This window comes from Lutra lutra, chromosome 4 (genome assembly GCF_902655055.1).
Source record: "Lutra lutra chromosome 4, mLutLut1.2, whole genome shotgun sequence".
Lineage (NCBI taxonomy): Eukaryota > Metazoa > Chordata > Mammalia > Carnivora > Mustelidae > Lutra > Lutra lutra.
The window spans coordinates 164,409,523-164,479,866 of NC_062281.1; the positions used below are offsets into that span (position 1 = coordinate 164,409,523).

Consider the following 70,344-nt stretch of genomic DNA (forward strand, 5'->3'; position numbering starts at 1 on the left):
TCTCCCATTCTGCAGGTTATCTTTCATTTTATTGATAGTGTCCTTTGCTGTTCGGTAATTTTTTAGTTTGATGTTGACTCACTTGTCTATTTGAGCTTTTGGTGTTGTATCCAAGAAATTACCAAGACCAATATCAAGAAGACTTGATATTGATTTCGGGTCTTACATTTAAGTCTTAAATCCATTTTGAGTTGAATTTTATGTATGGTATAAGGATCCAATTTCATTCTTTACATGTAGATACTGAGTTTTCCCAACACCATTTGTTAGGAAACTATCCTTCCCTATTTTGAATTCTTGGCTCTCTGTTGACCATCAGCTGGCTATATGTGCATGGGTTTATATCTGGGTTCTATTCTGTTCCATTGTTCTACATGTCTACCTTTACACCAATACCACTCTGTCTTGATTATTGTACTTTGTAATATATGTTGAAATCAGAAAGTGTAATGTTCCAGTTTTGTTAATCTCTGCCAATCTTTCTCAAGATTACTTTGGTCATTTGAGTCTTTCGTGGTTCCATATCAATTTTAGGATTGCTTTTTCTATTTCTGTAAAAAGTGCCAGGATTTCAGTGGCGTAGCATTGAATCTGTCAATTGCTTTTGGTACTATGGCATCTAAACAGTATTATCTTCCAGTCCATGAAGATGAAATATCTTATTTGCATCTACTTTAATTTCTTTCAGCAATGTTTTGTTGTTTTCAATGTGTAAGTCTTCCGCCTTCTTTCTCAAGTTTATTTCTAACTATTTCATTCTTCTTCTTCTTCTTCTTCTTTTTTTAAAGTAAGCTCCACACCTAGTGTGGAACCCAATGTGGGGTTTGAACTCACAATTCTGAGATCAAGACCTTAGTTGGGATTGAGAGTTGCATGCCTAACTGGCCATATCACCTAGGAACCCCAGTATTTAATCCTTTTTTTTTTTTTTAAGATTTTATGTATTTATTTGGCAGAGAGAGTGATAGTGAAAGAAGGAACACAAGCAGGGGGAGTTGGAGAGGGAGAAGCAGGCTTCCCACTGAGCAGGCAGCCCCATATGGGACTCAATCCCAGGAACCCTGGATCATGACCTCAGCTGAAGGCACACGCTTAACTGACTGAGCCACCCAGGTGCCCCTATTTAATTCTTCTGATGCCATTATAAATACGATTGTTTTCTTAACTTCCCTTTCAGTTAATTCATTATTAGTGTATAGAAATGCAAATAATAGGACACCTGGATGGCTCAATCAGTTAAGCATCTGCCTTCGGTTCAGGTCATGATCCTGGAGTCCCAGGATCAAGCCTTGCATCAGGCTCCCTGCTCAGTGGGGAGTCTGCCTCTCCATCTGCCCCTCACCCCTCTCTCATGCACTCTCTCACACTCTATCAAATAAGTAAATAAAATCTTTTTTAAAAAGAAAGAAATGGAATTAGTTTTTGTATGTCAATTTCCTATTCTGCAACTTAACTGAATTCATTTATTAGTTCTAATAGGTTTTTCTTTGTTTTGTTTTGTTTTATGGAGTCTTCAGGGTTTTCTACGTATAAGATCAGGTCATCTATGAAAAGAGATAATTTTACTTCTTCCTTACCAGTTTGGATGCCTTTTATTTCTTCATCTGTTTATCTATCTAATATCTTTGGGTAGATTTCAAGTACTGTTTGAATAAAAGTGCAGAGAATGGGGATCCTTGCCTTGTTCCTAACCTTAGAGGAAAAACCTTCAGTCTTTCACTATTCAGTAGAATGTTCCCTGTGGACTCTTCATGTATGGCTTTTAATTTCTTTTTTTTTTTTTTTAAAGATTTTATTTATTTATTTGACAGAGAGAGATCACAAGTAGGCAGAGAGGCAGGCAGAGAGAGAGAGAGGAAGGGAAGCAGGCTCCCTGCTGAGCAGAGAGCCCGATGCGGGGCTCGATCCCAGGACCCTGAGATCATGACCTGAGCCGAAGGCAGAGGCTTTAACCCACTGAGCCACCCAGGCGCCCCTGGCTTTTAATTTCTTGAGGTACATCCCTTCTGTACATAGTTTGTTGAGTGTTTTTATCAAGATAGGGTGTTGAGTTTTGTCAGAAGCTTTTTTAATTTATTTTTTAATTAATTTATTTTTTAATAAACATATAATGTATTTTTATCCCCAGGGGTACAGGTCTGGGAATCGCCAGGTTTACACACTTCACAGCACTCACCATAGCACACACCCTCCCCCGATGTCCATAACCCCATGTCAGATGCTTTTTATGCATCAGTTGAGATGATCACGTGATTTTTGTCCTTCACCTGATAATGGTATATTACATTTATTGGTTTTCATATGTTGAACCATCATGTATCTTGGTCATAATATACAATAGTTCTGATATGCTACTCAGTTCATTTTGCTCATAATTTAGTGGGGATTTTTTGCTTCATATTCATCAGGGCTATCAGTCTGTCATTTTCTGGTAGTGTCTGTCTAGCTTTGGTATCAGGGTAATGCTGGCCTCAGAAAATGAGTCTGGACATGTTCTTTCCTCTTCAATTTTGTGGAAGAATTCAGGAAGTATTGGTGTTAATTCTTTAGATATTTGGTAGCAATCTCCCTTTAAGCCATCTGGTTTTGGACTCTTCTTTGTTGGGAGCATTTTGATGATGGATTCAATCTCCTTAGTAGTTATTTGTTCAGATTTTCTATTTTTTCATGATCCCATCTGTGCAGGTTTTATTTTTCTAGGAATTTATTTCTTCTAGGTTATCCAGTTTGTTGGCATGTAATTGTTCATAGTAGTCTCATGATCTTTTTTACTTCTATGACATCAGTTGCAAAGTCTCCTCTTTCATTTCTGATTTTTGTTAAGCTTGAGCCTTCCCTTTTTTGTTCTACTTAGTATAGCTAAGGTTTTGTCAATTTTATTGATCTTAAAAAACAACTCAGTACTTTGTTGATTTTCTATTATTTTTCTCATCTCTATTTCATTTTTTTCTGCCTTTATTTTTAACATTTTCTTCCTTCTGATAACTTTGGGTGTAGTTTGTTCTTCTTCTAGTTCCTTGAAGCATAAAGTCACGTTCTTGGTTTGAGAGCCTTCTTTTTCAATGTAGGCATGTTCTGTTATCAACTCCCCTCTTAATTCTGCTTTTCTGCATCCCACAAATTTTGCTTTGTTGTATTTTTATTTTCATTTGTATCAAGATATTTTCTGATTTCCCTTGTCTTCTTCGACCTCTTGGTTGTTCAAGAGTATGTTGTCTCATTTCCACATATTTGTAAACTTTCCAATTTTCCTTCTGTTACTGGTTTCTAGTTTTACTCCATTGTAGTCAGAAAAGATACTTGGTATAATTTCCATCTTCTTAAATTTGGTTGAGACTTGTTTTTTGGCCTAACATGTGATCTATTCTGGGGAGTGTTCCATGTGCACTTGAGAATAATGCATATTCTGCTTATGTTGGGTGGAATGTTCTGTATAAATGTTAGGTCCCTTTGGCTTACTCAGGCCCTCTATTTCCTTACTGATCTTCTGTCTGGTTGTTCTATCCATTATTGAAAGTGTGGTGTTGATATATCCTACTATTACTGTGTTACAGTTTACTGTTCTCTTCAGTTCTGATAATGTTTATTTCATATGTCTGGGTGCTATAATGTTCAGTCAGTATATATTTGTAATTGTCATATTCTCTCTGGTGAACTGGCCCTTTTATTTTTATAAAATGTCCTTCTCTGTCTCTTGTGACAGTTTTTTTTTTTAGTTAAAGTCTGTTTTATCTAATATAAATATGGACATTTCTGCTTTCTTTTGGTTACTAATTGCATGGAATATTTTTCCTTCTTTTTGTTTTCACCCTATGTGTATCTTTATATATAAAGTGGATCTCCCGTAGACAGTATATACTGTCTTTTTTTTTTTAATCCATTCAGCCACTCTATGTCTTTTGATTGAGGAGTTTATTAACTAATTACTAATTAGTTATTTGGCATTTTGTTCATTGCTTGCTGTCTTGTAGCTATTTTGTCCCTGGTTTCCTCTCCTTCTGCCTCCTTGTATGTTGCTGACTTTTTTATACTCACATGCTTTGATTCCTTCCTCATTTTCTTTTGTGTATCTTCTATAGGTATTTGTGTGTGTGTGGTTACCATAGGGCTTACACAAAACATGTTATGGTTATAACAATCTGTTTTAAGCTGATAAAAACTTTAACTACATGTAAAACCCAACTCTTTTGCATCTCTCCACTCCCAGCATTGTTAATGATGTCACAAATTACACCTTTATATAATTTATTGTATCCACTAACATAGTTTTATTACCATAGTTGTTTTTTTGCTTTTGTCTTTTAAATTCTATACTGGAGGGGCGCCTGGGTGGCTCAGTTGGTTAAGCCTCTGCCTTCGGCTCAAGTCATGATCCCAGGGTCCTGGGATCGAGCCCCGAATCGGGCTCTCTGCTCAGCAGGAAGCCTGCTTCCCCTCCTCTCTCTCTCTGCCTGCCTCTCTGCCTACTTGTGATCTCTCTCTCTGTCGAATAAATAAATAAAATATTAAATAAATAAATAAATAAATTCTATACTGGAATTAAAGGTGTGGTTTTTTTTTTTGTAATACCCTTACAGTATTAAAGTACTCTCTATTTATTTTTTTTTACGTTTACTAAGAAGCTGTATAGTTTTATATGCTTTCATACTTCTGTCTAGCATCCTTTTGTTTCAGCTTGTGAAGTCCCTTTAGCATTACTGGAAGGCAGGTCTAGTGGATACAATCCTTCAGCTTTTGTTCATCTGGAAAGCATTTGTTTCTCCATTGCAGAAGGATGGTTTTTCCAGGTATCATATTCTTGGCTTGCAGATTTTTTCTCTCAGCACCTTGAATATGTTCTTGCCCACTTCTGGCCTGAAAGGCTTCTGTTAAGAATATAGCAATAATCCTGTGGGAGCTGCATTGTCCATAGTGATTTGTTTTTCTCTTGCTACTTCTCAAGACTCTCTTTGTCTTTGGCTTTTTGACAGTTTGATTATAATTTGTCTTGCTGTGAGCTTCTTTGGATTCTTCATACTTAGAGTCTATGGAGTGTCTTGAAATTATATGTCCTGGATCATCACTCCTTTAAGTGCTCTGACCCTTTCTCTCTTGATCCTGGGACTTCAATAATGCATACATTGGTTGGCTTTGTGGTATTCTAGAAATCCCTTAGTCTTTCTTCACTTCTCTTCATTTTATTTGTTTTTGTTCCTCTGACTCAATCATCCCAAATAACCAGTCTTTGAGTTTATTGATTCTTTCTTTTCTGATTAAGTATGTTGTCAGACTCCTCTAATGAATTTTTCAGCTCAGCTGTTGCATTCTTCAGCTCTGGAATTTCTATCTGGCTCTTCCCCTCCCCCCTGCCTTAATTAATTAATTAATTTGAGAGAGAGAGAGAGAGCAAGCAAACACAAACAGTGGAGGAGAGGAAGGGGAGAGGGAGAGAGAAAATCACAAGCAGGTTTCACATTCATCACAGAACCGACACGGGGCTTGATCTCACAACTCCAAGATCAAGACCTGAGCCAAAGTCAAGTCATACACTTAACCAACTGAGCCCCCTAGGTGCCACTGTTTGGTTCTTTTTTATAGTTTCTAGCTCTTTCTTGATATTCTCATTTTGTTCATGTATTATTTTCCTGATTTTTGTAGAGACTGGGTTCAGGTAGGGGAAAACCTTTAATAATCAGACTGGCTAGAGATTCTGGGACTTCTGAAAACCTTTTTGGTAGATGCAGTTTCTCTGAACTTATGCTCTAATTTCCCAAGTACACAAGTTTACTGGTTTCTTTTTTCAGGCGTTCATATATCTTTTGCTCCCTCTGGTGCCTATCTGTGGTACTGCAGTTTCTCTGGTGCTAACAGCACTAAGCCACCCCACCCAGGGACATCCAAAAGTATACGTTGTGCTCAGTGACATCCAAAGTACTTTGTACTCAGCGGCATCAAAAGTATTTTGTTGGGGCGCCTGGGTGGCTCAGGTCATGATCCCAGGTCCTGGGTTCGAGCCCCGCGTCGGGCTTTCTGGTCGGCGGGGAGCCTGCTTCCTCCTCTCTCTCTGCCTGCCTCTCTGCCTACTTGTGATTTCTCTCTGTCAAATAAATAAATAAAATCTATTAAAAAAAAAAAAAGTATTTTGTTTCCCCATCAGTACCCCAAATCAGGTAAGATAAAAAACAGTTCCTTGGGCAGCCCTCTGATAATTCAGAACGTTGACACATGTTCTACTCCGCACACCCCCCCGCCACGTGTGCGCCTTTCTTACCACCCCCATCCCCAACCCCAGGAATAACTTCCTGCGCTGAGCTGTGCCAGCTATAGGTTTCTGGAGTTCTCACAAAGGTATTTTGGTCCATATTTTGTTGTTAAGTCACTGTCTCTGCTGAGAAGTGAAGGCTGGGACTTCCTAGTCCATCTTGACGATAGCACTGCCTCGTTTCTCTCTTATAACGTGATATTTCATGGAATCTAAACTAGCATCAATTACTAGACAGAATCCAATATTGGAGATATTGAACTGTGGGGGCGGGGAGAATGACCAATGGCAATACTCCATAAGGAAAATAGTCCATATGTAGTAAGATGTGCCACAGTCTTGTTATGGCAGAAACTCACCTCTAAGTATTAGGGTGAAAGGTTAAGCGGCTGTAAAAAAGAGACCCAACAAAGCTTGGAGTACAAAAAAATCTGTTTCTCTCTCATTAATAGCTGTGAAGCATCCAGGCAGGGGAGTGGGACAGCACTGCTCCATGTGAAGTTCAAGAACCCACTTCCTTTTATCCCACTGTTCTCTGCCACTCACTAGGATAAAACATCCAGGACATAATGATAGTACAAAATTATTCACTGCTTACCTGAAATTCACACTTAATTGGGTGTTCTGTGTTTTATCTGGCAAACTGACACTAGGGCACTATATAGTCTGCAACTATCAGAGCTGGGTTCTCGCAGGTTACACCTAGTGAAAGGACGGAAGAAAATGAGGTGAAGACATGTCCGCTTTCCTGAGGTCTAAGCCCAGAAATGTCACATATTATTTCTTCTCATCTTCCAATCACAAGAACTTAAGTTATACGACTATAACTGCAAAGGAGGCTGGGAAATGTTGGTTAGTTCAGTGATCCAAGAAAACGAGAGAACACATTTTGGAGGACTACCAAGACAGTCTTCATCATAAGAACCTCAAGGGTCCATCTTCTGTGTGCCTTATTTCTTCTTTCCTTATCTGTATTTTTGCTCTACACTGTAGGGACTTTTATTGATCTTCTCTTCCAGGTGGTCTCTTGAGTATCTTATTTTAGCTGTCATATGTTTAATTTCCAAAAACTATTTTCTATTTTCCAATTGTTCCTTTCCGCTAGCAACCTTTCTTGTTTTATGAAAGTAGTACCTCCCCAGATCTTTGTGAGGATGTAATTAGAATTTTTTTTAAAGATTTTATTTATTTATTTATTTGACAGAGATCACAAGTAGGCAGAGAGGCAGGCAGAGAGAGAGAGAGGGAAGCAGGCTCCCTGCTGAGCAGAGAACCCGATGTGGGGCTTGATCCCAGGACCCTGAGATCATGACCTGAGCCGAAGGCAGCGGCTTAACCCACTGAGCCACCCAGGCGCCCCTGTAATTAGAATTTTTAAAGATTCTACTGCTCCATTATAACTTTCTGTTGTCTGGGGTCACTTATTCTATTTACCTTGTCTATCTTTCATGCTTCTAGCTGCCTTCTTAACTCTGATGTTCCTCATTGACTGTTTATGGAATAACAGACCAAGTTGGTTAATCCCAGTAATTGAGTTGGTTCCCTCTGTTGCTGTGTATTTCTTCTGTTGCTGTATGTTTCCCTGACAGGTCACCCTCTTGAACAGGAAAGCTGGGGAGGGAGGGTGTCATCTGGAAGGCTCTTCTGTAGTGTGAGTGGATGGGTCATTTTTAGAGGATGAGGTGGGAAGAGGGTTTGTAAATGTCACAACAACACAAGTTTTATTCTGGGATATCAATGCTATCCGAAACACCAGATTTCTCGAAATTTATTGGATTTCTATAGGATGAGCCTTCTGGGGTCCTGCTATGTGTCTTATTTTTGTCTGGAGGTAACCATCAGTTACTCTCCACTCTGGAGGTAAGAGGGAGGTGACTGGTGCAGCTGCACAGACAGACCTTCTACAAACTCTAATAGTTTTTAGACCCACTTTCCATGTCTATCAGCAGTACCTGCCAACCATGAACTCAGAGCTTCTCTGGTTTTGCAAGGAAGACTGGCTCTCACTTCCATTCTGGGAGTGAATTCTGGGCTGTGGCTTCCTCTATTCTGCTGAGTCATTAATGTGTGTCATCTACTTTTAGAAATTGTTTAAGTCTCTGCACCCGCCACCCCTCTTCCCTGCCATTCTCTCTGCTGTTGTTTCGATTCCTTTTGTTATCTTAGTGGAGTCTCAGAAGGAAGGGGAAACAACCACTTTTGCTTAGACTGGAGTCTTAAACCTTTAATATGCTTATATACGTTGTGATCTCCAAGGTATTTATTGATTTATTTTGGCAACTGCTTTATGAGTAGGTGTATGTTGTTAAATGGTGAGGCCTTTGTTCTGGGGTGCTCCTTGATGGGTTTGTGTATGCAAAATGGCATCAAGGGCTGAGGAAAGCCAGACAGTTTTTTATAATAGAGTAAAAGATGGGGCACCTGGGTGGCTCAGTTGGTGAGGTGCCCAACTCTTGGTTTCAACTCAGCTCAATCATCACCTCACCTTTTCCTTCCCTCCAAAGTGTTAGCCATTCCCACCTGTGTTCTCCCAACACCCTGTTCTGAGGAGTTTTTCTTCTGAGTTCCCTGCAGGAAGGGCTGTCTTTTTCAATTTTGGACCCCAATGTCCAGTGCAAGCCAGTTTAAGGCCCTCCCCTGGGCTCTTAGAGCAGCCTAGGTACAACCACAGTGATACCTATCATTCTGCACTGTAACTCTGGGTCTATGTGCCAGTCTCCTGCATGCAGAAGATGAAGAGAATGAAAGAGGAAATTAGGGAAGTTAACAAAAAAGGAAGTCAGAGAGTGAGTTAAGTGGACTAGTCAGAACTCAAAGGCCTGGACCAACCCAGAAACCCTAGCCTATGAACTTGGTCAAAAAGGGGCAAATGAGATTGGCCAGCAAGTCATGTCCCAAGATCAAAGCAACTGCCCAGTACATTGGTTCTGGGTCATACTGGCAGCAGAGACTCCCAGAAAGTCACAGCAATTGTCACTAAGGTTCTAGGTCTGGAAGGATGGTATCAAGCTCTGCAGACAGGGGACCAGTAGACCTAACTTGGTAGTGGGTATAATGGAGACCATGGCCTTGATATCCCACACACCTGATTTGAATCACAGGTTAACCACTAGGTCAGGTCATTTAACCTCTCAGATTTGTGTCATCTCAAAAATGGGAATACTACCACCTTACAGGATAGTTATTATATCCATTATCAGAGAAAACAGATGCATAAGAACTGGTGCTCAGTGGTGTTTGATGGCAACTTTAACTATTAGACAGTGTTTCATTTCATACATGCAAGTGTGGGTGACATGTTTAAAATATCTAGGGGCGCCTGGGTGGCTCAGTGGGTTAAAGCCTCTGCCTTTGGCTCAGGTCATGGTCCCAGGGTCCTGGAATCGAGCCCCACATCAGAGCAGGAGCAGGGAGCCTGCTTCCCTTCCTCTCTCTCTGCCTGCCTCTCTGACTACTTGTGATCTCTGTCTGTCAAATAAATAAACAAAATCTTTTAAAAAAAATCTTGTGTGCAGATTTTCAAGGAGCAGGAAAATGTATATGCGATGAAAGTGGTTTGTAGAATACAAAACAGTAATCCCAAGGGACACATGCACCCCTGTTTAGAGCAGCATTATTTACAACAGCCAAATTGTGGAAGCAGCCCACGTGTCCATCAGTTGATGGACATCAGATGAATCGATAAAGATGTGGTATATATAGACAACGGAATATTATTCAGTCGTAAAAAAAAAAAAAAAGAATGAAATCTTGCCATACACAACAACATGGATGGAGCTAGAGATATACTGCTAAGTCAGTCAGCTGGAGAAAGACAAATACTGTACAATTTCACTCGTATATTGGAAAGAAAAACACAAATGAGCAAAGCGGAAAGAAAAGAAAGAGAGACAAAGCAATTAACACTCTTAACTATGGAGAACTGGTTACCAGAGGGGAAGTGCAGGGACCGGGGAACAGGTTAAGGGAATTAAGGAATGCACTTGTCAGGATGAGCACCAGGTCATTAAAATAAAAGTTTAAAAAAAAAAAAAGTGCTTTGTAAACTGTAGTGTCCTACCTATGTCAGGGAATTGTTTGGGAAGTCTTTTAGAGCTGGAATGCAGGCTCTGGATTTAGGCAGAAATAGGTTCCATTCCTGACCCTGCCATTTACTTGCCAAGTAATCTCGGGTGAGTCACTTTCTGTCAGCCTACTTCTCCACCTGTCATATGTGGGTGATTCTTACTTCCTGGGGTTACGTGAGAATTCAACATGATGAGTATAAATCTCCTAGCACATCCCTTCCTGGGTGGGTGGCAGGATCCCATGTGATAGGTCAGGCTATGGGTGGTATCCGAATCATATTCTGGCAATTAATTACAAGGAAGAAGACCCCTCCCTCTGGAAGAGCAGGACCAGGTCGGCAAGAGATGGTCTTCTGTGTTTGTTGGAGGAAGTCTGGGTGAACATTAAACCGCCATGCAGAGAACACCGAAATCCGCCACGTGAAGCCAGGCCTAAACCAGGAGGGCAGGAAGCTGGGAGGACCACCGCCAAGCTGTCCCAGCCTTGGGAACTAAACTGTTGCCACTAAAGGCAAGGACTCCCATGACGGGTTTATCTCAGCCCTCACCCCTTACTCCCGGACACTATCCTTTTTCCTAAGCACAGGAAAGTGCCAATCAAGAATCTGAAGGAGATAAGGTTCTCTGACTTGGCACTGACTTCCCACAGAGTAAACGGTCCAGGGCCACATCAAGAGGCCATCCTAGCCCCCACTTCCAGGGACTCACTTGGGCCCGAGGCAGCCCCTAAGGGGCTCCTCCTTCCAAAGCCACTAGGCACAAGCAGTGGAGAGAGAGCATCAGCTCAGAATCAAGGGAGGCCCAAGTGTGAACTCCGGCTCCACCAAACCCCCGCTGTGTGATTCCTTTGAGGGCTGCCATGCCAGGACACAGAGACAAAGACGTCAATGTGACCTGCAGATGCCACAGCAGATGTGTCTGCTCAGTGTTACTTCCTTCCCTCCTGCCTTCCTCCTCAGAAGCCCCACAGACTCCACCTGCTTTCCTCTGCTTTTCAGAGCAGCCACCCATTGTCTGGGCACCCAGCCCCCTTCCAGAGAGGCTGCAGCACGACCAGCTCCCCCAGCTCCCCAGCTCCCACTTCCTTGATGCCCCAAATAAGTACACAGGTCCTTTTCATTGAAGGGTTTTACTACTAATCACTCTGGGAACAGACGTGGATTAGGGTGGGGGAACGAGTCACAGACATGGGGGACTGGGAAGGTCCCTGGATCATGGCTCCCTGAGGGCTTCCTTTTCATTCCTAAGGCAGGACCAGACCTCTTGTCCAGGCTGAGGAGGCCCCTTCCATCGGGAAGGCTGCTCCTCCCAGCGCAGGCGAGACACAGCAGACGGGCACTGACAGCCACCATAACAGGCCCTGTGTGGTTCCTATACGATCTGGAGGACCTTCAGGCGGTGATGCCCACCTCACAGGTACGTCCTCAAAGGCCAGGGGATGGTTGCCCTAATGACACGAGCCTGTGCTAAGCCTACCCTACCCTACTTCTCTTTCATCCCAAGGAGATGAAGCCAAGACCGGATCTTCCAAACTTTCCAAGGCAAGAAACTAGCCTGGAAAGCGGCAACGCTTCTTCTTACTCAAGAGTCCCTTCTCAGGACCTCCCGCAGATCCTGGCTTCAGAGGCAACAGGAAACCATTCTCCAAAGTGGGATGAGGGGCTTGAGGTCGAGGGGGCAGCCGCAGATCCTGGAGATCTTCCTACACTAGGCTGGCGTCTCTCCGCCTCTCTCCCTCTTCTCCCTTCAGCTGGCGTCTCTCCGCCTCTCTCCCTCTTCTCCCTTCAGCTGGCGTCTCTGGCGGCCGGCTCGCCTGTGTGCGTTTTCTGGTGGCGGATGAGGTTCGAGCTCCGGGAGAAGTGTTTCCCACACAGTGTGCACCAGTAGGGTTTCTCCCCTCTGTGGGTCCTCTGGTGGGCCCCAAAGTTGGAGATGTCACTGAAGGTCCGCCCGCACTCAGTGCACTCGTAGGGCCGCTCACCGGTGTGCGTGCGGTGGTGCACGCCGAAGCTGGAGCTGTTGCTGAAGCTCTTGCCACACTCGCAGCAGATGTAGGGCGCGGGCTCCAGGTGGGTCCGGTGGTGCACGGCCAGCGTGGCGCTCTGGCTGAAGCTCTTGCCACAGATGTCGCAGCGGTACGGCCGCTTGCCCAGGTGGTCTTGCTGGTGCGTGGTGAGGTCCGAGCGCCGCCGGAAGCTCTCCTGACACTTGGGACATTTGTAGTGCTTCTCTTCCAGGTGGATCCGCTCATGGCGGATGCGGTTGGAGCTCCTCGAGAAGCTCTTGCCGCATTCGGAGCACTTGTAAGGCTTCTCACCCGTGTGGATGCGCTGGTGCGTTCTCAGGTTGGAGGTATTATTGAAGGTTTTCCCACACTGGGCGCATGTGAAGGGCTTCTCGTCGGTCTCGGGCCTCGGGTGAGCCGTGGGGCCCCCGGGCTCTCCGGTGGCGACAGTGACTTTCTGCCATGGCTTTTTGGGATGGACCTCTGGTGGACACTCTGACGGGCTCTCCTCCCTGCGCTCTTTCTCCCCATCTGGGATCTGAAAACCCTCTGAGTCATCCACTCTCCAGGGCTCACCCCAATCCCCTTCGTCAGGCAGGTGCTGTTCTGGATGCTGCTCCTTCTCACTGCCCATTTCTGAACCCTGAGAATGAACACAAATGGCCAACACCTTTATTTCTGGGCTCAGGCTCGACTGCAGGGAACCTTTGTTCTGGCTGAAGGGGTGTACCCTTCCCCATGGAACTGTCCATCAGAAATAACCTCAATTCTCGGGAATACTTGGAGAGCATGCCTTTCCTTAATAACTCTCAAGTGACAAACTTCCAGATACGACAGCCACCCATCAGAGTAAAGTGAAGGCACCACTTTTGTCCACTCCCCACAGATACTTGTCAGTGGGAATAATGTCACCTTTCCTAAGACCACGAAACAATGACAGTCTAGACTCTGATTCCCGTGTGGGTAAAGGAGCTTCCAGCTGCGGACGATTCCATTTCTCTGCCTAACTCTAAGCTAACTGAAACTCCTTTTATGTTTAATTAAAACAAAAACCAAACAAAAAAAAAACTTCCTTAAAAGTATCCATTTGCCTGCTTTCAAAATGAACAAAACCCCTCATTCCTGAGGCTCTCCCAGCTGTTCAGAGGCCCAGCCATGAATTCTCTTACCTGTTCCGCCACCCTTCCCCTCCCCCGACCGCAGCCTAGTTAGCAACTAAGGGTTAACATGGGAGCCCTCCAAAACCTACTGCAGGGCCCAGGCTAGGTCTGCTCCGACTGGTCAGTGCCCACTTCCGCTCTCTAACACCATACACAGTCATATACACACCGCATCTCTCTCTCACACACATACACCCCAAACACACGGCCATCCTCACGTACCAGCCACACTCAACCATAGTTATCATACCATACACACAAACCACACAGTCACACATACACAGTCACATACAGACACATACACACACATAACATACACTCATACACACCTGTAGCCACATATGGCCACACACATCACATACACAGCCCTTCTAAATATATAGCCACGCACGTGCCTACCCAATCACACGTACAGCTATATTCGTACCCCACACAAAATCACACACACACACTCTCACATGCCACCTACAAAGACACAGACACAAACCACATTCTCTCCCCCCACACAACTACACATACACACTGCCAACTCAGACAGGGATCAATAAACGTTTGCCAGACCGCACGGACTCTGAGCTCCTACAGCCCGGGCCTGGCCAGGAGGGGACGAAGCACTGCCCAGCGTGGGGTTTCCTCTGGGCCCTGAGGCCACAACGGCACTTTGGAAGGCCCAGTGGGCCAGTGCGGATACTATAAGGTGACACGACCATGGGACAAGGGGCTATGACAGGACAGTGAGGGAAGAATGACAGACAGAACTCCTTCAGGTCAGCAAGCTTTTCTGAACACCCAGCAGTAGTCATGGAAGGGCCACAGACTACATTTAGGGCTGGATCTTGATGGTGACACACACTGTGGAACTGTGCAAAATGATTCAAGCCCTCTGAGCCTCGACTCCCACATCGCTAACACGATGATACCCGCCTACACTGCAGGACCGTGTGGCAGAGGAAACACTTCCAGTGCTCTCGGGAGCTGCGGGGTGGGTATGAGCGAGGCAGCCAGTGACACCTACTAGGACCATTGCGGAGGACGCTATCTCCTAGCCCTGCACAGATCACAGGAATGAAAAAGATTCCTTATGTGATCTTGTTAGGAAAGAAAAAAAAATTTTAAATTAAGAAACAGTACAAGAAAATAAATGGTATGAGGCTCTATATAATCTAAAAGGTGAAATACAGACAGAGCCTCATATCTTTGAGTGGAAGCTAGCAGATTTTTCTGGAAAGGGCCAGAGAGTAAATATTTAGTAAATATTTGGGACCACAGTATCTCTGTTGCAACCACTCAACTCTGCTCTCGTATCATAAAAGCAGCCTCAGACAATTCCTTAAAGGAAGGAGTGTGGCTGTGTTCCAATAAAACTTTATTTAAGACAAAGGAGGGTGAACCAGTTTACCAATCTCTGATAGTGTTTCTTGAGGAATCTAGAGAAGAGACGTGAAGGAGGCTTGCTTCATTTTCAAAAATGCAAGTAAACACCAGAAACAATGTATTCCTTGATACTCACTGTTTCCTGACAATCCTTTTAAAAATCACAACCCCTTTTCCACACTCCCAGTCCCCCTGCCCCACAGCACTTCTCACCCATTAACATTCTATTTATTTCTTCTGTCTCTTATTTAGTGTCTGCCCTCCCCCTGCTAAAACATATGTCCCCTGAGGGACAGGGCCTTTGTTTTCTAATGTAACCCAAATTCCTCAGGTAGTGACAGTCATATACAGTAGATCTTTAATAAATATTCATTGAACGAGCTGAGTGAAGGCCAGGCCTGGCTCCAGAACCCATTTCATGCTTACCTGTGTCTGTCTCACCCACTGTTCTCAGGAATCTGCCCACTCTTCCACCTTTATGCACCTGCAGAATCTCATACGTACTTGCTTTTACACTGATTTGCAATGATCTTTTAACATAATCTGTTTCCACTAGCAGTTTATAAGCAATTTAAGGACAGAGACTGGGTCGTTTTGGCAATCTCTCCCCAGCACGAGGCACTGCTTAATGTCTTCTGATGTATGAATCAATGGATACGATCTGAATTCAGTCCCCAGTCCTGCCCACCCTACCTGGGGCTCCGGTACCACAGGGGGGGGCTATCTGGCCCCCACTCACATCCAATCCTGCTATTCTAAGAACCTGTAATGTACCAGGCTTTGACTCTACTCAGGACTGAATGCTGGATCAATATAAGAGCAACAAGATTTAGGATTATGATACTACCCTCAGTTTATGGCACAGTGCAGGGAAATAGGCCATGACCTCCAGAAACTGGCATACAGTGTAGAAGGTTCAGTTCTGGGGGGGTCAGGAACTGTGCCTTGGTCACCTTTGTACTGACTCCTCAATGCTTCACACAGCACCTGGCATTATATGGGAACCAATAATGATAAACATTCTGGAAGCTCATACTAAGTGCTAGGCCCTGGACTGAACGCAATATGCAAATCATGTCATTTCATTTTCACAATCTGTTTTAGAGATGAGGAAATGGAGGCTCAGAGAAATTGTAACTTGCCCCAGGGCACACAGCAAGTGCGTGGCTGAACAGGGACCTATGCCCATCGCTCCAAAGCCAGTGCTTTAAGACATGCCACTAGTAATGGAGAGAAGCAGGGAGGAAGACAGGGAGGGAGAGGGGAAGGGAGATGGGGTGGAAAGGGAAGGAAAAAGAACAGTGCCAAGGTAGTTAGAAAGAAGACACTGGCGTGTCTCCCTGAAGAAATCGGGGATGAGCAGCTGCATGGAAAAGGCGGTTATCTGAGTTAGGACTTGCAAGACGGGTGAGCAAAACTGGAACTTGCAGAGCTGAGGAGCCCCCTATCTACCCACTGAGTATACAGCGGCAGGTAAGGTAGAGACGCGCATTTCAAAAGATTTGGGGAGAGAAGGGACCATAGGGCTTGCCTTCCTACGAGGCTCAGACCTACAGGGAGAACCGAAGGTAAAAGGACTGGGGCAGTGGAGAAGCGGCCAGGGCTAAGAAGTGAGAGCCAAGAAGACAGGGCTGGTGATCACAGATGCTGAAGGTCAAAGGGACTCGGTTTAGAGTGAAGGCGCCAAGGTGGAAAGTGGTCCGAAGGGCCGAAGTCCCCGCTCTTTAGGGTCAAGTCGAGGGGTAGGGGGTGGGGGATGATGCGGAGAGAAGAGCTTAGAAAGACTAGGAACAAGGTGTTTAAGAACAGAGAACTGTACTAGATAGCTGCATGACGGGTCAGATAGAGGGGGCCAAAGGGGTCAGAGGGTCCGGAGGAGATGGGCGGGGGAGAAGAAAGGAGGCACAGGCTGCAATCAGAGGTGTCAGGAGACCGGAGCCCAGTAGGCTGGGTTGGGAGTGGCGGAGAAAAGCCGATCGCGGAGTCGAGAATACGCGCGTCCTAGGGCATAGGTCTGGGTTCTGAGTAGCCGGATGGCTTGGGAGGGGTAGGGGAGGAGTAGAAGAGGGGTAGGGACTGACCCCCAAAGTATCGTCTGTGCCGGGGGGCTGGACTGAAAAGCCAACAGGAGGGCTTGGGGGGAAGGCTGGGGAAGCTGCCTAGCCGCCCGGGCCAGGGACGGGGGCCAGGGGTCTGGGCGAGGGGACCACCGGGTCCCATTTGCTCCCCACCGGGTCCAGGGAGCAAAGCCACAGACTCTAACTCCCTGGAGGAAGGGAGGCGGCCATGCTCACAGTTCCCCACGAAGCCGGGCCCGCCACCCACCCCCGCGACCTCGGGCCCAAACCGGACCCACCTCGCTCCCGCCGCTCCGTCAGAGACAGCGCCGCCTCAGAGGGCCGGGGGAGGAGCCGGAGCCGGAACCCAGAGAGGACCCGCCCTACCTCTCCAGGATTGGTTCCTGAGGAGGACCCTTTCTTCCCACTGGCTGTGCTGGCTGCCACAACGCGAGAAACCCAGGCGGTCCCGCCAATAAGTTTTGGCCTCGGGCAAGGCCTGCTGGGAGTTGTAGTCCTGAGGAAGAGCGCAGACTCGGAGAAGGAATTTGCGAAGTTGAGAACTGAGCAGTTGGGACTGAGTTCCCTCCTGAGGTCCTCGGATTTCTTTCCACGTTCACGCGTTAAAAGCCCAACGTGTGAGGCCACCGGTCTGTCCAGTAGTAATGCGTAGAGCCAACCTGCATAACCACCAAGGGATCATGAACTCAGTTTCTTCTTTACTGTGAGTTGGTGGCACTTGACGGTCCGGTAGACATCCCGGTAGGCATCCGTTCTTTCCTCGAGGTTTGTATTTTAAAGTCAAAGGATTGTAGAGCTAGAAGGGGGAGTAAAGATCAACTAACCCAAAACGTTTGTCAGAGAACTAAACGTTCCCTGTGTGAGGAGCTGCCTCTGGGTCCCCCAATGGCTCCTGCACAGGGATTTTTCTGGGTCCTACCTCGGTAAACCTGAAAGCCGGCACAATAAGACTTCCCAGGTATTTCCAGGATGAAGATTTCCACTCCCCCAGGTTTTAGTTAAAGAAGAAGAAGTAGTCTAATAGAATATTCTCATATCTGCAACGGTATTTCAGTGCAAAGAGCAAAGAATAGTGTCTTCAGAGCTAGATAAATTAGATTTATAATCCCAGTTCTACCGCCTAGCCATTTGGAGCACCATCCCCCTCCCCCATAAAATCCCCGGTAGAATTATTTTAAAGATTAAATGAGTTAAAGCTTCTGCTTCCACAAATATCAGTTCTCTTTCCCGCTGGTAAATTTCTCTTGGGTGCAGCCAGTGTGAACAATGGGAATTAGTTTTAGGATTAAGATATTCAGGAAAGTATGTTTGAAACTGAGTATGAATGAGCGAAATATAAATCCCCCACATACACTACTGCTTATAAATTGATTAAAATGCTGAGAAGGCAGATCAGAAATAAAACTGTGGCTTTGTTTCTAACTGTGGTTAAAGCGTGCTTGGGTGGATTCAAGGCTGTTCAAATACCAATTCCGTAAGATGTTTTCCTGTTACCAGTGCAAAGCCCTTCCCCACAACATCTCATTCATGATGAAAATAACATCATGCCAAACAACAAATATCAAACTTTTATTGAAGAACTGTACAAAAGCAAATAAATTTCACCCCTGCATTGTGATAATTAAACATATATATCAACTTGACCAGGTTACAGGGTGCCCAGACATTTGGTCAAACATTATTCTGACTGTTACTGCGAAGGGTGTTTTCCAATGAGATTAACATTTAAATTGGCAGAATGAACAAAGCAGATTTCTCTCCCGGATGTGGGTGGGCCCCATCCAATCAACTGAAGGCTTGAATAGAACCAGAAAGCAACCCAACCCCTAGTATGAGAGAATTCTTCTTGCCTAAGGGTCTTTAGCCTGGGACATTGACTTTTTTTTCCCCCTACCTTCAGATTCAAATGGAAATTCTGATTCTTCCTGGGTGTCAAGCCTGTCAGCCATCAAACGAACTATGCCATTAGCTCCCCTATGTCTCCAGCTTTCTGACTAACCCTGCAGATCTTGGGACATGCCAGCCTCCATAATCATGTGAGCCAATTCCTTACAGCAAATCTCTATACATATAAATATAACAAATATATATTGCCCTGGAGGACCCTGACTATGACAAGCGCTAACAGAGAGAACTTCCGACAAAAAGACCCAGTTTCCCTTGGGTAGAACTGTGTACTCATCTGTGAACTGGTATCAGCCAGTATCTCTACAAAGAGGCCAGATCACGTATGGGAATGACTTCAAAGTGAGGAGGATTCGTTCTGCAAGCCATACTAAAAAAGGAGGTTCAATGTTTTAACCTCGCACAGGAGCTACCAACTTCCTATTTGAAATCAGTACTCTCACCTAAGAGGCTGTTTGCTACACAAGTAGTTAAGTCTTCTAAGATAATGGGCTTATGGGGAAAAATAGCCTCTACACTGTTGGTCAGAACTGCCACTTTTCTAGCTGGACCTCTCTAAATCCCGGGAGGAGATTCGAAAGGACCAGAGTAGCTGACAGACTCATCCACGCCTGTCTTCCGAAGGCCACGCACAGCTGGGCTGCTGTGTTTGAAGCTCTGCATCCCAGCTCCCTGTCGGTGCTCTTGAGGCTTTTCGGGATTATGGCTACCACACTTAAAATCCCTGTACCTGGTTAGCATCAATAGGTAAGTTAGCTTTGAAAACGTGTACATTAGCTCTGGATGGCAGGAAACTATATTGTAAACAAACATCAAGGAAACATAAAGGGAGGGCATGTTTTACTCTTACAACTTCCCCACCCCATATTCCAGAAGAAGGAAGAGCGTGTGACCCAAAGGAGCTAGAGGCCTGCACTGAGAGAAGGAAAAAAGCCATTCTGGAGGGAGTAAGAGAGAAGTCAGGAACCGGGCACCATAACCTCATGACTAAAAGGTCAAGTGCAGGATGAGGCAGGGTGAAGTTCCTTTAACTAGCTCCTCGAGTAGAGGACCCCTGTATCTTGGGGACACACATTTCACCATTCCATCATCCACTAAACCTAATCTGATGGTTGATTTTCAAGAATTCTTCCAGAGCAATGGGAGCTTTAAGTCCCGGAAGGATGACAGAGTTTAGAACTGAGCGCTGGGTGGAAGGTGGTGTGATTCGAAATCACAAGGTCTAGATCTGGGGAAAGGAGATGGGATGTTTCAGAGTCAGTTGTTGGGCCAGCAGACTGAAATCCAGGGCAGGGCGCTGGACCATCAGGGGAGCAGGTAATGAGGTACAGCCCTAAAAAGAAGGAACCTTGAGACCTTGAAGGGCTGGAGCAAGGTCAGAGGGCCAGGGCAGGATCATATCCCTGGGTGGGAAAATCTCCGGTGCCTGAGGGGGGAATAAGGAAGGGTCCACGTTCATGGTCACGTCTCCATTCGCATGACCTTTTTCTTCTGGCTTGTGGCCAGTTGGTGGCTCTGATTTCTGGAGTTCTGAGCAGATGATTAGAGGTGCTGTGTTTTTCCCACCGTCATGAAGGCAGGGCTCAAAGAAAGGGCGAAGAGGGCCAGAGAAGGTGTGGGTGAAAGTAAAGATGTGGGATCTGCTGGTCACATTGTAGAAGGAAATGATGCCTGCCTCATAGTCCAGGAAAATTCCCACACACCTCGGGGGCTCCTTGAGGCGCAGCGTGGTCTGCGGGGATGTGAGAGCTTCGTACTCCTTCTCACTACTCTGGCGGACAAGCCAGTGTCCATTGGCAGGCGTGGCAGTGATCTTCCCCTTCCTGCTCACAGACTCACTACACACCCCCAGGGCCCATTTAGTTTTGTCTCCCACGTCCACCTCCCAGTAGTGACAGCCTGCCGTGAAGTACTCAGCGCCCAGGACACTGACAACAAAGTCAAATCGCTGGGGGCTGTCGGGCACAGGCTGCCTTCTGTCTCCAAGCTTCACACGTCGCCGGTCCTCAGACAGGATGAGTTTGGGATGTGCTGTGTCCGGGTCCAGGGTCACTGCCGCTGCAGAGAGTCACTGACAGGTGAGGCTGGGGAAGGCAAGGTCTTAGGGGATCTTTGGGTAGCTTTGGAGGGAAAGATAATCTCTAGGTCTGTGATCACTGTCATTGGTCTATTTGAGTTCATGTTTCCCCCTCCCCTATATGTATGGGAGCCAAAGAAAACTGTCTTCCAGTCTCCTAGATCTGCTGGGAGTGTATTAAGTTGAAAGAGGAAAAAGTATTTCATCTGTCTGTGAAACTGCCTTAATCCCTAAGAAACACTGCCTTCGTCTTCGATGGTCCCAAGGAATGTAATGTATGATAATAAACATAGGCTTTGATGTTAGACCCCGTAGCCAGCTAGGATGTGTGAGTCCCAGCTCTGCCACTTGCTGGTTATGTGACCTTGGGCTTGTTACTTATCTCCCAACTTCAGTTCCTTCTTCTATAAAATGGAAGTAGGGGCTCCCATTTGTACAAATTTTGCTAATACATGAGATGGTGCCTAGTTCACACAGTGAGTGTGTGATGCTCATTTTGTAGTTAAAATCATTGCTTATAATTTTTAAAGGGTAATATAGATAGAAGGATTCTTCTTTAAAATTGTGGATCATGAGGGTCACAGTGAGTCTCCCCCTTTTGCCAAGCATAGAAAACAGGCTCTTCTTGGAGAGAGAACCCATGAAGTCTGTACTCAGTCAAGGTGGTGGGAGTGAGCCAGACCATGAGTGTCAGAAGGGTTTATGAGCTCCTTGAATGCCAACCAAGGTGATCTGGTGTTTTCTCAAGTGCCAACTCCTCATTTCTATTGTACCTGCCTGAAGGAAGCCATGTGAACAGAAGGGGGATGAGTAGCTGGATGATAAGGACTGCCAGTAGGTGAAAATAACAGGTCTCATTAAAATAGCAGCAAAAAAGGGGCACCTGGGTGGCTCAGTTGTTAGGCATCTGCCTTTGGCTCAGGTCATGATCCCAGGGTCCTGGGATTGGGACCCCACATTGGGATCCATGCTTGGCAGGGAGCCTGCTTCTCCCTTTCCCACTCCCCCTGCTTGTGTTCCCTCTCTCACTGTCTCCCTCTCTGTCAGATAAATAAACAAAATCTTTCAAAAAAATAGCAGCAAAAAAATTGCCAACTATTTAGAAATAAAATGAAAAGAGATGTGCAAATCTTCTAAAATAAAACTATGAAACCTTTTCATAGTGTGTGCTGTGGGACCCTGAGCCTCACCCACTGTATTCTCTGAGAATCTCAGTCACCACCCCCCAAGAAAACTGATCTTGGAAGAAGGACATGGCAGGTGTGTAGACAGATATAGGAGCACTGGCTGTTGGTCCAACTGTGGGATAGGAAGGACTTCCCAAATTTGAAAGCATGGAAGAGACTACATAGGAAAAGACAAATAAATTTGACTACAAAAAACAAAACAAAACAATCATACAGAAAAAAAAAAAATAAGGAAAGTAAAATGAAAATAAAAAACTTGGAAAAATAAGTTGTGAAAAATATGACAAAGAACTAGTATACTTTATATAGAAAGAACCCTTACAAATCAAAAAGTAGTCTGGACAGGACAGGAACAGACCAGTCACAAAGATGACATCCAAATAACCAACACACTTATGATAAATCTCAAAAATCATAGAGAACCCATAAGAAGATCACGATATATATATATATATATATATATATATATATATATATATATATCAGTGTTTTAAATGAGGGGAGACTTTCCAAATCTAAACGTGACCCCCCAAATCACAAAGATTTTTTTTTAATTTGATAAGCAGATAAACAGATTTGATTTTAAAAAGCTTTAAATGACAGTCTGCATTCCACAGGACCAGAGCTATGGGCTCTGACATGTGGATGCCCTGACTGGTATAACTTACCAAAGTGCAGCCTCGCCCGCCTCCAGCCTGAAAGACAGAAAGGGGATGCTTGAATTAAAAGGAAAACGGAGAACTCCTGGGGCATGGGGGCCAAGTGCAGGGGAAGGTGTACCTCACCTGAGTTCGCTGCAGCTCTTTTCAACTCTATAAGAGAAGAAAGAAGGAGATGAGCTATTGCTGGAAATACAGACTCAACGGGAGATCAGGTGGTAGGAGAGTTAGAAAAACATGGGACACTTACTCAGTTCACTCCGGAGTTTCTCTGAAGAATAAAAACAGTTGGACCAATCAGAACAAGGACTTCCAGAGTGCTGCAGTCCCATCCCAACCACATTCCCACATCAGACCCTCAGTAGCAGTACACTGAGCTTTCCCATGAAGGGGCTTGCCACAGCCGTGGCTCCCAGCCGTGGGCCAGGGCTCCCCGGGGACAAGGCGGAGGAGAGTCAGCCAGTTTCTGTGCCCGCCAGAACTTTCTGGCAGACCAAGTCAACAACACATCTTCTGCATCTAGGTCACCACAACGTAAACATTTGTAGGATGTTGTGAGAGAAGAATAAAGTCCAAGTTCATTTAAAACCATCACCCAATGTCCATTTGATTTCCTTAGGTATATTTTCTCAATGTAAAATAAAAGAGACATGTCATCACATGTCTGAAGGTTTTTGTGGTTATAAAGAGGTTCTCATACATGAAGTGGTGGAGAAACACTGCTCCACACACTCACTGTAATGAGGATCCCGAAGGGAATGTCACACCTAGGGAATAAAAAGGGTCTCCCAGGAAGCTTCACCCATGGGAGGTGAGCACTTCCTAGTAAAATCTTTCCCACGTAGAGACCAGATAACAGTTCTGTGGGAAAGAGGAACAGGAAATATTTGAGAAGAGAGGACTTTGAGAGCCAATACATCTCCAAGCCCCATGACCTCAAGTACCTTTGCCCCATCTTCTGCCCCAAGAAGTGAAACCAAGACACTCATCCTAAAGCAAAGACGTCAGCAGAAGGAGGTTTATGCCATAGATGAGCAGTGGAACTTACTGAGGGCTTTATGGAGCCTTCCTAAAAAACAGAAAAAGGCACGCGTGAATAGATGGGACACAGGAAGGCTCATCACTCCATCCCCTCCCACCTGACCAGTGGAAGGGGTGATGAACCAGCCTGTGGGCCCTGAAACTTCCTGAGGACCTGGACTGCCCGGAACTTTGGGTTTGCCTTTCTTGGCCCTCCCTTTTTTTCCAGCTCTTTTTCTGTGGTCCCTGTTGAGTGTTTCTGTGTGTTTGTAACTGTGTGCTCACGTACATGTGTCTTCTTGTCCTTTAATAGCCTACTGTTGCTAATAGCGATACTGTGAGACTCCCAGTCAGAGACAACCCCACTATACCACACCGTGCCTTCTGCCCCTGGACAGAATGGCCATAGCATCCCTGAGGTGGGCGCACCCACACTTTCACCACCTTGAAGGAGATGGGATGCAGAAATCGGGGCAGACAGAGCCATTTCGAGCCAGGGACTTGTCTTCCCAGCAAGACCTTCCAAGCAGAGCCCCCTGGTTTTTTTGGTACCCTGGATGTGTCTGACTTCTACTCTCAGTGGTCCAGGGCAAACACTCAATTAACGAAGATGACAGGTGGGAAGGGAAAGGGGTACCAGGCTTTGTAATAAGAACTTTTTAAGTTGTCTATTTTAATCCTGAAAACAATCAGGTGAGAAGACTCACTGTCCCCATTTTACAGATGGGGAAACCAAAGCTCAGAGCAGTGAAGTACCTTGTCCAAGGCCAGTAAGGGGCACACTGGTGATCTGAGCCGAGTGTCACTGAACCAGCCCTTTTCTGTAGAGCCTGGGATCCTCCCATCATATCACACTGCCTCTCTCAATGCAAAAGCTGTATGGAGTTCTGAGATGCTCATACACCCCATATAACCATAATAATACCTTTTCAAATAATAAGTAGACTTTCTTTTTAAGTGATTGGTGGAAAGGCTGATGAAGGGAGCTCAGGACAATTCAGACCTGTGAATGTTGATCAAGGGCATCCCCTCACCATGGTTGCTCTATAACCCCTTGATATGGGAAAGTAAATTCCAATAATATTAATGGAAGATGTGTGTGTTTGTGTGTGTGTGTGTGTGTGTGTGTGTGTGATGTGTGTATGACAGATTGTCAACATTCATGTAGAAGTGGAAAGAATATGTTCTTTGTTATTTGTCCCCTACTCTTTATTCTGTACATATAATTACCTTTTTCTTTTGCGTGGTCTGAGAGAAGATTTTCTAGAGGAAGAAAAGTAAATGAGATTCTGTGCCATTACTTTGATGGTCCCCAACTCCTACTGAGTTCACCTGCCTTTGAGGCTCCCTATCTCTACCTCCTTGACCCAGGCCCTCACCATCTCTCATCTGGATGACAGAAACGGTGCCCCCCACCAGCCCCCTTCAACCTGTCTTGCTTCCTCTGGTTCCTTCTTAACACTGCAGCCAGAGAGCTTCTCGAAGCACAATTCTGGTAAGGACTGCCCTGTTCACTGTTTTACCACTGCTCTGAGAAGAAAAACGAAAGCCCTTCACATGATCTACAAAGCCTCCCCTAGCCTGACCCCTGCTAAGTCCACAGCCTCATCCCCTGGCACCTTTCCCCTCACTTCTTCACTGTGTGTCTTTTGCATGTTGTTCTTTCTGCTGTGGAAGGTTTTCCGTTCCCTCTTCCTCCAAGCCTGCCCATCTTCCAGATCAAACATCCTCTGGGGACTCCGCTCCTGTCCTTCAAGTTTGGTTGGTTGGTTCCTCCTGGATCTAGTCTTTACGGCCCTTAGAACTTCCTCTCATGGCATGTGTGCACATTTATCTATGTAATTACTTCACTCACATCTGCTTCCCTGACTGGACTGAAAGCTTCAAGAAGGCACAGACTGTATCTGCTTTTACTTGCCATTGTGACCCCAGCATCTAGTATAGTCCTGGGCACTTAGTAGACAATCACTAATTGTTTGTTGAACAAATAAAAGCTCCCCCCATGTTAGACCTACATGACTCCCACAGATCAAGCAGTGAGTTCGCATACAAAAATCACCAAACATACTAGAAGGCAAGCTCTGACAAGTAAGTGTCTGTGAAAACTGGAAAGGACGGTAAAGATGTCCCACCACCCCTGCCTGTAAGGACAGCAGATACTGGGATTTTCAGCTAATCTAAAACTAACAAAATGAATAAAACACAGTAACATCTCCACCCAACTCAGGACACTTACCTACCTCCATCACCTGTTCATAGAGAAGCTTCTCTAGAAGACAGAAAGAGGTATCAGTTCAGTTTAAGGAAGGGCTTTTTCTAATAGGCAGAGTTGTCCAAAGATGGCCCAAGCTGCCCAGGAGGACTTTGCTCCTTGTCACTCTGGGCGTGTGACTATTTGAAAGGATTAGTGGGTCTTCAAACCATCAGATAAGGGAAGGAATATTGGATTCCCTGACTCTCAGGGTCATGTTCAACCCTGTGATCCTGTGAAATTCAACCATATTTATGGGGTTTTATCTCATGGCTAGAATTGTGTTTCTTAATTAACTAGCAGGCTGGCAAGATCAGTTCTCTCCTAATTTATCAAAAGATAATGATTCACAGCTCTGTCCCGGATTTTTCTGCAGTTTCTCTGACCTTCTCTGCATTGGGAGTTCCTAAGCAAGGCTCTACCAGTTCTCTCTCCGCCATTTTGCAGGGTCTCCAACCTACAGGTAATTCACGTCCATGTCTACTTCTTCCTGGACATTTCCTAGAGAAGTCCATCCCACTTCTTGCCAGCCGGGGCTCCCTTACCACTTAGTTACCTTTTGATCTTCTTTGCTTCCAGATGAGGTAAATGCCCACGATGATGAGCATCCCCAGGACAGGTAGGATGACAGCAAGAGCCACTGTTGAGGAGGAGATCCTCCCTGGAGAAGGGGCTAAAACAGAAACCACCAATGGCCACCCTCAAAGAGACATCCAACAGCTTCTCCCATGCCACAGACCCCACTTCAGATGGCAGATGGCTCAAGCACATCCCAACTTCTTGGGTAGAGAGAGACTTCTAGCCAAGAATGTTGGGGGAATGACCCAGGGATGATTTTAAAGTGAGATGTTCATTTCTTAGGGGTAGTTCTGATTGTCGTGCCTGAAGACAACAGGTTAAACTCCACTTTTCAACCACAACCTTGTCCTGTCCTAGATGGAGCCATTATCTGGGGACTTTGAAGGATAGGAGGGGCTTCCTCAGGGATCATCTCTAGTCTTCTCATGAGCACCCACCTGTCTCCCCATCAAGTCCTCACTCTGCTGTGAAATAACAAGTCAGTGAGTGACATCTTGGCCCTGAGCCCTACCAGCAGGGGCAGAACCATTTCTGTGGTGCTATAGCAAGAGACCTAAAGCCTGGGCAAGAAGAAAGGAGAAAGGAAAGAAGAGAAAAAGAGCAGAAGAAGCTCTGTGACCCATGGGAAGAGTCTCAGCTGGATGCGAGACCTCACTCAGCAGTATGTGACCCTGGGCAAGAGACTGAGCCTCCCCAAGCCTAGCTGACCATCTAGGAAATAGAGATGATATAACTCCTGTCCCGTTGGGTTGTAGGGAGACTTACCCAGGAGAGTAAAGCACTTAGCACTTCATGAGAGGCAGTGGCAGTAGTAAGGGAAGGGAGGGGGACAGAGAGAAAAAAAAGAAGGGACTCACAGAAGTCCTGATCCCTTCTGATCTGGGACCCCAGGCCACAGTCTGTCTTTCCTGGCTCCAAAACCACTCTGCTTTACCACATGGCTCCATGTTTAAAGGGTCTTTAAAAGATTCACACCCTTTGGATCCCTTAATTTTACTTCCAGAAATGCATTCTAAGAAAATAATCAGAATCACATCCCAAAATATGTGCAAAGATGTTCACTGAATCATTCATTATAATAGGAGGAAAAATTGGAGACCACCCAGATGTCCAGAAATAGGGCTCTGATTAATTTTATTATACTATAACCACACAACAAAGTACTGTGTAGCTCTTAAAAATCATGCTGCAGAGTACTACTTAAGGACATGGGCAGAAAATGCTCAGGACGTTGTAACTAAAGGAAAAAAGACCCAGCGGAATACATATATCAAAACACACACAGTCAAGAGATGGAGACATACAAGAATGTCTTGAAAGAAATGCCCCCAGAGGTTAGCAGCAGTTCTAATTTATGACATAACAGGCCATTTCCGGTTTCTTTATAATGTTCATCACTTTTTCAACTTTTCTACCACAAACATGTGTTCCTCACAGAATTTTAAAAATCTGAAAATTCTTTATAAAGTTTCCACTCAGGTAGGAGTTTTCCGCAGGGGCTTCGAGCCCGTTTACTGCCCTGGCTTTTACCTGCTATGAGCATGGCTGCGGTCTTCTCTTGGCCAAGGGCCAAATTGTGGACGGTGCAGGACACGTTCCCCAGCGTGCTGTCCCTGACTCTGCTGGACACCGCGATCCGGAAGAGCCCAGCTTCCAGGACATGGACATCCGACAGGGGTCGAAGCACTCTGCCTTGAGGGTCTTTCCACTGGGCCAAGGGCTGTGGAAACCATCCCGCGGAACTGCACACCAGCTGGATCCATCCAGCGTCGTAGCCCTTCACGTGGATGTAAGGGTTGGAGCCTAGAACTGGAGGGAGACCGGAAACACAGAGGCCTGACAGTGGGGGCTCGGTCCGCGCCAGAGCTCTGGCCCCCTTCCTGCAGCATCCCCGGGAGAGGCGGGGCTGTCCTGGCCACTTGCGGGCCCGCCCTCTCCGCAGCCCCATGCTCCTCCCAACCGGGTGAGAGAGAGTCTCTGGCTTCATCCTCACACTTCGCAAATGCACCCCTGGGGTAACTGCGTCCCACGATTCAGGTCTTGGGGGTACCTCTGTCCCCACTTTGTAAATGACTAACCTGCCACCTGCAGGGTCACGGTGCCGTCCCGAGTCAGGTTTCCGATCTGGACCTCGCATTGGTACAGCCCTCGGTCCTCCAGCCGGACGTGGCGGATCTCCAAGGACACGCTCCCCTCTCCCGGGTCCCTCCGCAGCGCCGTCCGCCCCTTGTATTCCGGCATCACGCCTTCCTCCCGGTCTCTCCCATCGCGGAACACGTGCACGACCTGGGAGCGGTCCGGGCTTGGGGACCGCAGCCACGTCACCGCGGTGGGCACGGTGACCGGCCACAGGGGGATGGGGCAGGGCAGTTCGGCTGTGCCCCCTAGTGGGGCCAGGTGGTAGTCGTCGGCGTCCCCTGCGTAGTGCGGACAGAAAACAGACAAGGGCGTGTGGGCGGGACCAGAGAACAGCCGCGCGGCGGTGGGTGAAAGGGATGTCTTGGCGAAGAGCAAGGCCAGGGAAGGGCATTGGAAAGGACTCGGCGGGGAGGGGTGGGTGGAATAGAACGCGGGAAGAAATAAGGCCCCTTGTTCTTGGGACTCGTTGGGCAGAGGTCCCAGGCAGGGAAAGAGGCTCACCAACTCCTACCTGACAACGGCAGGGGCAGCCAGAGGAACATAAGTGCCACGAGGCAGCTGGAGAGCCAGGAACCAGAGGAACTTGCCATCTCCGTGGGAACTAGGAGGACAGACGCAGGAAGACACCAGAGAGGGCTGGTGAGCTTGATGTGGGTGCCGGAACACTGTAAGGAGGTGGGGCGCCAGTGAGGGCTGCTTGGCCAACGCTCTGGAATCACACAGCCCAGAGTTGGAATCCGAGCTCTGCTACTTATCTCCATGTCAACTTGTAACTTAACTTCTCTGGGTAACCTTGTAACTGAGACTCTGTTTCTCTGTCTTTAAAATGGGTATAGTAACTGTGCCTTCTGGCAGGATTATTGTGAGGGTTGAAGGACGGAAGTGCTCAATGTGGAGGCGGGGTCATGGGTGTCTATGAATGCCATGAGTGAGGACCATGGTGATACGGAGGGTGAGGCACTGAGTGTGATTTGGAAGGCTGAGGGAGGATTCTGGAAGAACAAGAACTTACACCGGGGACTAAACAGGTGCACATCAGGATACTGGCTTCTTCTAGCACTCAGTGTCCCAAGACAGACTTGGAATGGGCCTGTGGTTAGCCTGTCTTCTACCGACAGTGGATTCAAGTCTTGGCTCCACTCATGGGCTAGCTCCATGGCCCTGGGAACATTCTTAATATCCGTGGGCCTCCAGTGCTTAATCTATAAAGGTGGAAACTTCTTCCCAGGTTCAAGAAGGCAATGCATGGAAAGATCTTGCCACAAAGGCCTCACAGAACAAGTGTTCAGTAAATATGCTGTAGTTGTTATTACTGAATCAATGAGTGCATGAACCACAAGCACACCCCAGAGGATTCCCTACTTGAAAACTCTCTTCCAAGTCAAACTCTCACTCTTTGAGGATGAAATGATACTTTATGTGGAAAACCCAAAAGACTCCACTACAAATCTACTAGAACTCATACAGGTATTCAGTAAAGTATCAGGATATAAAATCAATGCACAGAAATCAGTTGCATGTCTATACACCAACAAGAAGACTGAAGAAAGAGAAATTAAGGAGTCTGTCCCATTTACAATTGCACCCAAAACCATGAGATACCTAGGAATAAACCTAACCAAAGAGGCAAAAAAATCTGTACTCGGAAAACTAAAAGGGATCATGAAAAAAATTGAGGAAGACACAAAGAAATGGAAAAATGTTCCATGTTCCTGGATTGGAAGAACAAATATTGTGAAAATATCTATGCTACCTAAAGCAATTTACACATTTAATGCAATCCCTATGAAAATACCATCAATTTTTTTCAAAGAAATGGAACAAATAATCCTAAAATTTGTATGGAACCAGAAAAGACCTCGAATAGCCAGAGGAATGTTGAAAAAGAAAGCCAAAGTTGGTGGTATCACAATTCCAGACTTGAAGCTCTATTACAAAGCTGTCATCATCAAGACAGCGTGGTACTGGCACAAAAACAGACACATAGATAAATGGAACAGAATAGAGAGCCCAGAAATGGACCCTCAACTCTATGGCCAACTAATCTTCGACAAAGCAGGAAAGAATGTCCAATGGAAAAAAGACAAGCTCTTCAACAAATGGTGTTGGGAAAATTGGACAGCCACAGGCAGAAGAATGAAACTGGACCATTTCCTTACACCACACACAAAAATAGACTCAAAATGGATGAAAGACCTCAATGTGAGAAAGGAATCTATCAAAATCCTTGAGGAGAACACAATTAGCAACCTCTTTGACCTCAGCTGCAGCAGCGTCTTCCTAGGAACATCGCCAAAGGCAAGGGAAGCAAGAGCAAAAATGAACTCTTGGGACTTCATCAAGATCAAAAGCTTTTGCATAGCAAAGGAAACAGTCAACAAAACCAAAAGACAACTGACAGAATGGGAGAAGATATTTGCAAATGACATATCAGATAAAGGGCTAGTATCCAAAATCTATAAAGAATTTACCAAACTCAGCACACAAAGAACAAATAATTAAATCAAGAAATGGGCAGAATGAACAGACATTTCTGCAAAGAAGACATCCGGATGGTCAACAGACACATGAAAAAGTGCTCCACATCACTCGGCATCAGGGAAATACAAATCAAAACCATAATGAGATATCACCTCACACCAGTCAGAATGGCTAAATTAACAAGTCAGGAAATGACAGATGCTGGTGAGGATTCAGAAAAAGGGAAACCCTCCTACACTGCTGGTGCGAATGCGAGCTGGGGCAGCCACTCTGGAAAACAGCATGGAGGTTCCTCAAAAAGTTGAAAATAGAGCTACCCTACGACCCAGCAATCACACTACTGGGTATTTACCCTAAAGATACAAACGTAGTCCCCCTCTCCCACCCTCTGCCTGCCTCTCTGCCTAATTGTGATCTGTCTGTCAAATAAATAAATAAATAAAATCTTTTTAAAAAAAGATACAAACGTAGTGATCTGAAGGGACACGTATGCCCGAATGTTTATAGCAGTAGTGTCCACAGTAGCCAAACTATGGAAAGAACCTAGATGTCCATCAAAGGATAATGGATAAAGAAGATGTGGTGTATATATACAATGGAATACTATGCAGCCATCAAAAGAAATGAAATCTTGCCATTTGCGACGATGTGGATGGGAACTAGAGGGTATTATGCTGAGCAAAATAAGTCAATCAGAGAAAGATAATTATCATAGGATCTCTCTGATATGAGGAATTTGAGAGGCAGGGCAGGGAGGTGTGGGGGGTAGGGAAGGAAAAAAATGAAACAAGGTAGAATTGGGAGGGAGACAAACCATAAGAGACTCTTAATCTCAGGAAACAAACTGAGGGTTGCTGAGGGGTGGGGAGGTAGGGAGAGGGTGGTTGGATTATGGACATTGGGGAAGGTATGTGCTATGGTGAGTGCTGTGAAGTGTGTAAGCCTGATGGTTCATAGACCTGTACCCCTGGGGCAAATAATACATTATATGTTAATTTCTTAAAAAGAAATAAAAAAAAAAAGTACTTGCTACTGCCAGAAGTCCCTCTAGTAGGAAACAAGTCTTTCATGCCACAACTGGGGATGAGGTTTAATTCTAAAAACTCTGGAGAAGTGGGGCAACTGGGTGGCTCAATCAGTTAAGCATCAACCAGACTCTTGGTTTCAGCTCAGGTCATGATCTCAGGGTTATGAAGTTGAACCCCTCACTGAGCCCCACGTTGGGCATGGAGCCTGCTTGGGAGATTCTCCCTCTCCCTCTGTCTGTCTCCCCAGCCCCAGTCAAGCTCTCTCTCTCTGTCTAAAAAACAAATAAACAAAAAACCCCAGCAGAGATATTGTCTCTTGAATTCTCCCCAATATTTCAAATCCTCTTCAAAGAGGAGGGTTTTTGTAGAAGTCATCAGGCTAGGCCCCTGAAGGTTTTGGAATTGGGCAAAACAGGACTTAGAGGAGGTGGAACTGTCAAAGGGAGTTTGGGAAACTGAAGATGGACTTAAGCTTGGAACAAATTTCCAATTGTTTCTCTCGTGGCAAACAGCACACTGCTTTAGGGTTGTTTTTGTTTTGTTTTTGTTTTTCAATCATGATGCACGTAACATCCATCTCTAATCCCCTAGGGTTACAATTGGCAACACAGCAGCAGGACACAGTGTGGTTAGGACTGTGTTACAGTCAAGACTTTTTCCCCCCCTCTATCCCACCCATTTTTCCCACAGGTTACCAGCTACTCAGAAATTGAACAAGAGAAGTTAGGTAAAGGAGAAAGGCTCTCTGCCTTATCAGTTATCATCCAAGGTGGAGCATCTGGGTGGCTCAGTCGGTTAAGCATCAGCCTTCGGCTCAGGTCATGATCTCAGGGTCCTGGGATTGAGTCCCACATCGGGCTCTCTGCTCAGTGGGGAGCCTGCTTCTCTCTCTCCTCCCCTACTTGTGCTCTCTGCTGCTCTCTCTATCTCTCTCTCAAATAAATAAATGAAATCTTTAAAAAAAATTATCGTCCCACAGAAAGCCTGCTTCCTCCTCTCTCTCTGCCTGCCTCTCTGCCTACTTGTGATCTCTGTCTGTCAAATAAATAAAGTCTTTAAAAAATTATAGTCCACGGTGGAAGTAGGCAGGGCCTGAGATCCCCGGCAGTTACCCTAATCCCCAAAACCCTCAACTAGAAGGTGCTTTTGTAACATCCCTTGGGTAGACGTGCCCAGAGTGACACAGAGCTCCATGCTGAACTGGGGCTGCTTGTAGTCAAGGAAGAGGAGAACCCCACGGTCCCATCTTCTGAGATTCAGATAGATTATTAAGTGATTAAGATGATGGGCTCTAGAGTCAGCTTGGGTTCCAGCTCTGGCTCTGCCATTACCTGGTTGTGTGACCTTAGACAGGTTAGTTAGTTAGTTAGTTAGTAATATAGTTGGTTGGTTTCTCCAAGTCTCCTCTTAATTCACACATGAAATGAAGCTAATAATAGTACCTATCTCATAGCTAGGGTTATAGTAAGGATTCCCAGAAAATACATGTGAAATCATTTGCACCAGATTCTAAAAATAAAAAAGCAAATGAAGTCCTTCCATCATGCTGTCACTCTGTAAGAGGGCAGCTGAGGTGGCCTGAGAGGGGAGTCTCCCTGAAGCATATTACCAAGTCACCGATGAACAGAAAGTGGCTGTGAGAGCAGACTAACCCCGGGGAGGATGACATCAGAAGTAGGATATTCACTCTCTAGTCAAAAAGAGAAATGCAAATTAAGGCCATGGTTAGATTTGTTTTGTCTTCCTTTCAAATTATCTAATATTAAAAAAAAAAAAACCAGAATTATCACACATGTGGGCAAACCAACTCTCTTGTTCATTGCAAAACAACTGTCACAAGTATAAGTTAGTCATAAGTATCAAATGATTTGTAAATATGCAAAAGTCTTAACCCAGGAATTCCACTTCCAGAAAAGAATCTTATAGGAATCAGTAAGGATGTGTATAAGGATTTGCTGGTCAGGATGCTCATCACAAAGTAATTTTTTAAAAAAATATTTTATTTATTTATTTGACAGACAGAGATCACAAGTAGGCACAGAGGCAGGCAGAGAGAGAGGGAGGGAAGCAGGTTCCCCGCTGAGCAGAGAGCCCGATGTGGGACTCGATCCCAGGACCCTGGGATCACGACCCAAGCCAAAAGCAGAGGCTTTAACCCACTGAGCCACCCAGGCGCCCCACAAAGTAATTTTTTATTAAAGATTTTATTTATTTGACAGAGAGAGACACAGCGAGAGAGGGAACACAAGCAGGGGGAGTGGGAGAGGGAGAAACAGGCTTCCTGCTGAGCAAGGAGCCCTATGCAGAGCTTGATCCAAGGACCCTGAGATCATGACCTGAGCTGAAGGCAGACGCCTAATGACTGAGCCACCCAGGCATCCCACAAAGTTATTTTTCAAAAGGAAAAAAGGAAAGAGACCCAAAAGCCCATTAAAATGAAGATAGTGAACTATATATGATACACTCTTGGAATGAAATACTATGCAGCATTTCATAATCATGTCAAAGAACAATCTTTAATAGCACTGGGAAATTTTTACTATAATCCAAACCAATAACTTTAAGTACAATATGCATAGTATGATACCATTTAGGGAGAAGGTGCTCAGGAAAAAAAGGCAAGAACGTAGATACTAAAAAAAAAAAAAAAAAAATGACTACTTCTGGGTGTAGCAGTGAGGATTAGGTGACCTTATATTCCTCTATATTTTCCCAATTTTCTACCGTGAATACATATAACTTTGATGATCAGAAAACAAATACAGTGAATATTAAAAGAAGGAGGAGGAAGATGATGAGGAAGGAAGGAGAAGGAGGAGAAACAGAGTAAATTTTGAGCAAAGGCACACACAGTGCAGGAGGCAAAGAATCACAGCAGGAGGCAAAGAATCACAGCTGGCAGTGCCCCCCCATCCCACCACTAACCCCCAACCCCCCACCCCCGGGTCAGGGTCCACAGCCTGAAGCTGCAGCCATAGCTGCTCAGCGGGCCTCTTTTCAGAGCTTGGAATGGAAAATTAACAAGGGCTGCTAGGTCTTTTATTTCATATATTCTTACGTCGATGTAATAACCATCGGGTCACCATACTGATCTCCAGGATCTATCCTTCTGATCTGGTTGGCCAGGATGGCCCCTCCTTCCATCATGTTCTCAGTTAACATATACCAATATTATAATAATAGACATCCTATTAATGTAGAATTGAATTAACCCAAAATCCTAAATATATTTTTGGATTGCTAATATTGTTCTCTATTAACAGTAGCTCCCATTTACTATACCTATAGGTATTCTGCATATGTTGTCTTTGGTATTGATAATAACCCTGAGAAGTGGGTATTATATTCCTCATTTTACACTTGGAATAGGAAAGGCAATCATGCACACACCAGGGTATTATGCAAGCAAACTAGCAGTAGAATGTCGAACAGGGATAAATAGATGAAAGAATGAAGGAAGGCATACACCTGTAGCATGAGATACAAAATGAGCAAATGACTTCCTCACTTTTCTGAGTGATCATCATGGAAGTCCTTTATGAAGAAAGTCCCCCTAATAAATATAAAATATGATTTCACCTTCTAAAGTTCAATATGCATACACAATTCAAGGACCATTCACATCTTAACCACATCAAGTGTTTTGGCCAATGAATACGGCTTATCTCCCTACTTATTCACATCTTCTTTCATTTCTCTCAGTGAAAGTTCTCACTGAGAATTTTATGGTTCTCAGCGTATGAATCTTACATATGTTTTGTCAGCTTCATTCCCAAATATTTAATATTTGATGGTATTGTTATTAATTTTAATTTCTGATTTTTCATTACTAGCATATAAAAACACAGTTGATTTTTGTACGTTGGTCTTACATCCATGATCTTGCTAGATTCACTTGTTAGTTCTAGGAGTTTTTCTGTAACTTCCACAGGATTTTCTACATAGGTGATCACATCAGCTGTGAATAAAGAAAGTCTTATTTCTTCCTCTGTAATCTGGAGGTCTTTTATTTCCTTATCTTGCCTTATTGCATTGGTTCCCTGCCTTGTTCCTGATCCTAGCAGAAAACATTCCTTCCTCACCATTGAGTGTAATATAAGCTTTTCATGGATGTCATTTATCAAGTCAAGCAAATTCCTTTCTATTCCTAGTTTACTGAGAGTTTTTATCAGGAATGGATGTTAAGTTTTGTCAAATTATATTTTTGTATCTATTGAGATGATCAGATAATTTTTAATTTTTAGTTTGTTAATATAGTAAATTACATTGGTTGATTTTTAAAATATTAACCAACCCTGCCTTCTGGGGATAAACCTCAGTCAATCATGAAGTAGTAGCCTTTTTTCTATATCTTTGGATAAAATTTTTTAAAATGCTAAGAATTTTTGCCTCTATGTCCATGAAAGATAGGGTCAGTATTTCTTTTGTACTATCTTTTTCTGATTTTGGTAATTGAGAGTAAGGCTGTTGACACAGAATGAGATGAGAAGTATTCTCTCCTCTTCGATTTTCTAAAAGAGTTTATGCAGCACTGATAGTATGTCTTCCTCAAATGTTTGACGGAAATCACCAGTGAAGCCATCTGGGCCTAGAGTTTTCTTTATGAGAAGGTTTGTAACTACACATTCAATTTCTTTAATAAACATAGGCTCATTCAGATTATCCACTTCTTCTTGAGTGAGTTTGGTAGTTCGGGTCTTTCAAGAATTTGCTTCATTAATTAATTAATGTAGTAAGGTCACCTCTCTCATTTCTAACATTGGTAATTTGTGTCTCTTTTTTCTTGATCAGTCTGGCTAGAGCTTTATCATTTTTATTGATCTTCACAAAGAACCACCAGCTCTTGGTTTCATTGCTTTTCTCTAATGTTTCTCTGGTTTCTACTATATCAGTTTCTGCTTGGATTGTTATTACTTCCTTTCTTCTGCTTCCTTTGGGTTTGTCTTTTTCTTGTTGTTTAGGTCATTGATTTAAGATCTTTTCTAATATATTCATGTAGTACTATAAATTTCTCCATAGCTATTGCTTTAGTGACATCCTATAAATTTTAATATGTAGTGGTCTTATTTTCATTATGTTCAAAATATTTTCTAATTTCCCTTTTGATTTCTTCTTTGACCTGTGGGTTATTCAGAAGTGTGTTATCTAGTTTCTAAATATTTGGGAACTTTCAAGATGCCTTTCTGTTATTAATTTCATTTTCTTAAGGATTATTTATTTTAGAGAGAGAGAGCATGTGCACAAGCATGGGGGTAGGGAGGGACAGAGAGAAAGAATCTTCAAGCAGACTCCCCACTTGATCAAGCCGGACCTAGGACTCGATCCCACAACCCATGAGATCATGACCTGAGTCTATACCAAGAGTTGGGTGCTAAGCCGACTGAGCCACCCAGGTACCCCTCTGTTTATTAATTTCTAATTTAATTCCATTGTAGGCAAAAAACATATACTGTATGATTTGAATCCTTTTAAACTTACTGACTTGTTTCATGTGCTAGCATATGGTCTATTTTGGTAAATGTTTCATGTGTGTGTGTTTCTTAAGGTGTATTCTGTTTTTGGGTAGAGTGTGAGTAGTGTGATGTTAGATCTTAGCTTTTTTATTTTTATTTTTTAGATTTTATTTATTTGAGAGAGAGGGAGTGAGCATGAGAGCAGAGAAGGTCAGAAGGAGAAGCAGACTCTCCATGGAGTTGGGAGCCCAATGCGGGATTTGATCCCAGGACTCTGGAACATGACCTGAGCTGAAGGCAGTTGCTTAACCAACTGAGCCACCCAGGCCCCAGATCTTAGCTTTTTAATTAAAGACATGAATTTCATGGGGCGCCTGGGTGGCTCAGTGTGTTAAAGCCTCTGCCTTCAGCTCAGGTCATGATCTCAGGGTCCTGGGATCAAGCCCCGCATCGGGCTCTCTGCTCAGCAGGGAGCCTGCGTCGCCCCCGCCCCCTGCCTGCCTCTCTGCCTACTTGTGATCTGTCTGTCAAATAAATAAATAAAATCTTTAAAAAAAAAAAAAAAAGATGTGAATTTCACTCATAATGTCATCTGAAAAAAGCAAAGAGTAAGTCAGCAAGAAAATTCCGAAGAATCCAATGCTAAATAAAACCAAATGGTAAAGGAAAAGCTAGTATCCTTGGTGAATGGAAGGCTAGAGTCAGATGGCTTGGTTTTAGTCCTGTCTTAGTCCCTAACTTACTATGTGACTTTGTAACTTTGAGCAAATCACTGTGTCTTAGGCCTTAGGTTTCCCATTTTTAAAATGGGAGATTCAGGGGCGCCTGGGTGGCTCAGTGGGTTAGGCCGCTGCCTTCGGCTCAGGTCATGATCTCAGAGTCCTCGGATTGAGTCCCGCATCGGGCTCTCTGCTCAGCAGGGAGCCTGCTTCCTCCTGTCTCTCTGCCTGCCTCTCTGCCTGCTTGTGATCTCTCTCTGTCAAATAAATATATAAAATCTTTAAAAAATAAATAAATAAATAAAATAAAATGGGAGATTCACTTTCATTTGTTGAGTTCAGTGTAAATTGGAAAGTACCAAGAGGTAAACAAATGTATTTGCCCTTCAATCCAGTAGGAAATATTCTGGAACTCTACTCTAAGAAAAGAATCTGAAAGAAAAAATGTTACATGACCTCAGCAGTATTATTATAATAGTGAAAAACTGGACTATCTACAAACACATCAGTAAGGAAGATGACTAAATAAATTATGGTTCATCAAGCCTATGTTTCAAGCAAAAACTAATAATAATGTATTAAAATCAAAATATGAAATAACATGCTTAATGATTATAACTAGACTAAAGAGCGTTTAAGAAAGGAGTTGAGAGTAAGTCCCATAAAATAGGGATGGTTAATAATTAAGACGTTGGAAATACAATTTTTTCTCATCTCTATTTCCTAACTTATTAATAAAGCACACTATAACAATAAAAATATGTATCACAAAACTAAATTCAGCAAAAAGTAAATTTGTGTAATTAAGGAGTTTTGATTAGATGGAGCACTAAATTCTTTTCCAGTTCTAATATACTATAATTCTGTTTCATGAAAAGGAAAAATTTTCAGTTCTTTGCTAGAAATAACTTAATTAGGAAACGTGATGCTCAAGTTTACAAAATTATTGAGTTAGAGGAGGATTAGTCAGTGTCTAATGTTGAGAACTTTCAGAGGGCAGAGTAGTGGTGAAGGAGAACCATGGTATTCAGTGCATATTTCCAAGTCCGATGGGGAGAAGAAACCTAAGAACAGGGGAGGAAACTAAAAGATGGTAGTGGGGAGACAGGATAGAAGAAAATGACTGGAAACAGATAAGGGTGAACAGATAGTGTGTGGGAGTCCTCATCATTGGCTGTCAAGATACCACCTCTCGTATAAGACCCCCATAGTACAACATGTCCCCCAAGTACACTGCTATATGTAAATATGTATTTTTTCATTGCTGTATCAGAATTCTAATTTTTTTCTTTGTACTCATCCAACTTCAAGGAACTAAAATCTCTCTTTTCTCATGTCCCCAGTCGTGGCCTCAGATTCCCTCAGACTTTGTGAGCCTCTCACATGCCCTCTGAGATAGGTTTTTCCTGCCCTGACAGGCACCCACCAGTCAGTCAGCTCCAATTCACCTCCAGGATAGCCCCATAGTATTTCAGCCATTTAAAAAAAGTTTTTAGGGGCAGCTGGGTGGCTCAGGCTGGCTTCTGCTCAGGTCATGATCCCAGGGTACTGGGATCGAGCCCCACACAGGGATCCCTGCTCAGCAGGGAGTCTGCCTCTCTCTCTCTCTCTCTCCCTCTGCCACTCCTTCTGCTTGTGCTCTCCCACTCTCCCTCCCTCTCTCTCACTCAAATAAATAAATAAATCTTTTTTAAAGAGGTTTTTATTAAATAAAATGTATTGCTTTTTCTATCCTTATTGTAGAAAATCTGGAAATTACCCCCCAAAATGGCTAAAATTTTAAAAATCATTTGTAATCCCTCCACTCAGAGATATGTTTCTTCAAATATTTTTTCCATGCCTGTGTATTATTTTTTTTTAATTGGACCACACTGTTGATATTTGCCAGTTTTCCCAAGTACTACACTATGTACATTTTCCCATACCATCAAATATTCTTTTAATGATTTAAGCATTCCATCATGGATATCAGAGAATTTTTAAAAATGATTCTACATTTGTAGAATATTTAGGTTTTCCAACACGTTGTTATTACAAGCATTGCTACAATTCATAATGCATTGAGGACTAGAGTTAGAAGTCTTAGTCCTAATCTTGGTTTAGTTCCTAACTGTTGACTCTGTAACTTTAAGCAAGTCACTTAAACTCTTGGGCTTTGAGTTTCCCATCTTCAAAACAGACTCTTAATGTGCACTACCAAATTGCCTTCTAGAAATTGTCAAATTTCAAATTGTCAAATTGTCAGATCAAAGTTAGGAAATTGCTTGTTTCTCACAATCTTGCCATCACAGGGTTTTATGTTTTTAAAAAAATCATTGTCATTTTAATGAGTAACAAAATGTATCTCTTTTAAAATAATGGTGTTTTATTTTGATTTATATTTCTTGATTACTTAATTGTTATTTGGACTTTGTCAATTACCTGTCTAAACACTTTGTCCATTTTTTAATGTGGGTATTTGCCTCTTTAATGGCTTACAAAATTCTTCATATGGTAACAATTTTTTTCTGCTACACATGTTGGAAACATTTTGTCCCCAGGCACTCATTTACATTTGGGTTTTAAAAAGTTTAATTTCAAGCTTTGAGCAGTGGCAGTATCGTAGCCAATGAGGTTTATCCGAGGCTCGATTATTGCTAATTGAAAAAGTTTAATTTCAAAACTTTTAAGTCAGAAAAAAAACACACAATGGAAGTTCCCTTGACAACTTCAAGCAGACTAAGACTAGACGCTCAAAATCTGCAGATGATCAGTGTAAATGCACACAGTACAGGACCCAGCTAATAATAAGGGTTAAATGATAGCTTTCATAATTAAGACTGATAACAATACTACTTCAATGAGAGTCTTTCGTCAAAACCCCCTTGTCCAGCCCCCTTGGTCACTCATCCTTTTGTGCCCATTTCCCCTTCCCCCATTTCATCCTTTAAAATGTGAGTGAGGACAAGGCGGATAGTTTCTCCAACGGACTGGAGGATCCTCAGACAGCCAAAGACAAAAGAATGAAGAGAAGAGAAAGGGAGATGGACTCACCACCTTTGGAATCGAGGGCCCTCTGTCCCTCACCAGCAGAGCTGGAGTCTCCAAGCTGGGAACGCTCCCTCCGGCCATTCAGGAAGATGAGGCACCAGACAGGGACATCAGGAAGGCCATGGAGGTGAGCCTGGGAAGATTTCACCTTTTTATTCGAAGCCCAAAGCCAGGGGCTCCCCTAGCTGTCTCCTATACACCAACAAGCCACACCCTGCCTGTCCGCTCCTGATAAAGGAACAGAGCAAAGAGGAGGCTAAAAGCGAGGGAACATTCCCAGTGCCACCCAGTGTAAGGGAACTTTGCCCCTCAGCCCCCTTTCCCTCCCAAGCTAACTGCGTAATGATTCCCTGCAATATGTTTTGATCCTATCATACTCTTTCGGACAAGCTTGCTCCCCTTTACTTCCCATATTAGAGTAAAATTGAAGATTAGTTTCAAAGACACCCACCAATTAGCTGCCTTCTTTAACCCACTACCTTTATCTCCAGCTGCACCCCGACGTGTGTTTTCTGACAAACAGACTTGCTTACTGTCTCCCAACATGTGATAAACCCTTTCCTGCCTGGCTTGCTTTCATAATATCCATACCTCTACATTCATAATATTCATAATTGTATCCTTAACAATGCATTATGTATTTTTGACCTTTATACAGATGGAGCACATTGTACTTAATTCCCTGTGATTTTCCTTTTTTCACTCAACCTTAGTTTCTGAGTCTAGCAGACAGCTGTGCTGGCCCACACTATAGGCCCTCAGCCCCGCCCCCCCTCACCCTTGCCCCATTTTGGCAGGAGGAGGTAGCTGAAACTTGTAGGCGAGCTGCCAGCAAGCCACCTCAAAGGCCACAGTGTCTCTTTGCTTATCTGAATCTGGCCTCTACAAAGGCTGGGAAGGCTGTTCAACCTGTATGCAGCCCAGGAGTTCAGGAACCTTAATACCCCAGGGGATAAACTGGGCAGTGACAGGCATCAGCAGAAAATGCTCTAGCTTCACACCTCCGGAGGGACAGTTCTGAGCTGTATTCTTTCTACACAACACCTCAGAGAGTTCCCAGAGGGAATGAGCTCAGTAACCCACAGACATCAGTAGTTCAATAATGCAATTTTAGCACTTTTTCTTCCTTTTCTTCTCACTTACCATTTCTGATTCCTGGGATCACCTCCCTTTTTTTTTTTTTTTTTTAAGATTTATTTATGCAACACAGAGAGAGACAGCAAGAGAGGGAACACAAGCAGGGGGAGTGGGAGAGGGAGAGGGAGAAGCAGGCTCCCCGCTGAACAGGGAGCCCAATGCAGGGCTCAATCCCAGGACTCTGGGATCATGACCTGGGTCACTTAACGACTGAGCCACCCAGGCACACCCTGATTCCTGGGATCACCTCCTAAGTAAACTCTTGCACAGAAGGACTCAATTCATGCTCTCCTTTTTGGTGGGGTACAGATTAAGATACCAAAATCCAGATGGATTCACAGAGTTCTGGTACATTCATTCCTCACTGTGTGGTAGACATTGTAGGAATATGCCAACATTTCGTCCATTTCCTCATTGATAAAAATGTGGTTTGTGTCTGGGCTTTGGCTTCTACAAACAGAGGCTAGGAACATTTTTTTTTTTTTAATTAACATATAATGGATTATTTGCCCCAGGGGTACAGGTCTGTGAACCATCAGGCTTACACACTTCACAGCACTCACCATAGCACATACCCTCCCTAATGTCCATCACCCAGCCACCCCATCCCTCCCCCCCCGACCCCCCAGCAACCCTTAGTTTGTTTCGTGAGATTAAGAGTCTCTGATGGTTTGTCTCCCTCCCGATCCGATCTTGTTTCATTTTTTGCTAGGAACATTCTTTCCTGGTTCACATGTGCAAGAGTTTCTTTAAGACAGCCATGTGTGAGGTCTGTGGGGTCCATGAACTCCAGGAGCTCCTGAGACCCTTTCATGAGGTCCCCTGGTATTCTTATGTTCATAATAATACTAAGCTGTTATTTATTTTTTCGTTGTGTTGACATTTCATCTGCTCCTGTGGGCTCGAGAGATCCCAATAAAAACAGATCGTTCTCATGAGCTTGGTAGTGACATTAAGGATTAGTGATTTTTTTGATGTTGTGTAATGAAATGTGTCAACATTTGAAACATCTGCATAAGTCCATGAACCAGTAACTTCCAAATGGTTAATGCATATCTTGACAAAATCATGCAAAGATAAAAGATCTATTCAATATGCAAGATACACCAGTGGGTTTAACTGTGGCAGAGTATGAGAAGTTCCCTGGTGTATTATACATTTGAAAGTTGCTAAGAAAGTACATCTTAAATGTTCCCACCACAACAAAGGTAATTTTGTGACAGGATGGAGAAGTATCAGCTAATTTTATGGTGGTAATCATTTCCCAGTGTAAGCGTATCAAGTTTACAAGTTGTATACCTACCTGTCAATTATATCTCAATCAAGCCTAGAGGGGAAAAAGACAAGAAAAGTTTACTGGTATGATTTTAGATCCTATGCTGTAGTAACCTTTCAGAGACTACCACTTGCCAAGTTTGGCTATATTATCAAAGAATATCCACAATTATCTGAGGAGATGATTGAAATGCCTCTTTTCCAGTTACATCCGCTTCAACCACACAGCCTACTGCCACAGACCAAATGCAAGAGCCCATATGAGAATCCAGTGGACTTCTAACCAGCCAGACGCTTAAGAGATGTAGAGATATGTAAAACATTGCCACTCCTCTCACTAATTGTTTTGTTTCAGAACATAGCTGTTTCTCATATAACATGTTGTTTGTGTTAACATGTGTATATGTTATGTTTATGTCATGTTTATGTTAACATGTCTATGTTAACAGAAGTGTTTATGTTAACGTGTGTATTGTCTTCTTAAAATTTTTAATTTAAATTCAATTAATTAACATAGAATATATTATTAGATTCAGAGGTAGAGGTCAAGTGACTCACCAGTTTTATGTAACACTCAGTGCTCATTACATTACGTGCCTCCTTAATGCCCATCACCCAGTTACCCCAACCCCACCTCCCTATTATTGTCCTTTAGTGAAGTAATAATTATATTGAAAACTTCTTACTTCAATTTCTACTATGGCAAATTGCAAAAAATATAACCCATATAAGCTGAAGCTCTTTAAGGTCCTCAATAATTTTTAAGGTACACACACAACTACATACATCATGCTATCACTACATCTACCAAAATTGGCAATAATCCCTTGATATTATTTGATATGCAGCCTACGTTCGCACATTTTCAATGATGTCAAACATGTCTTTTTACACGTGGTCTGTTCAAATCTGGATCTAAGCAAGATACACATATTACGTTTTCTGGTTAAGTTCCTAAAGGGTCTTTATTCTATAATGATCCCTCTGTCTTCTTTTAATTTTAAGATTTTATTTATTTATTTGAGAGAGAGAGAGAGAGAGAGTGCATCAAAAAGGGAGAGGGAGAAGTAGGTTGGCCACTAAGCAGGGAGCCTGATGCGGGACTCAATCCCAGGACTCTGGGATCATGACCTGACCTGAAGGCAGTGGCTTAACCGATTAAGCCACCCAGGTGCCCCCTTTGCTCTTCTTTTAAAATTTTTCTTTATACTCTTGATTGTTGGTAAAACTTAGAAATTTGCCAGGGCGCCTGGGTGGCTCAGTGGGTTAAGCCTCTGCCTTCGGCTCAGGTCATGGTCTCAGGGTCCTGGGATCGAGCCCCGCCTCAGGCTCTCTGCTCGGCAGGGAGCCTGCTTCTCCCTTTCTCTCTGCCTGCCTCTCTGCCTCCTTGTTGTCTCTCTCTGTGTCAAATAAATGAATAAAATTCTTAAAAAAAGATTTAAAAAAAACTTAGAAATTTGCCTTGTACAATGTCCTACATTCTGGATTTGGCTGATTGCTTTCAAGTGGTATTATTTAATTTATTTCTCTAACCCTCATATTTCCTGTGAATTGGAAACCTAGAGGTTTGATTAGATTCAGGTTCATTTCTAAGCTCTGTGACCTGGGTGAGAGTCTAACTTCCTGTGTCTCAGTTTCCTTACCAGTAAGAATGGTTAACTACCTCTTTGGGATGGAGTAAGGATTAAATTAGTTAAAACATGTAAAATGTTCAGAACAGTGCTTGACGCCCAATATATGGTAGTTATTATCATTACTTGAGGAAAGCCTCCAACTTCAAAGCCAAAGCCAGAGACCAAAATAAACAACAAAGACAATCTAGGAAGTAAAAGAAAATAGCAGAAAATTACAATTGATGTCCTCAGAAATATGAAATAAGAGAAGATCCTGAATCCACAACACAGAGCAAGAGGTTTACCTAGGGAACCAGGAAAAACTCTTGGAAATTAAAACTTTATAGCAGAAACTAAAACATTCAAGAGAAGAGCTAGGGGATAAAGTTCAGGAAAATCTCTTAAAAAGTAGAATAAGCAAAACCAAGAGATGGAAAATGAGAAAGAAAAGATTTTTAAAACAAGGAAATCTATCATAGAGAACATCTTCCCAAAGCCTACACATTTCCTGAGTGCCTTGCACAATGAACAAAAAACTTACCTTGACATATCATTATGAAGGTTCGGAGCACCAAAGATGAAGGAAAAACATATATCCTAAAAAATTCCAGAAAACAAACTCACAAACAAAAATTATAGAGGACGTGATGGAAATCAGATTAAATCAGACCTCTTCAGACTCTAGCCACGTGAGAAGCTAAAGAACAATGGATCAATGCCTTTAAAATTCTGAGTACGATTTCCAATCTGGAAATCTGTATCCTGTCAAGCTGCCAAGTGTGAGAGTAAAATAAAGCCATTTTTAGACAAGCAAAGTTTCAGAAATTTACCTCCCATGAACTCCTTCTGGGGAGGTTACTGGAGAATGTGCTCTTCTAAAATGAGAAAATAAATCACAAATGGAAGATCAGGAGATTTGGCACCAGAGAGTAAGATGGGAATCCCCAGGATGTGGTTAGGGGAAATTCTAGGACAACAGTTGGACAGTGAGGCCAGGATGGAGAGAGGAGGACGGGCCCAAGGAAGGATGTCTCCAAGAAAAAAAAAAAAAAAACAACCCTGAAAGATCACCAGATTCATGTGACCAGATCAAGAGGTGTTTTACAGTCCAGATGGAAATTTTGGGGGCAGAATTAACAGAAGAATTAACAATAGATGCATAATTAAGTGAATGGGAAAAAAAGGAATTTTGGACTCTAGGAGGGAAAAGTTGTTCAATAAAGTGAAAGGAATCTTAGTCTGGTATACAGCTTAAGTGTAAAAATATTCCATAGTCATACTAATGGAAACTCTGGCTCAGCTAAGTAGGGAATTGTGCACACTGGCCAAGTCTGTTGATGGTCACAAAAAGACAGAAAGATAGATACAGAGGTTGATAGATAGATAGATAGATAGATAGATAGATAGATAGATAGATAGATATCATAAACTCATAGAGGAAGAATAAGGAGGGGACTTTCATTCCCTCCAGAATCCAACCTCACTTTCCTGATGAAGAATCCCAAACCAGTGTCTCCACACCTGTACCTTTCTGGAGTTAGACAACTTCTTGCCGCCTCTAAGTGTAAACTAACTCTCTCTTAGGTATACACGCACCCTCTACCTCAATCCTTTCCCAAGCCAACACAGCATACCTTCATTCCTAAAAGTGTCTCCACTATTTTTCCAAATATTCTCCTTTGGCTTTTCCACTCCTTCATACCCTATATCCAGTCTGTTTTAGTTGGCTTTCTAAAGACTTCCAAGGTTCCTGCCCTGTTTCCAGCCGTAATATAGTATAATCTAATCTGACCATTTTTATTATTAACAATAATCCAATCAACATTAATATAGAAGCTTAAAATAATATTTGTTAGACGTTCCTCAATTAAAAGAAAGTATAAATCTTGCTAAAGTGTAAGTATTCTTTGTAGAAATTTTGTAAAATACAGAAAGGCACAAAGAAGATAAAAATCCCCTCTGTTCTTAGGGTGCCTGGATGGCTCAGTCAGTTAAGGCATTTGACTCTCAATTTTGGCTCAGGTCATGATCTCAGGGTTGTGAGTTGGAGCCCTTCTTTGGGCTCCACCTTGGGTATGATTCTGTCTCTCAGGGCGTCTGGGTGGCTCAGTGGATTAAGCTTCTGCCTTTGACTCAAGCCATGATCTCAGGGTCCTGGGATTGAGCCCCGCATCAGGCTCTCTGCTCAGCAAGGAGCCTGCTTTCCCCTCTTTTTCTGCCTCCTTGTGATCTCTGTCTGTCAAATAATTTTGAAAAATCTTAAAAAAAAAAAAAAAAGTCTCTCTCCCTCTTCCTCTGTGCCTGCCCCTGCTTGCTCACTCTGCCTCTCTCAAAAAAAAAAAAAAAAAAAGAAAAGAAAAGAAAATACCCTCTGCTCTCAAAATAATCTGGATTTATGTTTTGCTATGTTTTCATACAGCCTCTTTCCTGTATGTATAGAATACTTTTTTTGAGACAAATGCTGTGATTATGTTGTATGTTCTGCTTTGTAACTTTTTCATTTAATAAAAATGTTTTATTATGTCAATAAATATTCTTCTATGTCATTTTAATGGCTGCATAGAATCCCATGTCAGCTATCCTATTGATTATTTAATCAACCCCTGTTACAATTATTTTGGTTGTTTGCAGTTTTTTTTACACTGAAGAAGAGTGCTATCTCTGGGGCACCTGGGTAGCTCAGTGGGTTAAGCTGCTGCCTTTGGCTCAGGTCATGGTTTCAGGGTCCTGGGATGGAGCCTCACATCCAGCTATCTGCTCGGCGGGAAGTCTGCTTTCCACTCTCTCTCTCTGCCTACTTGTGATCTTTCTCTGTCAAATAAATAAATAAAATCTTAAAAAAAAAAAAAAAGAATAGTGCTATCTCTGATACTTAGGATAACCTAGAAGTGGAATTGCTGAATAAAGGTTGCGCTTTTTCAATTTTTGTGGTTAAAAAAAACCCGTATTATAAAATTTCCCACCTTATTTAAGTGTAAAGTACAGTGGTATTAAATAAATGCATATTCTTGTGCAAAAGATCTTTAGGACTTTTTCATCTTACAAAACAGAAACTCTATATCCATTGAACAACCTCCTGCTTAGCATCCATCAATTGTTTCAATTCTTGCCTGATTCTTAGAGGAACAGAAGTAGGGGATCTGGAGGACATGTCCTCTCCTGGATAGGCCATTGTCCTAGCCTGAAACCTAGCAGAAGTACTTGCCCCGATACTTACTAGCTGTGTAACCATGGACAAGTCATTTAACTTCTCCGTGCCTCTCTTCCCTTATCTGTAAGATGGGGATAATAACATGTTATTACACATGTATATTACTGGACACATTTATCAAAAGGAATAAATGAGTTAATAAATGTGAGCTCTAAGAGCTGTGCTTGCGATGTCATAGGCTCTGAAAAGAGGCAGCTATTGTTATTATTTTTTAAAGATTTTATTTATTTATTTGACAGACAGAGATCACAAGCAGGCAGAGAGGGAGGCAGAGAAAGCGGGAGGGGGCTCTATCCCAGGACCCCGAGATCATGACCTGAGTGGAAGGCAGAGGCTTAACCCCCTGAGCTACCCAGAGGCCCCTGTTATTATTATTATATCATTATTATTAGACTGAACAAGATTTCTGTTGTCAAAGCATTTACCTACCATTTTCTTCAATCCTGTTCTAATCAATGAAAAACGATAGCCAACTATTTTAATTTGAAAAATTATTTCAAAATAATTGTAAAATTCTAATTGTAAAACAACTGTAACTGTAAAATGATGTATTATCTGTGAGCTTGAACGTTTCTCTATACTTATACTGGTTATTTACATTTGTCCTGACATCCTTCTTCAAAGTCCCGTGGCCGGCAGGACTTCACTTGGTGCTCCTAACAAGCTCGTAGATCAAGAAGGCGCAAATCACCATCCCTACTTTTCGAATTAAGAAACTGAGGCCCAGGGGCGCCTGGGTGGCTCAGTGGGTTAAGCCGCTGCCTTCGGCTCAGGTCGTGATCTCAGAGTCCTGGGATCGAGCCCCGCATCGGGCTCTCTGCTCAGCAGGGAGCCTGCTTCCTCCTCTCTCTCTGCCTGCCTCTCTGCCTGCTTGTGATCTCTGTCAAATAAATAAATAAAATCTTTAAAAAAAAAAAAAAAAAGAAACTGAGGCCCAGAATGTCACAATTCTCATCCCAGGCTTCCCATCTCACCCTTCAAAGCCTAGCAGCTGCCCCACAAAATGTTCCCGAGAACTGCACTGTTAAACCTCCCCAGTCCCAGAGCCCACGCTCGGGAAAGACAGGAGACGCCCAGATGTATTTTCTGCGCACGCGCAGCCCCCAGGGGGCGGGGCCTCAGAGAGCGCCTGTTTCCCGCCGCCGCCCCGCCTCCCGGCCCCGCCCCCGGGTCACCGCCCCGGCCCCGCCCAATCCGAGGCGCGGTGGGCTCGCGACTCCAGACCCGGAGGTAGGGGAAGGCCGGGGTGTCCCACGTGGGGCCTTGCCGGCGACGCGTCGGAATCCCGGAGTACCGAGACGAGGCGGGCTAGCGCCGACTCCCGACCGTCGCCCGCCGCCATCTTGCACCCGGAGAGGGCAGCGGCGGGAGGGGGAACGTCCCCTGGGGCCGGACTTGGGCCCAGGGCGGGCTGTGGCGGAGGGCGGGCCCGGGCGGGGGCAGGCGGGGGCCCTGCGGCCGAGCGGGGCGGTAACTGTCCGGCCGCGGGGAGGTGGGAGGGCCTGGCCCTGAGGCCGGAGACGGCGCGAGGCCGGAGCGGGGCTCCGGGGTTGGGACTGGCTCGCCCCGCGGGGCCGCGGTGTCCTCACGGTTAGAAGAGCCAGGCCTTGTCGCTTGGTCCTCACGCGAATGGGCTGTTGTCCCATTTTGCAGACACGAAACTAAGGCTCAGAGTAGAGAGAGGATTCTAGTTTAGTATTTAAGTATCTTAGTATTTAATATCAGGAGAAAGTTTGCCGCACTGCCTCCGTCTATTTTATTCATTTCTTTTTCTTTCCTTAGAAATTAAAAATACAGAAAAAAATTTTAAAATTTCAGAAAAATAGGTATAAAACAATTTGCCCGGGGACACCCAGCAAGGTCATGGCGGTGGGTTCAGTCCTAGTCCATCGAATCCAGCGCCCTTTCCACGGGGCCACTCTGCCTCACCTGTCAAGGGAGGGGGCTGAACTCTGGGATTAGTGAAGGGAGGGACTGGAAATTCTTTTTCTTTGCTGTGCTTTCTTTCTTTCTTTTGTTAATCAGTCAGTCTCTTCTGCACCATCCAGGTCAGAGCTAACAAGTGTTCAAAAGTTAAGTCATGGATCAACCTACGCGGAAAGAAAAATCCAAAGTTAAAGAACCTGTCAGCAGAGTTGAGAAGGCCAAGCAGAAATCAGCCCAGCAGGAGCTGAAGCAAAGACAAAGAGCAGAGGTGAGATTAAGGAGGAGGCCTGTACACCTGTAGTCTGCTGGAGATGATGCTGGAATAGAGAATGAGAAGAGGGGAGAGCTGTGGCGGGGCATGCTACCTGCCTTCCAGTATAACAGCTCTTCTCCCAGGAGATCAGTGAGGTTCAGGATGATGAAGTGACAGCCCAGAGTCACATGCCAGGTTAGTGTCAGAACCCTGACGGTCTCCAGATGACTCCTGGTGCAGAGCTTTTGTGGAAGAAAGAAAGGAAAAAGAGAAGGGGCATGGAAGGGAGGGGTCAGAGTGAGACAACCAAGTGTTGGACACCCCCTAGCGCAGATGTTCAGGCGTTGGCCTGGAGAGTAGCTGCTTATAACCAGAAGTAGAGGCCCAAGCGCTACACCCACCAAACCTGTTTCTTTGTGCAGTCAACACTTGGGATCAACTTCAGAATGAAAAGCTAAACTGCTCACGCTACCCGTGTGGCACCACATCCAGACATGTATTTTTATTTTAGTATTTATTATCAGAAGAAAGCTTGCTGCAAATTTTTCCCTCTTTCTAGGCATTTTATTTGTTTCCCTTTTGAGAAATTTAAAAATACAGAAAAACAAAATATTAGAACAAACACCGGGGTACTTAGCATGTCAGATTGGTAGTGGTTACTATTTTGTTCTATTCACCTGGAGCCTTTTAGATAAATAAAAATTACATATGAATTTAAAGTCCTCTTTGTCCATTTCCTGTCTTACACCCTTTTTCCCTCTCTGTGGACATCCACTATAATTTTTTATGCTTTTACACTCATATATTATTAGATATCCTTGAGTAACATATAATATTCTTTTGTGTTTTAAAATTTTACATTAATTCTGTTTTATTTTACATTTTGCTTACATAGGTTTTTTAGAACTGTTCATGTTAATATAATCTAGTTATTCCTCATCACTGCGTATAGTAGTCTGTTTTATTTTTATTTATTTATTTTTAAAGATTTTATTTATTTGAGAGAGAGAGCAGGGAGCCCCACGCAGGCTTCCATCCCAGGACCCCAAGATCATGACTCGAGCTGAAGTCAGACATTTAACTTACTGAGCTCCCAGGTGCCCCAGATTTATTTTTATTGTTTAGGTTTTCATTTAAATTCCAGTTAGTTAACATACAGTGTAATATTAGTTTCAGGTGTACAAGACAGTGACTCCGAACTTCCCATATGGCACCCAGTGCTCATCACCCATCACACCCATCCCTCCCACCTTCTGGTAACCATCAGTTTGTTCTCTGTATTCGAGAGTCTGTTTCTTGATTTAAGAAACTAAACAAATAAGATGCGCCTGGGTGGCTCAGGCCGTAAGCGTCTGCCTTCAGCTCAGGTCATGATCCCAGAGTCCTGGGATCGAGCCCCCACATCGGGCTCTCTGGTTGATGGGAAGCCTGCTTCTCTCTCTCCCACTCCCCCTGCTTGTGTTCCCTCTCTCGCTGTGTCTCTCTGTCAAATAAAATTTTTAAGGGGGAAAAAAAAAAAAAGAGGGGCGCCTGGGTGGCTCAGTGGGTTAAAGCCTCTGCCTTCGGCTTGGGTCATGGTCCCAGGGTCCTGGGATCGAGCCCCACATCAGGCTCTCTGCTCGACGGGGAGCCTGCTTCCTCCTCTCTCTCTGCCTATCTCTGCCTACTTGTAATCTCTGTCAAATAAATAAATAAAAAATCTTAAAAAAAAAATAAAGAAACAAAACAAATGAACATAGAGGGGTAAAGAGAGAGAGATACAGTCGTCCATTTTATGAATCTAGTATAATTTCTCCTTCCTCCAGTGATGAACATTTTAAATTATTTACAGTTTTTTCGCTACTATAAACGTTGCTGTAGTGAAAAACTTAGATGTCTCCTTTGGCACTGTGCTAGCATTTCTGTGGAGCGTACATGACTAGAAGTAGATTTACCGTGTGTATTTCAGTTTTACTAGACATTGCCAGATTGCTGTCAAACGGATTGTACAAGTGTGCGGTCCCATCAGCGGTGTAAGAGGGTTCTCATTCCTTATTTCTTCTCCATCTTGATAGTGGCCAACTTTAAATTTATGTTGATTTGATCCACCTGTAAAACTGAGCCACTGTGCACCCGGCACTGTTGCCCAGCCTGAGATACATGAGTGGACGAGGCAGAGAAGAATCCCCACCTTCGTGGAGCTTGCGTTCAGTGCGAAAGGCAGACAGTCAGTATAATAAGTAAATTGAATAGTGTATTCAAAGTTAATCCATAAACTGAAATCCACCTTTGGATTAAGACAGACTATCTGAGAACTGTGGACATGGATCCTAACAAATCATTCTCCCCTTTCCTTCACCTTCCCCTCGCCACCTGGATCCAGGCCCCCCTATAATTGTACTGCATTGCACTTTGGGGAGCAGTTGGAGCGTTGTTGTAAGAAACAGCCTGAAGAAACCATCCCTTGCACACACTGTAGGGATAAATATGGAGGACATTCTCCGTGTCCTTATGGCATCCTTCTGATGAGGTTCCACAGGTTAGATGTCTTAGTCTGACTCCAAATTCCAGCTTGTCATGAACCCCAGGTCTTCCCATGGGACCTCGGACAGGATGCTTCACCTCTCTGCACCTCAGTGCCTCAGTTCCCCCTTGCAAAACAAGGGCAATGATATCTACCGCAGAGACTGTTAGGAGGAACAGAGATGCTGTGTGTAAAGCACTCAGCAAATGGCAGCAGTCCTCGGCAGGAACCATGGGCTTCCCAGCAGTTGGCCTGCTTTGATTGGGCAGACTCTGGGTGGAAGGACTGATTGTGTTGATGGTGACGTGCCAAAATGGAATACTGGAATCCAATATTGGAATATTGCCATGTAATACTGCCTGGCACGGGGCCCGCTTACATGCGCTTGACCACAGGTGTCCTCACACCAAAGCTGATTGTTGCTACTCCCATCCCGACCTTTGTAAGTCGTGCCTGGCATAAGGCAGGGAGATATAAATATAAAATAGGTGACTTTGTGACGTAGAAGATATTATCCTCACTTGGAAGCACAGAACCCCTAGCCCCTCAGGGATGGAGGGGCAGTCTGCGAGCGAAACACATCTGACCTTGGGCTGCTGCCGTTGGCTTTATCTGTGCTGCCTGGAATGTGATCTCCTAAGATAGGAATGTGACAAGATCCTTGTGGGGAGGAAGACAAATGGTTTCCATTCAGTTCTACATAGATGCCGCAGTCCAGAAAGTTAGATAAGTGGGAGCATCTTGAGAAGTAAATGGAACAGAGGGCGCATGTGGCCTGCATTTGACGCAGTTGAACACCCTTTCCTTCCTGAAAGTCTTTCATTCCTTGGCTCAGACCTGCTGACCCATTTTAAGTCTCTTTTTTCTCTGCTTATTCTATTTTCCCTTCCACCAGCCTGCCTTCTGGATCTAGAGGTCTCCAAGAAGCTACTTAGTTTCCCTCTCAGTCCCCAGTTCAGTCACATGCAGATTAAAATGCTCAGTAAAGCATGAATGGATGACGCAGAGGTTCTAATGCTTATATATTAGAAGTATATTCACATATATATGATGTTTACAGCTTAAGGAAGATGAACAAAACCAACACCCTGTGTACCACCCAACTAAAGAAATAGAATGTGACCAGTAACTTGGAAGCTCCTTGGGCCCCACTGTGGTCCTGTCCCCAACCCTTCCCACCAGCAGTGTCCTCGTTCCTTGATTTTATGCTGATTATACCCTTGCTGTTCTGCACTAATTTAGTATTTCTCTGTGTACCCCCAAATAATATTTTGCAGCCTAACAGTATGCTGTCTAGTCAGGCATGTTTCTGAATTTCATATATGTTACCATATTCTATGACTGGTTGTCTTCACTCACCTTCTTTTCTTTTTTTAAACTATTCAGATCTATTTGTTTATGTGTTTTCATTATGGTAAAATGTACATAACAAAAAAGTTAACCATTTTAACCATCAATGTTAGCTTTTTGAGAATCATTTGTGTTGTTTTTAGAACTGTTTCCATCACTGTGGAATTCACCTTTTCCTTAAAGATTATAGGATCTTACCATAGTAAGAAAAAAAAAAATGGGGGGGGATTATAGAATCTTTCAAACTTTCTATTTAGTCAGTTTTGATCATTTTACTCTTTCTAGCAATTCATTTCATTTCGGTTTTCAAACTTATTGACACAAAGTTCATAATATTTTTATTTAATCCTCATTATATCAGTAATTATTCTTCCTTTTTTATTATAATAATGTTTGTTTATGTCAACCTTTTTGTCTTGATGAATCATGTCAGAGATTTGCAGGATTTTCTTTTTAGTATTTTCAAAGAACCATCTCGCAGGGTTGGTGATCCTCGCACATTCAGTTGCCTTTTCTGCTCTTTATTTTGTGTTTTCTATTTGTCTCACTTCTTGGGTTCTTTTTTCCCCCCTTGTCTTTTCTTAAACGAATCAAGTTATATCACCTACACAGAAACACACTCCTTCATTTTTCCCTTCTACAAATTGGAAAGTTTTCTGATGTTTCTGCTCGTTAGTCGGCAGATTGATACCACAAGGATACAGAAAGGTGAGGAATGAAGTAGATACCCTACCTTTCACCTGAGAATGTCTCTTGCAGTTTTCATTCCATCCCCACTGCCTACCCTGCGCCATATTCTTGCTGCCTCCTCCCTGGACTGTTGTAATGAGCCTGTAGGTGGCCTACCATCTCTTCTTCCACTTTATCCCTCACATGGCCTCCAGTTATCTCTCCCCAAGCAGAGATCCCATCAGGTTGTCCCTAGCACACTAATCTTGCTGGCTCTCCAGAGTCTGGCCAAAGTCCAGAGGTCATGGAATGGCATTTAAGGCTCCTAACGCACTTGTCACTGTCTCCAGCTCCCCGAACTCTTTAATATCCTTCATATAGGCATCATTGAAGTTTCCAGAACTAATCCTGTACTTTTCCATTTTATTTGTCTCATCATACTACCCCCCCGGCTGTCACCTCCCATGTCCCTTCCGCAGTCTCTTATTTGTTCAAATCCTCCTGACCCTTTAAAAGCCAGATCAAGCCACCGCATCTCTCCTGATTCTCCAGATGGAATTAGCATCTGCCCTTCTCCCTCGCCTGCATCACTGCTGCGTTACTGGTATTTCCAAACGTCACAGCCTGTGGCGTCTGAGGACAGGTGGAACAGCTGCCGCTCGCACTAACGGATCTTTTTCTCTGCTTCAGATCTATGCCCTCAACAGAGTCATGACAGAACTGGAGCAGCAGCAGTTCGACGAGTTCTGTAAACAGATGCAGCCTCCTGGAGAGTGAGACGCCCCCGCGCACAGAACCAGACAAGACCCCCCGAGGCTGGCTTTTTCCATGTGGTTCCCGTTTCCCTGAGATGGTCCGCTTGGAACCTTACAGAACTAGACAAGAAGATGTTTGCATTATTCCGGAACTGGGGTAAATCTGAACTTCCCATATGTCACTTCTGCTTCACTGGTTCCTTCAGTCTGAATTGGCCCAGTGCTTGCTGAAGAGACTTGTTTTGTTCTTCTAAGACAACAGATTCTTTTTTTTTTTTTTAACTTTTTTCTATTGCTTGAGAAAAATCAGCATTTCTCATGAAACTGTAGATCTTCTCCAAAAATATAAATAAAATACTAAGAAAATGTCTGTTTGCTCCTACTTTAGCTTGGGGTGCCTAGCCACAGAAAGCAGCGCCAGAAAGAATTTAATAGGTAAGACAAGTTGAGGTGAACGGAGGGAACCCTTTCTCCTTCAGGAGGGAATGGAAGGGAGAAGGTAAGAGAAAGAAAGTGAGTATTTCTAGTTTTCATTCTTCCTGGAACCAAAGCTCGGCAAACCCAGCAGCTCCTAAGTTTTTAGCCACACGGGTATAAATATGTGAACCTCGATTCCCCGATGGGCTGCAGCTAGGATTCCTCTCGCCTTGTGGCGGACAGTTCGCAGCAGGCTGGTACCAGCAGGGTGACTCGTGCAGGTGCTTTTCACTTTTCACTCCAGGAGCTACTTTATCAAGCCTAGAAGAGTTTTTATGATGGGAATATCCGGACTGGTTCCTCAAGAACCATTCACCTCCCCATCCACCCACCTGCCGTCTTTAAGTATCAAAGTGTAAACTTTCTGCCTGAGACGCTTGTGCCAGGAATGGTGGTTCCTACTTGAGCTTTCACGATGCAAAGAGTAATTTTAACTCTGAGCAAAAGCAGAGCTTGTTCTTTCAGGTTATTTCATTTCTAGATATTCCTGAGTAGGGAGAAGGGTGTCCGAAAGCAGAAAATGTATGGAAATGAGGTAGACCTCTCACGGCAAAGGAGCTAGACATCGCTACCTCCTTTACTCTCCATCCCGGAAGTGCCCATATTTTCCCTACTGGTGTTGGGAACACCTCAAGCCATCCCCCTCTCCTCTCTGTCTCCCTGCTACCTCAGAAGTCACTGAGAATTCGGTTCCCATTGCTATGGCTTGTTTTAGGAGAAAATTGGACCACTAATGGGATATGAGGAACTTGCTACCAGTGAGGAGAATGTTAAATTATAACTAAGGATAATCTCTACAAAGATTATCCCCATAAAGTAATTAGGGTCTATGGTGTTCTGCTGAATTTGGACCGAATGGGGATTATTTGGTTTTGGTTTTTGGAGGAGTTGGGATTTGAAATGAGCTATTGTAAACCTATAAAAATACTACAAAGAGCACAGTTTTTGGATTCAAATGACCTGGAGTCAAGTAGCAATTCTACTCCATTAGATAAGTTATTAGCCTCTGAGCCTCACTCTTCCCATCTATGTCGTGGAACATTTCCTTCCTATCAGGATCATTTGTTGGAATAATAAATGAGATAATGTATGTAATAGATCCTCAGTAAATGTTTCTTCCCTTCCCAACCACCTTGTCTCATGGGAGATGTTTCAAATTTCAAATAACCAAGTAATACAGGAGCATCAAGTGGAAAGATTCTGACCCTTAGTTGAGAACTGCCTGTATAACGCGTTTCAGCCCGGGAGCTATTCCAACCTAGAGATATCCTCTAGGATTGCAGTTTTTTAAACTGCAGGTTGTGAAATCAATTTAAGAAATTATGACCAGCTTTTCTTTTTAATGAAACAACAGATTAAAAATTATTGTATGTGGTAAACATATTTCATGAAGCTTTTGCTTCAGGCTCCTATATACTTATGAAAGTGTCTACAACACTGGAGGTAAAAGTTCCTTATTTCTATGTGTTGTGGCAAAAAAAAAAAAAAAAAAAGTTTGGGATGTGAGGGATGCCTGAACAAGGCAGCACTGGGTCATCTTTTTACTCACAATTTAAAGGCAAAGAAGTTTCATCTGCCTCAGGGAAGGGCTACATGGGCCTTTGTGTCCACAACTGGAATAGCATTGAATGCTAAGGCTCTTGCAAGCATCATTGGGGAAAACTAGGAGCATGTCTCTCTGCTTCCCTGCCTGGAATTCCTTTGTGAGCAGTTTCTCAGAGGTAAAAAAACGTTTTTGCGACTCCTTGAGGTATAAGGTTAGGTTGTGTATTTGAGATCTTTCTTGTTTCTTTCTTTTTTTTTTTTAAGATTTTATTTATTTTTTGATAGCGATCACAAGTAGGTGAAAGGCAGGCAGAGAGGGGGTGGGAAGCAGGCTCCCCGCTAAGCAGAGAGTCTGATGCGGGGCTTGATCCCAGGACCCCAAGATCATGACCTGCGTTGAAGGAAGAGGCTTAATCCACTAAGCCACCCAGACGCCCCTGATCTTTCTTGTTTCTTGAGAAAGGCTTATATTGCTATATACTCCCCTCTTTGGACTGCCTTTGCTGCATCCCAAAAGTTTTGAACTGTTGTGTTTTCATTTTCATTTGTTTCCATGAATTTTTTTTTTAAGATTTTATTTATTTATTTGACAGACAGAGATCACAAGTAGGCAGAGAGGCAGACAGAGAGAGAGGAGGAAGCAGGCTCTCTGCTGAGCAGAGAGCCCGATGCGGGGCTCGATCCCAGGACTCTGGGATCATGACCTGAGCAGAAGGCAGAGACTTTAACCCACTGAGCCACCCAGGCCCCCCTGTTCCCATGAATTTTTTAAAATTTTTCTTTCATTTCCTGGTTGACCTTTCATTCTTTATAGTATTGGTGAGGGAGCAGGAGGCTGGCTGAAGACAAAGCAAAAGCTGGCACCTTGCACCCCCTCTCCATCCGCTTCCCCTCGGTCATATGTGTAGCATTCCTCAGGCACCCCTGACTGCCATAAACGATAAACAAATAGTTAACTTGCAGAAATCACAATTCTGCAAGACAGGAGTCTCCCTTGGTTCACAAATGTCCTAGAGATCTACAAACAAAGAAGTTATCTTATCAATAGCACAATTTCCAGAGGCAAATAACTCAGTTCCTCAAGCCCTAAATAAAGTTAAATTTCTTCTAAATCCATATCTCACTAACAAAGATGCTTGATAGCAGAAATGTGAATGGCTTGCCAAAAGACAACATTGATCAAGCCGCAAGGCCTCCGGTATCGCGGCACCTTGTAGGCCCTCTTTAGCATATGAAAGCGCCATTGAAACCTCCCTTCCCCTCACCTTCCCCCAACCGCAAGGTACAGAACCTGCCATCTCTCACAACTCGGGGCAGCAGCTCTTCCTGCCCACGGGTCCTGTCCCCGTGCTTTAATAAACCACCATTTTGCACCAAAGATGTCTCAAGAATTCTTTCTTGGTCATCAGCTCCGGACCTCAGCCCACCAAACCTCACCTAGGTTCTAGAACTTCATCAGTATGATGCTCTTTAACTTCCATGTATTTGAATTCTTTCCAAATTTCCTCTTGTGACTGGGTTCAAGTTTCAAAGCATGTGGTTTTGAAAATATGCAGGGAATGATCCCAAGCTTTTGGTACCGGTTGAGACCTGATTTGTGACCCATATGTGACTTATTCTGGAGAATGTTCCATGTGCACTAGAGAAGAATGAGTATTCTGTGCTTTAGGATGGAATGCTCTGAATATATCTGTGAAGTCCATCTGGTCCAGTGTGTCAAAGCCCTTGTTTTCTTGTTGATCTTGCTTAGATGATCTGTCCATTGCAGTGACATGGGTGTTAAAGTCCCCTACAATTATTGTATTATTACTGATGCGTTTCTTTAATTTTGTTATTAATCAGTTTATATAATTAGCTGCTCCCATATTAGGGACATAAATATTTATAATTGTTAGATCTTCTTGTTGGATAGACCCTTTAATTATGATATAGTGTCCTTTCTCATCTCTTATTACAGTCTTGGGTTTAAAATCTTTTCTGATATAAGGATTGCTACCCCAGCTGCTTTTTGATGTCCATTAGCATGATAAATGGTTTTCCACCCCCTCACTTTAAATATGGAGTTGTCTTTGAGTCTAACATGAGTCTCTTGGGACACCTGGGTGGCTCAGGCAATTAAGTGTCTGCATTCAGCTCAATTCATGATCTCAGGGTCCTGGGATTGAGCCCACATCGGGCTCCCTGCTCTGCAGGAGACTGCTTCTTCCTCTCCCTACCTCTCTCCCTGATTATGTTCTCTCTCTGTCAAATAAATAAGATCTTTTAAAAGTAAAATAAAATTAAATGAGTCTCTTCCAGACAATGTAGCCATGGGTCTTGTTTTTATCCAGTCTGATACTCTGTGTCTTTTGCTTGGGGCATTTAGTCCATTTTCATACGGAATAAGTATTGAAAGATATGAATTTAGTGCCATTGTATTACCTGTAAAATCACTGGTTCTATATATTGTCTCTGTTCCCTTTCTGGTCTTTGTTACTTTTGGGCTCTCTCTTTGCTTAAAGGATCCCCTTTAATGTTTCTTGCACAGCTAGTTTAGTGTTCACAAATTCTTTTAGTTTCTGTTTGTCCTGGAAGCTTTTTATCTCTCCTTCTATTTTTACTGACAGCCTTGCTGGATAAAGTATTCTTGGCCACATATATATATATATTCTTTTTCATTTATCACCCGGAATATATCATGCCAGTCCTTTCTGGCCTGCCAGGTCTCTGGTTAGATCTGCCAGTCTAATGTTTCTACCCTTGTAAGTTATATACTTCTTGTCACTAGCTGCTTTCAGGATTTTCTCTTTGTCTTTGAGATTTGCAAGCTTTCTATTATATATCAAGGTGTTGACCTATTTTTATTGATTTGGGGGGGTGGTTTCTGTCCCTCCTGGACTTGAATGCCTGTTTCCTTCCTCAGATTAGGAAGTTCTCTGCTGTAATTCACTCCAATATACTTCTGCCCCTCTCTTTCCTCTTCCTCTGGTATCCCAATTATTCTAATATAGTTTTGCTTTATGGTATCACTTCTCTCTCAAATTCTCTCCTCATGACCCAATAGTTGTTTATCTCTCTATTTCTCACCTTTTTTGTTCTCCATCATTTTGTCTTCTATATCACTAATTCTCTCTTCTGCCTCATTTATCCTCCCTTTTTTAGAGCCTCCCTTTTTTATTGTGACTCATTAAAAGCCTTTTGATTTTGACTTGATTAGATTTTAGTTCTTTTATTTCTCCAGAAAGGGATTCTCTAGTCTCTTCTATGCTTTTTTTCAAGCCCAGCTAGTATCTTTATAGTTGTTATTCTGAACTCTAGTTCCACATCTTATTCATATCCATACTGATTAGATTCCTGGCAGTCAATACTGCCTTTTGTTCTCTTTTTGAGGTGAATTTTTCTGTCTTGTCATTCTTGCAGAAAGTGATCACTTTTCTATTTGTAGAATTGCAGCAATTCTTTTCTTACATCTCTTGTTGAGTTCACAGATATTCAGAATGATTTGATAGCTATCTAGCTGAATTCCTGGAACCAGACAAAACTAAGGTCTCCTACCCTCTGCTATCTTGGAAAGTTTTTTTAAAAAATAATTTAAAAAATAATTAGGGGCACCTGGTGGCTTAGTCAGATAAGCATCTGACTCTTAATTTCAGCTTAGGTCATGACCTCAGGGTCCTGAGGTTAACCCCACATAGGGTTCTACTCTGGGTATAGAGCCTGCTTAAGATTCTCTTTCTCCCTCTCCCTCTGCTCCCCACTTTAAAATAAATATTTAAGGAAAAAAGAAACAAAATAAAGAATCATTGGTGAGAGTAGCACTGTTTTACATTTTTGCAAATCTAACATCTATCTGAAAGGAAAGTAGCTAGTTTCTCATACTTAAGCATTCTGTATTCTCATAGTATTTTATTTTATTTTTAAAATTTATTTGACAAAGAGAGAGATCACAGGTGTGCAGATTAGGCAGGCAGATAGAGAGGGGAAGCAATCTTCCCACTGAGCAGGGAGCCCGATGTGGGGCTCGATCCCAGGACCCTGAGACCATGACCTGAGTTGAAGGCAGAGGCTTAACCCACTGAGCCACGTAGGTGCCCCTGTATTCTCATATTATTTTAAACTATATGAAGAAAATCTGGCCTCACATTCATATGTGGTTGAAATAGAGAGGGTATTTTAATGATTATTTTAGATGTTCTTCTTTGACACTATACCAAAATCTAGCAGGTAGTAGATTTTAAAGGTTAGTTGCAACTTGAAATCTGTTACCACATTAATGAATTTTCTGTACTCTATTACATTAAAATCCACTGGTCTTTCCTCTTGCCCTTTGAATGGATCATTTATCTATGCATGATCTTACAACATCATGCTTCACTGAGTTATACAGATCTTCCAAATGTTTACACATTTTATTATACATTGTAAAAAATAAATTTTTCATTAATATCTCCCATGATCTCATCAGAAAAGTCTTTGAGTATTGCAAAGCTGTCAAGTTCAAGGTAGTAGATGTAAGTTTTCCCAAATTCACTGGGAAGCTCAAATTTTATTCTTGGTAACAAAAACTTTTTTGACGAGTGACAGTCTCAGCTCATATTTCAAGAAAACCAAGTCTGAACAGCCCAAGTTTTTCAGTTATTCTTTGGTATTTTATAAGAAAAACAGCTAATTCAGCTCAAACTCAAAACAGTACTTTTCCTTGAGACGACTATCTTAACTGCAGTAGGCAGAAGTTCTTCATACATGCTTTCCACTGTTGCACAGAATGTTGAAAAGAGGGCACCTGGGTGACTCAGTGGGTTAAGCCGCTGCCTTCGGCTCAGGTCATGATCTCAGGGTCCTGGGATCGAGGCCCGCATCGGGCTCTCTGCTCAGCAGGGAGCCTGCTTCCCTCTCTCTCTCTCTCTGCCTGCCTCTCCGTCTACTTGTGATCTCTCTCTGTCAAATAAATAAATAAAATCTTTAAAAAAAAAAAAAGAATGTTGAAAAGATGTATCCTCAAGGTCTAATAAAATGAATAATTTTTACTACTTTGTCAAGGATAGTCATAAGTGAAACATTTTTTGTTTTGTTTTGTTTACTGTGAACATATGATAGTGAAAAGTACATTTGAATACCCAGGCCATTTAGTGCCCCTGCCTGGATTCACTCGGTGCCAGGAGTTTTACCCACCATTGCTTTGCACCATTAGGAGAATGACAGCAGTGATTTTCAGTCCCTGTTTTAGGATTTTTTTTTTAAAGATTTATTTATTTTTATGAAAGAGGGAGAAAGCGTGCATGCATGAACAGGGGGAGGAGCAGAGGGAAAAGGAGAGTGAGAATCTCAAGCAGACTCCCCACTGAGCAGGGACCCTGAAGTGACCCAATCCAAGGACACTGAGATCATGACCAGAGCTGTAATCAAGGTTGGACGCTTAACTGACTGAGCCACCCGGGTGCCCCCTTATTTTAAGATTATTAAGAAAATAGTTTTAACCCTGAAAATTTCTCAGGAACTCCAGGGGTTGTAGACCACACTTTGTGAATTGCCAACCTTAAGCCTGTAGTCACCATATCATTGGGTTGTGTGAGGGATTGACTAAAAGAATAGAGTGCAAGAAACACTTCCTACACATAGAAAAAACTAAATAAATGATAGCTATTATTTTTTAAAAGATTTTACTTATTTATATGACAGAGATATCACAAGTAGGCAGAGAGGCAGGCAGAGAGGGGTGGGGGGAAGCAGGGTGCCCAATGTGGGGCTCGATCCTAGGACCCTGGGATCAAGACTTGAGCCGAAGGCAGAGGCTTAACCCACTGAGCCACCTAAGCGCCCTGATAACTATTATTATTACTATTATTTTAAATGGAAAGGTACATAATGGGAAGGGAGGAAATTTAGAAGTTTAGAAGGAGAGGAGCAATCTTTTATTTAATACCTTTTACAGTCATTCCCTATTCTAGTTATTTATGTGTCGTCATATTGAATTCACAAAGCAACCCAGAGAGGAAGTAAATAATCCATTTTACAGTTAAGGAAATGGGTTTAGAGAGATTAAACCTTTCACTCACGTTCACAAAGCTAAAAAAAAAAAAAAAAAAGGCAGAATCCTCAGTCACTTGTCCCTGTTCACTGGGCACAGGTTCACTAAGAGGGGGCTGGAAGGGAAATCTATACTCCATCCCAAGCTGAGAAGTAGCAGAACTGCCTTGAATGAAGAAAGAACCCCTCTGACTTCATGCATTCATCTGAGAAGTATATTTTTAAAGTCCCAGACTTCCCACTTGTTCCTGAGAGCTATTCTACATTAGAATAGTTTATATTTTATTTTATTTTATTTTATTACATGTCCTGCTTTAGCTGTTCTGTTTTTTAAGTTTTATTGCTAACTGGGGGAGTAAAGCCCTGCACAGCTAATGCATCCTCAGTCCCCGGAACCACATAGAAGGGCAACCTTCCTTCCATGTAGTTGGAAGGAAGCACATATCCCTACACTTTACTACCCTTGCATCACTAACCTAAACTTCTGTTTGAGGCAATGAAGTATGAATTGTTACAAACAAAGTGCAAACAAGTATCCAAATGGATATTTCCCTTTTTAAAGCAGTCCCCTTAGGGGGGTCTACATATTTCTTTTCACTCTGCTGCTGTGGCTCAAAAGCAACAAGGAAATCCTCTTTCCGGATTGCATCTTCTTCTTTGATGTAGTTTCAAGTTTTAGAAGTAGCCAGAATCCTTTGACGCCAAATCTGATAACTAATGCGGCTCAAAAGAGGCTGTTGTTGGCTAATCTTCAGTAGCCTAGGAGACTAGGTTTGGTTGGTTCAGAAGACAGTATTTCCTTTTCCTTTTTCTTTTTTTTTTTAAGATTTTATTTATTTATTTGACACAGAGAGAGAGATCACAAGTAGGCAGAGAGGCAGGCAGAGAGATAGGGGGAAGCAGGCTCCCTACTGAGCAGAGAGCCCGATGCGGGGCTTGATCCCAGGACCCTGAGATCATGACCTGAGCTGAAGGCAGAGGCTTTAACCCACTGAGCCACCCAGGTGCCCCAGAAGACAATATTTCTTGAGCACCTGCTATGTCTAGGCATGACGCTAGGAGCTGGCCTCCAAGAGCTTATGTGAACACAGTTCTCCAGCCGCATTTCCTAAATATTTTGATGAAGTGTGGAATCTCTGAAATGAGGGGATGATACCAAAGGACATCATGTATCTGTATGTGTATTTGGGTATATATTTGTAAGATTCTTACCACATTATAGTAATCTTGCACCTAACCCACTAGAACGCACAAGGAAATCTATTTGTCTACAAAACAAACATTTTTGAGTACCAGGGACCATGGTAAGCAGCAGACATTTTAAAAAACATAAACCGAAGGAGCCTGAAATCTGATGGGATGCAGACATAGTCATCCACCCATAAAAACATAAATGATGGGGTACCTGGGTGGCTCAGTGGGTTAAGCCTCTGCCTTTAGCTCAGGTCATGATCCCAGGGTCCTGGGATCGAGACCTGCATCGGGATCTCTACTCCTCAGGGAGCTTGCTTCCTCCTCTACCTCTGCCTACTCGTGATCTCTCTCTCTCTCTCTCTGTCAAATAAATAAATAAAATCTTTAAATTAAAAAAAAAAATTTAAGGACCTATTTAGCCAGAGTGCTTCCATCCGGTTAAGCAATAACTTTGTTGTTTACAACTTAAACTGTCCCTGCCCCCCTTCCCCCAGGGGACTTACTTAAAAACAAGTCCCAGAAACCAGTGCCAGGTAACAAAGCCCAAATACAAGGGTGTGTCAAGCCAGGTGGAGACATCCGATCAGTGGGGGGGCGCATACTGTCTCCCTAGCTACCAAGGAGTATGGGCCCCACCCTTTGGGCACCTTTTGGGCACCAATTCTGACCAAGATGATAGGCTGGTTCAAATATCTACTAGGGTAAATTGTAATTCAATTGGTCACTTATGTCACTAATGACCTAACATGACTGTGCAGCTTTCTCTGTGTGTTACAATTTCATTGGCCACCTGTGCATGGCCAGGCCCAACCACATGGCCTTTGCCCTTAAAAGCAAGTCTGTGAAGCAGAGAGAGGTCGCCCTCTCTGTAAGAGGTGCGGCCCCAAACGTTTGGTTTGATTCTTGATGCTTGGCGCGAAATAAAGCTTTGCTTGACCTTCGCTTGACCTTCGCTTTGTATCAGTCTCACGCCTTTAATCACAGACCAATTATTGGGACACCTAACAAACATAAATGATGTAACAGAGACATGGACAGAGAGCCGTGGGGACCAGGACCAGGACGGCACTACCCATTCCTGGAAAGCCAGGCTGTAGCCTCCTGATTCACTGGATTGTTATTTTTATAAAAATTTAATTTTAGACTTAATGCAAACTTCAAGAACTTAGGTTAAAAAGTGCTCCGGCTCCATAGCTGAGGAAGGGGCTGAACTAGCCAACAATCTTTGGGTACACGGCCTGGAGGTAGGAGGTCCAGAGGCCATGCTGGGTTGGGGGGGGTGGTCACTGCCTTCAGCCAGCCTAAATTCTCTGTGAGGGGCAACTGCAAGGTTCCATACAATACTCTTTATTTTTATTCAATTTGGATTTTAGAATACAAAGTGGCATTTGAACATCAGGAGTTTAATGTTTTACGATTTAGGAAAAAAACAGAAGGAAGGAAGCCAGGTGGTGCCCTCAAGCTGCCAGGGTGTCTAATTTCTTCACTGAAGCAAAAGGCAAAAGTTGTGACTGCTCAAAAACAGAATTTTAAGTCACAAAAGCCTATGCACATTGACACTGGGCAACGCCATTGTCCCGTGACGAGCTCTACAGAACCAGAGCCGGCAAGTTTAAGAACCACTTTAGTAAGCCCCGTTCCGCCCCTGGAGCCTTAACAACCAGACCAAGGTGGAGACCAATTCCAAAGGTTTTCCCTCCTTTCCAAAGGACTGACCTGAGTGCACCAGGACCCACATCTGGTACCAGGGCTGGAAGTCAGCCAGGCCCAACTTCAGCTTGGAAAACTTTCTGTTCTTTAGGACATAAACCACTGTTGTCCCCAAGGGATTCAGAACCCTGAGCAAGAGGAGAAAGTGAAGGCCGCTGGCCCGATGTTGGGTTGCTCTGGTTCAAGGCCATACGTTATCCAGCACACAGGAGACGTGGAGACAGGAAAAGGTTTAGTGAGGCTACGTCAAGGCTTGGCCCGATGTGCCGGCACAAAGACCACACAGAGGCCAGCGGCAGTGGGTAAAGCTGTTCAGTTTTCTCGACACTGTAGCCTGAGACATGCTGCTTTGCCCCACAGAGCATCTGGAAAGAAGATGTAGGAGAGTGACCACAGCAGGCAGTAAAAGGCAGTTAGGGAGAATGGAGACAAAAGCAGCATGATGATACCTGGAAGAAAAAAGGCAAACACTCCATTTTTATGAAGCTCTCTTTCATCTATTTTCCAACCTCTTCTCTCCCCCTCCCCATCCTCTCACCCTTTGGTCTGTACTCCTGGGGTTGAAGAGACAAAACCAATGAGATATGAGCCCTGCCTTTGAGAGGTATTGTGTGTTTGTAATGAGATGATTACAATCGATCGCAGGCTCAGGTTCCATTTTGTCAAATTCACATCAGAAATCAGTTTTAGCTGAGAATACATTTGAGTTGCCCAGTCCCCTTGTTAGAAATATATATACAATTGTGTCAAGTTTAGCACGTGACAATGGCCAATACGATGTTACCCCTAGGCAGAAGAGTGCAGCAGACCAAAGACAGTTCTCCCTAGAATGGCCTGCTTCTGCTTTTACCCAGTTAGTCCTTGGCTGGTGTCTAGGAACATGGTTAGTAAACAGTTCTCTATACCAATATAGAACTTTCCCTAGTGGGCAAGAGTAGCTCACTGTGCTTAGACGGTGCTGAGATGGATTTCCTTCAGTGCAAATCTAGAATTTTGGTACTGCTAGGCCAAGAGTGCCAATGTGGCCAGCCCCCGTGAAAACCTTGGGTACTGAGTCTCCACAGAGCTTCCAGGTAGACAAGAGTTCATGAGTGGTTTTTTGTGCTGGGTAGCTAGCTCCACAGTGAGGGTACTGGGGGGCCTGTACATAGTTCCCTCCAGATTTTGCCCCTTTCACCTTCCCTTTTTTTTTTTTTTTTTTAAGATTTTATTTATTTGACAGAGAGAGATCTCAAGTAGGCAGAGAGGCAGGCAGAGAGAGAGAAGAGGAAGCAAGCTCCCTGCTGAGCAGAGAGCCCGATGTGGGACTTGATCCCAAAACCTTGAGATCATGACCTGAGCTGAAGGCAGAGGCTTAACCCACTGAGCCACCCAGGCGCCCTGACCTTCCCTTTGCTACTCTTATTTTGTGTCCTCTTGCTGTGACAAATCTTAGCCATGAGTACAACTATATGCATGCTATGAGTCCTTAGAGAATCAGTGAATCTGGGGGTGGTCTTGGGGGACCCTCCAACACATTTGAATCTCAGATTCACCACTGAAAGGCAAAAGGGCACCAACACTTGTGGGATATCTTCTCGGCACTAGACATTCTGCTAAGTATGTGACAAAGATTGTTCCACTTACATTTCACAATAATCTGTTTTTCAGATGAGGAGACTGAGGGAATGTGACCTTCACAAGGTCTTGATTCAAACCCATGTCTACTTTGTACAAAGTAGACACTCAGCCTCAGAGAGCTCAAAAAGAGTGTGGGAGAGTACGGGGCATGTCCATGGGGATCACCACCATGCATTCCTAAAGAGAAATCAGAACATCTGATCAGACAGAAGGCCACTTCTAAGGGCAAGAAGCCATAACAGAGATGGATCGGAATTTTGGGATATTTAATATTTAAGAATAGTCATTGATCTGTTGAGGCAATGAGACAATATTTTAGTTGTCCTGGAAAATATGTGACATAAGGCCTCAGCAGTCACAAGCCAACTTCTCAGAAGCTCTGTGGAGGAGATGGAACCTCAGTCTAGAAAGCTGATTGGTGGGGCGCCCGGTTGGCTCAGTGGTGGAGCGTGCAAGTCTTGAACTTGGGGTTGTGAGTTTGAGCCCCACAGTGGATGCAGAGATTACTTAAAAATAAAATCTTTAAAAGAATAAAATAGAAGCATCTGGGCGGCTCAGTCAGTTAAGGGTGCAACTGTTGATTTTGGCTCAGGTCATGATCTCAGGGTTGTGAGACCAAGCCTTGCACTGGGCTCTACATTGGGCATGGAGCCTGGTTAAGACTCTCTCTCCCTCCCTATGCCCCTCTCCCACGCTCTCTCTCTCTCTCTCAAAAATTTAATCAATCAATCAATCAATCAAAAGGTGACTGTCTGCACTCCAGGTAAGAGGAATATCAAAGTGGCCATTTTGAAATATCTATCCGGTAGGGCTCTGGTATTAAACAGTGTCAAAATCTGTGAGGCGCAGTTTCCTCCTTTACTCACACAGTCAAGACAATCCAAGGAAGGTTGAGGCCAAGTGTGTGGCTTATTTTGAGGAGAGGGGATCCAGTGGTATCTACAGGAGCAAAGAACATTGTGGGAAACACTGTTGCTATGTGATAGAGGGCAGGTGGAGAGAAGAAGGGGCTAGAAGCTTCTACTTACAGGACACATCTGTGCCAGAGGATGGATACACATTTTCTCCTTTGATCTCAAGAATCCTGAGGTAGGGATTAATGGCTTCATTTTATACATGAAGAAAAGTGAGCTCAAAACAACGAGGTAATTAGCCCAAGTTCATGCAATTAATATGGGCTGGTGGGGGCGCCTGGATGGCTCAGTCAATTAAGCATCTGACTTCAGTTCAGGTCATGATCTCAGGGTCCTGGGATCTAGCCTGGAATCAGGCTCCCTGCTCAGTGGGGAGTCTGCTTCTCCCTCTTCCTCTGCTGCTCCCTCCCCCGCTCCACACACACACCTGTGCTCACTCTCTCTCTCTCTCAAATAAATAAGTAAATAATCTTTTTAAAATGTGCTGGTGTTGGAACTTGAACTCAGGTCTGTTTAACTGCAGACCCAGATGTTTCTCCATCCTGTTCTGCCTCTACTAGCTGGGCCACAGGGGGGCCCAAAACCTAGAACGTGGGCAGGGCCATCAGCTACAGAGAAAGGATGTGAACCTGAAGGGGAGGGTCAGGATGGAACCAAGGACCCTATGAACCAGACTGAACCCCCAGGGAATAAAGGAAGAAACTGGGCATTCCCTAGATGTTTGTCTTGTTCC

At 43.6% G+C, this 70,344-nt stretch overlaps 4 protein-coding genes and 1 pseudogene across 12 annotated transcripts in view; 2 read left to right on the plus strand and 3 right to left on the minus strand.

The window, feature by feature from the left end:
* Positions 1-10,273: 10,273 nt before the first annotated feature.
* On the minus strand, positions 10,274-17,244 carry ZNF691 (zinc finger protein 691). 2 transcript variants are annotated; one of them, XM_047727972.1, is made up of 3 exons: positions 15,274-17,185; positions 12,074-12,956; positions 10,274-12,035 (listed from the first exon to the last, which is right to left on the minus strand). In XM_047727972.1, the coding sequence occupies exon 2, from the start codon at positions 12,945-12,947 to the stop codon at positions 12,093-12,095; it is 855 nt and encodes a 284-aa protein (XP_047583928.1). In that variant the 5' UTR covers positions 12,948-12,956; positions 15,274-17,185; the 3' UTR covers positions 10,274-12,035; positions 12,074-12,092. The 2 variants fall into 2 exon arrangements, with proteins under 2 accessions (XP_047583928.1, XP_047583929.1); XM_047727973.1 differs by lacking the exon at positions 15,274-17,185 and adding an exon at positions 17,204-17,244 and having other exon boundaries at positions 10,274-12,956.
* Positions 17,245-18,470: 1,226 nt separating this feature from the next.
* On the minus strand, positions 18,471-49,380 carry ERMAP (erythroblast membrane associated protein (Scianna blood group)). The gene is made up of 14 exons (XM_047728246.1): positions 49,288-49,380; positions 48,696-48,750; positions 41,457-41,586; positions 29,254-29,343; positions 28,682-29,020; positions 28,134-28,412; positions 26,581-26,697; positions 26,010-26,042; positions 25,004-25,036; positions 23,802-23,822; positions 23,004-23,024; positions 22,880-22,906; positions 22,763-22,789; positions 18,471-20,888 (listed from the first exon to the last, which is right to left on the minus strand). Exons 2-14 carry the CDS (start codon positions 48,708-48,710, stop codon positions 20,164-20,166), a joined length of 1,857 nt encoding a protein of 618 aa, XP_047584202.1. The 5' UTR covers positions 48,711-48,750; positions 49,288-49,380; the 3' UTR covers positions 18,471-20,163.
* Positions 41,003-41,152, plus strand: LOC125099413 (uncharacterized; annotated as a pseudogene).
* A 425-nt stretch (positions 49,381-49,805) lies between the features above and the next one.
* Positions 49,806-56,513, plus strand: SVBP (small vasohibin binding protein). Of its 4 annotated transcripts, none has more exons than XM_047728249.1 (3): positions 49,806-49,935; positions 50,745-50,883; positions 56,081-56,513. In XM_047728249.1, the coding sequence occupies exons 2-3, from the start codon at positions 50,770-50,772 to the stop codon at positions 56,165-56,167; spliced, it is 201 nt and encodes a 66-aa protein (XP_047584205.1). In that variant the 5' UTR covers positions 49,806-49,935; positions 50,745-50,769; the 3' UTR covers positions 56,168-56,513. The 4 variants fall into 4 exon arrangements, with proteins under 4 accessions (XP_047584205.1, XP_047584203.1, XP_047584207.1 ...); XM_047728247.1 differs by having other exon boundaries at positions 49,806-49,919; positions 50,738-50,883; XM_047728251.1 differs by lacking the exon at positions 49,806-49,935 and adding an exon at positions 49,951-50,047 and having other exon boundaries at positions 50,738-50,883.
* Positions 56,514-66,698: 10,185 nt separating this feature from the next.
* TMEM269 (transmembrane protein 269) overlaps positions 66,699-70,344 on the minus strand; it is a 16,734-nt gene continuing 13,088 nt past the window's right edge. For all 5 annotated transcript variants that reach the window (XM_047724504.1, XM_047724502.1, XM_047724507.1 and 2 more), the window contains one exon: positions 66,699-67,526. In XM_047724504.1, the coding sequence (XP_047580460.1) occupies positions 67,390-67,526 (137 nt within the window). In that variant the 3' untranslated portion in view covers positions 66,699-67,389. The remainder of the gene's footprint in view (positions 67,527-70,344) is intronic.

What these genes read in the sequence shown, in the direction of transcription:
- ZNF691 (XM_047727973.1), bottom strand. Translation starts at nt 12,947, where the DNA reads ATGGGCAGTGAGAAGGAGCAGCATCCAGAACAGCACCTGCCTGACGAA.
- ERMAP (XM_047728246.1), bottom strand. An exon ending in GGCCCTCGATTCCAAAGGTG is followed by an intron (nt 29,344 to 41,456) that starts GTGAGTCCATCT and finishes CTGTCCTCCTAG; the next exon opens with TTCCCACGGAGATGGCAAGT. An exon ending in CGTGACCCTGCAGGTGGCAG is followed by an intron (nt 28,413 to 28,681) that starts GTTAGTCATTTA and finishes GTCTCCCTCCAG; the next exon opens with TTCTAGGCTCCAACCCTTAC.
- SVBP (XM_047728249.1), top strand. Translation starts at nt 50,770, where the DNA reads ATGGATCAACCTACGCGGAAAGAAAAATCCAAAGTTAAAGAACCTGTC. An exon ending in AGCAAAGACAAAGAGCAGAG is followed by an intron (nt 50,884 to 56,080) that starts GTGAGATTAAGG and finishes TCTCTGCTTCAG; the next exon opens with ATCTATGCCCTCAACAGAGT.